Raw genomic sequence first — 72,089 nt, 5'->3', positions numbered from 1 at the left:
TTCTCGGGTAACAGCTTAGCTTAGTGGGTGTTACTGTTACCATGTGGTGGCTATCTTGATGAACTTTTTGTATATCCACGCTGTCCATCTGTTTTTCTAGGTCATTTTAGGACGTTATGAAAAAAACAATAACCAGATTCAAATCTCATGTGGACCTATACTATTGGAAAAGTAGCGAATGACAATTTAAAGCTTTTGTATGCCACAAAAGATTTGATTCAAGCTGATATTTACAATTTTTTTTTTTCCAATAATCCAGGTTTGTTGACCTTATCAACAGGTTGGATGGCAAATAAACTAAGGATATGCTTGCAGTGGTCCCTAGCAAGTTTTTAATGATAGGTGTTCAATCATCAATGTTTCCTGTTGTGTGGTCCACCTGAGATTTGGGTCTACTTATTTTCCATAGCACATCTTCAAATGGGCTGGAAAAACGGATCGGCGGCGTGAATATACACGAAACCAAAGGGACCAAGCTACAAGAAACAACAAGCCAACGCTGGCTACCATTCCAACCTTTGGTACGTTAATTTAGGATGTGCCTGAGAAACTAATAATATAGTAGCGTTTCCATCCCTACGTTTTCCCATGGCGAGGCCCACTTAAGCTTCCCATCTGTTACCAATCATTGATATTCTAACCAAGACCCCAACATGGACGAACAAGGCATGCACCCAGCTAGCCCCTTAAACTAGATCATATGTTCCAGGTCAGAAAAGGGCATTTACATAATCCTAATGAATGGACTAGATCGCATACATGTGTGCCATTTTAACACGTCTGATAGGATGGTCAGATGAGCTGAAGCACATGTGTGGCCCACCTAATCATAGGAACTGTTAAATAATTTTGGGTGAAAGCACTCTCATGATGGTCACTACGTGATGTAAAGCAAAGCGTGTAAAGGGGGGCGTGGACATATTCATGTTCAAGATGGACGAGAGAAGGCCCGATTGGAGGTGGAAGTGATCAGGACTTTCGGAACCCTAAAACAAGCATATCTTGCAAATGGAATGGGTTATTCTACATATCATATATGATTTTGGGTAGGAGAATCTACTTTAGCCACCCAACCCCACTACTTCAGGTTTACTAGCAGAATTTGCAAGATTTCATCAAATCGATGGTCGAAACTCTATCTTAATTTTGATTTTACTATTTATATTAAGTTTTAGTTGGATCATAACTCTTGATCCCGGAGTCATGCCCAACATGAAAAGGGCTTAAAAGATTTACGAGAATAACGTGGTCAGGACAAATTGGACATTTGCAATTTTTGGCCGAAAACCATGAAGCCTAGTAGAAATCATGACCGTCTATAAATAGCAAGTTTATTATTTATAGTAAGTCACTTTTCAAGGGGTTTGATTTTGAAACTTCTTCTTAGATTCGAGATTATTATTTAAATGATTTTAAACTCGTTTTTATGAAGAATCAATCTATTTTCGAATTTATTTCTATTTATTTCTAATTTTCCTCGAGAATTTAAAGAATCTCTGTGAGAAGTCCAGAGATGATCGGTGGACTCGGAGTAATTATCTGCTTGAGGAAGACAATAATCAACCTCATCACGTCCATCCCTGCATCACTACACAAAAAATCTCACACGTGGACTAATGTCGCAAGTGTGCCACCTATTCAAATCTCTCTTTGCATGAATCTCACTTCAACTAATCTTTGTAGCATCTTCTGATAGTCACTCGCCAGATTCTAGCAGACCGTTTCTGCATTTTTATATTTTCTTACCAAAAGGAAAAATAAATAAATAACTAATTACTGCGTTTTTCTTGACCAAAGCGGGCTAGTGGTTAAAAGGATTAGAGTAGGGATGTGACATCCACAGTACGGCTCATTAGATAATGACCAGCTGGATTAAAGAACCATGGGCCCCATATCACAAAGAATTGATAAAATCAACCCACCCAACTGTGGTTAGATGAGCAAAAATCTTGTCGATGAAATCCTGACCCTTAGCTAGATGGCCTGCAAAACAGATGGTAGATAGTAAAAAGAATGTATATCTACAGTCCACTTTCATTTAAAAAGAAAATATAGCAACAATGGCAATGGCCTGCAAATAGTTGGTAAATGGCTCAGTCTAGGCCGGGCCTAAGTTCAGCTGTCTGAGCCCAGTGTGAGCTAAATACTACAATTAAGGCCTTTGCTGCACATTTGACCATGTGCCCACTCCAACAGTCATAAACAGGGATGGCGACGGCCTGGATTCCGTGGGGGCACAGTCAACCCCAAATCCATCACCTTATGGCCTGAACTGACACACTTAAACCCAAGCTCGGGTATATTAAAGACCCTGATGTGCCATCCTCTAGCGGCTCAAGCTTTCAGATAAAGTAGTTGTTTGACATGGAATTAGAGCGAAAAGGATGTGGCCGCACATGCTTGGTATCCAACTTGTAAAGACAAGTCATGCCACCGGGACACCTAAAAAATCTGACACGTGGGCCATCATGTGAATTATAGGTATTTGGGTGTTTGCCCATTGTTGTTATGGGTGGCTAACCATATTGTTTTTATGCCATTCAATTTCAGTATCAAGTGAGACCCCGTGATAGTAAGATTTTCAAAAAATTAGGCTGATGTAATCACCAGGTGAGACACATCATAGAAAATAATGAACAACCACCCCAAAACCTTCAAACTGACATAGTGGCTCATGTGATGGTTAGATTGGTTTTTTTTTTTTTTTTTTTTGTCTATTGGAATTTTCTAGTTGGCAGCCCTTTCTAGATGGGTTGGTTTCTATGAAAACACCATGGTGCGCCGCAAGGGTTGTGGAATACGCTTACTCTACAAACATTGCAGAAGATCGGCTTCATGAGCAAAAAGAGGAATTAGAGGATCTTCAACCTTTGGGGTAAAGATTTTGGGCCTTGGCTGCCTTAGGCCGGGGATTGAGTTGCAATTTCAGGCTTGAGGGTCAGGCTTAGGCTTCAAATTCAAGCCCATTTTATAAATGTGCTGGGCTTAGACCACATACAACCCGGCCAGAATCTCACCTGGCCAGACCCATTAGAGTTTATGAGGCATCTCTCTTTCCCCTCCTAACCAACCCACTTGCCCTCATCTTCTAACCCAAAACCCCTCATCTTTTCTTATCTTCCAACCTACATCTTCCAAGCTCCAACCTATGCCCCACCTCTCATTCTTGGCATATTATTCTCGCAAGCCGGACCAACCACACAGTCTTGCGGCCGTTGCAGCAACGAGAGGCCTGTCACGCACTCTCTCTTTCCCTGATCATTTTACACATCTTGGGTTAGGCTCAGGCTAGACTATTTTGGCCCGTCAGGACTCAGCCCAGACTCGGGCCTATGTTAAACAGTGTGGGCTAGGATTGGACAGAGCTTGGCCCGGCCTGTACGTTGACAGCCCTACTTGGGGGCATGCGAAGTGAGAGAAACTTCACTACTCTTCCGGAGTGTGATGGATGATACGCGTTTTTAAATTGCACAGTGGCATATGAGTAATTCATATTAAGTTGTGTAAATTATGTGACCCAGGTTAGATTTATCATGAACAAAAAATTGTAATTATTTGATTATTTGACTATGGGATTGATGTACATTTATTGGACAGTTACAGAAAAGATATCCAATATGATCCAACCTTCAACAAACAAGTGTCCATGAGTTTTAGATTAGGGTTGTTCAAGCAATTTGGTTTTGGGACTGAATCAACAATGGCTGGTGCCTGAGTTTAGTTTGTTAATTTGAGTTAATGTACAACACCTACAATTTATGAGGGACACCATTACTTGTGCCATGACCCCACATGCTGTTCCTATAGCTAAAGCCATGTGGGGCCATGGCCATGTCAGTGAGATACATTCTGTCCATCAGTTTAGCAAGCCAATTTAGATCAGCAATCCACGAAGCATCAAAAAGTTAGGTGGACCACGCCACATGAAACATCCAAAAGTTAGGTGGACCACACCACACGAAACAGCGGAGATTGAAGAAACTAAATTTGGAAACTTCGTGGGGGCCAGAGAAGTTTTGGATTAGGATGATATTTGTTTTTTCAATTAATCCTAGTGGGAAAAACCTGGTACTACGCCAAAATTGTGAATTTGTGACGGACCAGATTCATCGCAAAACCAAATTAAGGACAGATTTCGTCCATCGTTTTGCAAATTTTAAACGGTGGATGGAACGGATCCTATCCATCACAAAAATTAAAACTCCATCACTGAACCAAGGAAAAACCCACCTGAAAATGTTCGTCATTAAAAATTTTTGCAATGGATATGGTCCATCGCTGATCTCAGGGCATCTGTCGCTAAAATTTCTAAAAAAAATAAAAATAAAAAAAATAAACAGCAACAACCAACTTTAGATTTGTATTTTGTTTTTGAATCTGTTACACCCGATAGTTATCCAAAAAAATTCACACGATTGTTTAATAAGAATCACATTCAATGGATTGGGTTGAATACGAAACTAGACTAAATATCATTTTGGGTGTGTTTGAATGCTCAGTTAACCTGAATAGCAAATTGAACTATATGTTTAGTAAATAGCCAAAATTGGGTTAGCTATGGATGAAATAATATAATGAAAAGAATATCATCTGCACTGAAAACTAAACAAATGATCATCATAATTATATCCCATCAATTAAAATGTAAATCCAGGAGACTTTTATTCTCAATATTAATTTGTACAAATATCCAAATGAAACATAACGCAATTGAAACAATAGAGAGTTAGTAAAGATGATAGGCCTATAAATTGCTTCTATTGATGTTGCGTCGTGAATGCTAGCATGGTAGTCCTAAACATTGAGAGACATTGCATTAGTTTTATATAAACACATTTGGTCAAGTGATAAATGCAGCATTTACAATTTTTAAGTGCCTGCATATCAAGCGTCATCATATGCAGTTGATATGTAGCCTGAATATAATATAACACCTCCTTTCCCATATATGTGTGGACCATCTAATCATTGGATGTTAGGGTGTGTTCATGGTGCGCTCAACTGATGACTGGCTGAGATCATGCACACATTAACCATGATGGTACATGTCATGAATTGCCTTAGTAACATAAAAGAGGTTCTTCGGTTTTGCTCTTTTTGCTTTTTTTTTTTTTTTTTTTAAAAAAAAAAAAATTTTTGGAGGAAGAATAGTTTGGTCTCAGAAACAAGAGGAAAGAAAGAATGCTCCTTTAGTCATTTCCTTTTTAATTGGGCTACCTACTAACAAAATTTTGAGCTATTTAGTAACAGCCTCTCAAAGAGAGGATCAAATGATTGAGGCCTTCTTGTTTTGGAGATGAGAACATCAGCACGATCCATGTATTTAGGATCTCATATATGCATCTTCAACTTCAGAGTTCAACACAAAACCGGAAAATGAGATTGTTGTCCTTGAAAAATGTAATTCCATGTTGCATTTGTAATTGAATTTTCGTGGACCACTAAATGCAAAGACGGGCTAAAGTGCTACATTCATCACAAATTCTCAAAATGGTCATGACTAGTGGGATACACATATGACAATCCAAACAACCAAACCTGTTGTGGATGGATCTTAATTAGCCCAAAAATCAGATTGAACGGGCGATTTTAACCATTTGATTTCCCATTACTTTTGCACTGATAAACAATTTATTTAGCAGTCCCCACCAATTAGACAGTCAAAAAGATTTAATCACAGTGTAATTTTCAGCTTATTATCCATTGAAAATGGACTATGCAACTTGGATGGTCTCAAGTGACAGACATGCATGCCTCATGTAAAATGTAAGCGAGTCATAGACTTATCCCCGCAAAGAGATGCAAAGGCCCAAATTGATAATTTGATTGATTAGAGGCCGAAGCCTTCGGCCTAAGTGATACAGAAATCCAAATTGAGTTCATGATGGGCCCCACACAGCACGACCTCATGGGAAGTTCCCATGAGGTCGATCAACCTTATAGTACCGTTTTCCTATTTAGTTAACTCCTTCACGTGTGTTAGCCTAATGTGTAGGGCCCACCTTGATATATTTTCTGTATATCCACACTGTCCATATGTTTTTCCATCATATTTTAGGATGTCATTGCAAATCATAAGAAGATACAAATCTCAGGTGGGCCATACCAATCAAAATAGTGATAAATAACCATTAAAAACCTTTTGCAGGCCACGGAAGTTTTGGATCAATTTGATCTTTGTAATTTCCCTTAATCCAGATCTTATTTACATTATCAACAAATTGGATGGCAAATAAACACTACTAAAACAGTGGGTTTTTATAACAACGAGTGGAGATGCGGATTCGCTACTAAAGTGATGTGTCCAAGTGCCGTAGGACCCACCATGATGTTTGTGATGTATCCACACTGTCCATTCATTTGGAGAGATCACTTTAGGGCATGAGCCAAAGAATGAGATAGATTCAAAGCTCAAGTGGACCCCACCACATAAAACAGTGGGGATAGTGACATGCACCGTTGAAACCTTCCTAGTGCCCACTATGATATTTATTTCAGATCTAATCTGTTCATAAGTTAACAAATACATGGATGAAGGGAAAATACAAATATTAGCTTGATCAAAAACTTCTATAGCCCATAAGAAACTTATAATGGTAGGTGTTCAATACCCACTTGTTTTTTGATGGGGCCCACACGACCTTTGGATCCGCCTCATTTGGCTCATGCCCCAAAATGATCGCTCCAAATTGATGAACGGTGTGGATATAACACAAACATCATGGTGGGACTCAGAAAACTTAGTGATGTCATTTTTTTTGGGTTTTCACGAGGTCAATAAGTTGGGGCACAATTTTGACCTAAATATTTGGCCCAATTTAGAAATCTGATCCATTCACTCTATTTTACTAATCAAGATCTTCGATTTGACTAGTTACTTGCCCCGATCAGGCTTCACATGAGAAAGATATTGGGCAGAAAAGATTAATCAACAATATGATGGGCCATATCTTGGGATCCAATGATCAGATTTGAGTGAAATGTAATCTAAACATCTGAAGTTATATTTACACTTTAATATGGACCGATTAGATGTTCAAAATCAGTCTAGATCTAGCCAAACTAATCATGCCCATTAAAAGAGTATTTTGGATGGATCTGATTCATTGCAGGTCATATTGAGCTGATTTTTGTTCTCTATCCTAATTAGCACGTTCTGAACATATCTAACCGTTCAGATCAACCTTAGGATGGCCTGTTTATAGAATTTGATCAATCTCATTATTATAAGTTATTCTTGCAATTACACTTCATTATACTTGGGCTATCATTTTTTCACAAGTGACTCTTTTTGTGCATAAACAGTTAGAGGTTCAATTAGTAGATGTCCCTAGTAATTTAGTAAAAAAATACACTGATAAATATCAATTTCTTTGAAAAATCTCAATTTTTTTAAATGTCCATTTAAAAAAAAAAAAATCTTAAACTTTTTTTTTTTTTCTGAACTTTTAACAAAATCTCATTTTTATTATCAAACTTTTCAAAATACAAATTCTGAATTTTTATTTTCAAAATCTCAAAAATTTTCCAAAATCTAAATTGTTTTTGTCACACTTAACAATTTATTCAAACTTCTCTAAAATTTTGAGATGGAATTTATTTTATCAAAAGCACCATTTCGTTTTCAACATTTTAATTTTCCTTTTCAAAATGACAACTTTTTGTTAAAATCTCTGTGCTTTTTAAAATCACTTTTTTTTTTCTTTCTTTCAAAATCTCAATTTTTCTCGAACAATTTTTATTTTTATTTTTCAAAATCATAAAATTTTCAACTTCTTAATTTCTTTTTCAAAATGTCAGTTTTTTTGTCAAAATCTTGATTTTTTAATCTCATTTTATCTTCAAAATTTCAATTCTAATGAACATCTCCATTTTCTTTTTATAAATATATATATTTTTTCGAACTTGTCAATTCTTATTGAACTTCTCAAATTAATTTTTTTTTTCAAAATACAATATCTCAATTTCGTTTTCAAACTATATTCTTTTTTCAAAGTTGTCAAATTTTTCACAAAATTTTTAATATTTTCAATTTTATTTTTCAATATATCATTTTTTCCGATATCTATTTTTTTTAATTATCAACTTTATTCAATTTTCTGTTCTTTTTTTTTTTTTTTTCAAAATGTAGTTTTTATTAATTCACAGTTTTTTATTTATTTTTTATTTTTATTTTAATCTCAAATTTTTTCAAACATTGTTAATTTTTATTTTTTTTAAAATAAAATTTCTCAACGATTTTTTGTTTCAAAATTATAAATTTTTTTAAACTTCTTAATTTTCAAGGATGTATAGTGGAATTTTTAGTGATATTATAAAGCATTTACATATCCATTTTAAAGCGAAAGAAAAAAAAATTAATAATAATTTCCACTCAATTGATATAAAAACAAAACAAAAAAACTTGTTGCATTTAATCAATTGATACAAACATAGATACAAATAAAAACAATTAAACCACTGAAATTCTATTTAAAAAACACTTTATATAATACAATAAAACATAATTTTCCACCATATTCAACAAAAAAAAAAAAAAACCATGCAGTAGGGGCAAAAGTCAATTTACAACGGACCATGATTTGTCACAAAAGCAAATAAAATTCGTCACAATGCTTGATGCTTGGTTTTTTGGGTTGTACTTCTCGGAGGACTAGAAAGTCGCAAAATCTTAATTTGTGACGAACTAAATCCGTCACAATAGCATTTTAACAATGGATTTTGGTCCGTCGCTAACTCCTGTCAACTGCCAAAATTTTCGAACGTTTTCCCTTAGCGACGGACTAAGTCCATCGTTAAACCAAGCCTTTTTAACACCGTAGAAAATCAGTCTCAAATTCACAATTTTGCAATTGAGTATACATATTATGGTATATACACATTAACAGAGGGTGTTTCCGTTCTCACTGTTTCCTTTTATGTTGCCCACCTGAGCTTTGGATCTGCCTCTTTTTTTTGTTAAACTGATGGATAAAGCGGATTTCTCACGTACATAACAGTGGCCCCACAGCTTCCAGCTCACATGGAACTGCCTGGGCAGCGAATGTCCCGGCAATTCGCGTCCATTTCCCAGTCCCTGCGCATCAAGCCTCAAATAGCTCCCCCCATGCAAAAGATAGCTGGGTTCTCAGTTTTTACAAGTGGGACCCATCGTGCATGTGCATGGACGATGCTCTAAAATCTCCCCGACGTGGACAACAGTCGTAGGCATATTTTTACTATGGAATGGACCCATGTCGTATTTCTCTTTCTAATAGTCTACTTGTATTTGCAGGTCAGAAATTGACAGGTCAGGATTGTCCTATTGAGGACACAAATTGATTGGTCAGGATCCTCCTATTTAGGAGATTCTTTAGGAACGGCTAGTCCACCTGAGGGGCATATTCTGCATATTCGAACAGGGTATGGAATCACATGATTCCTCCGTAAAATAGTGGAGGAAAGGAGGAACAATCGGATCCTATTGCATATCAAGACGTTTATCGTTTGTACAAGTAGGATGTATCGCCAATCAAAACCGTTGATTTTATTATCCCCAATATTTATGGTTGCTACACTCAAATTTTCTCCGATCGAGGTGCTAATTCTTTGATCAGTGGTTGACAATCCAGATTAGGCCAAAGCTTAGATGGCTAGGATTTTCCAGTCCGGAATTTTTTGAGCATCGCCCATCCATGGTTGGGCCCACCTGATCAATTGTATGTGTCACGAAGCCATGGGCCATGCTAGTATATACTGGGCCCACACGATGATCTATAGTTCGTGGCGGAAACAAGGTGTGCTATATCAGTTTTATTTTAATTACAAGAACATTTATCAAGTGGGTCCTGTCATGGATGACCCATGTTTCAAAAAAAAAACATACTTGTCAGGCAATCCTGGCCATCAATTATCTTCACTAGATGGATGGTCATGAACAACGAGTCACCTTGCCACGTGTATTGTAGAGATGGCTGTGCTATATGATCATCTGCCTTTAATTAATAGCCGCTGAATTATTGTGGGTGTGCAACAAACTGCCTAGCCGGACAAGGGAGGCACATGCTCATGACGTGAGTCTTTGGAAATAGGAGAGCGGTCCGTTTGGTAATGGACAGACGTGCATGGGTCATGGAAGTATTCTCAATTTGGGCTTATCTGATCTCTGTCTCACACTTGCACATGTGCATGCATATGGCCTACCGGTGTTCTCCACGTTGCTCTTGCAGCTAATACGTCCACACGTACATCTTCTTTCTTTTTTGGAAAGAAATACAAAACAACGAGTGGCATCCATATGATCAGATGAGATTTTGAATCCCAAAACATCCAAGCTCTCTGGGTCCCAACGTGTTGTATTTGTAACATCCATTGCATCCATCGGCTTCTCTCGTCAACTCCAGGTCCTTGGGGAAAAAATCAGCCAGATGTACAACTCAGGTGGGCTACACCACAATAAACAATGGGGATGGGATGCCAACCATAGATTTGTGTGTGGGGCTGATCAGTTGTAGCTAACTAGGGGAGGTAATGATACAAAAATAGGCCTTATATATCGAAAAGTCAGGCACGCCACAGTATGTGAACTCAGATGTTTTACCAGCAATTTTGCATTGTTCACACTGGGGTGGCCGTTCACAGTTTTCTATTGGACTGATATTTTGTATGCACTGTTCAAATAATGGCTCTCACCGTATGAATGGAGTAGATTTACATAGACAACATGGCGGATTGCGTAGTAACTCACTACGCTTAGCTTACTGAGTAAACTCCGTGAGGTCCGCCATGATTTATGTATCTGATCCACTCTGTCCATCAATTTTATCAGATAATTTTAGGTCCTGATCCCAAAAATGAAGTATATGGAATTTTCAAATAGACCACACCACATGATAAAGTTGAATTGAATGTCTACCGTTGAAAAGTTCTTGGGGGCTACAGAAGTTTTGGATCAAGCCTATATTTATGTTTTCCCATCATCCATGTTTGTATGATCTTATGAAAAGTACGATGACAAATAAACATCACTATGGGCCTAGAAAGGTTTCAACGGTGGAAATCATTATCCCTGCTCTTTCCTGTGGTATGGTCCACTTGTTTTTTGGATATGCTTCAATTTTGGGATCAACCCTTTAAATTAGATGGAAAATGAATGGACGGTGTAGATAGACCACATACATTCAAGGTGGGCCCAACTGAATTTACTCAGTAAGATAAGAGCCTACTGAGTCACTCAGCACGCAATCCGATTTCCACGAAGCCAGCTGGGTGTTTTACGCTGTGCGTAAAACTAGTGTCATAGACTACTCGCGTCCAAAATCACATTTTTAGGAAACCAAGTGCTAGCATCGGAGGAGGATTTTTAAAATGTTATTTTGGAATATGCGTCTGGATTCCCTTTGATCGGTCCCGTAAATATGAAAATCTGTTTTTTCTATACACACACCCGATATTATAGGTCCCCTAAAATACCTCTTTCTAACCACTTACTTTTCAATGCCTACAGGTTTCTTTTTGGGTTTTTAAAATTTTTAATTTTCTTTTATTTCTTTGGGATGAAACGTGCTATAAAGAATGAAATCTTTTGGAAAGGCCGATCGTCATTCCACGCATTCAAAATTGATATTCATCTTTTGTACTTTCTGACAAATTTTCATGCTTTCCACCTACATACAATTTTTTGTGCTTTTCATTTTGCTTTTGGATTACTCTCTCCAGCAATTTTAGTGCTTTCACTTATAAAAGAGTTTCTCTAATAAAAGCTTTCGTTCAGTGATTGATGTTATGGAAGGTACACTTTAAATTAGAAGATGACAAACCAAATCATTTCTAATCGCGGTAATAAAATTTATCAAATTATCTTCCAATAAGATCAAGACCTAGAGTTGGGCATCAGACCGAATCGGATCAGATTGGGTCCAACTCAACTCGGTCCATATTTTACATGACCTAATCCAAACTCGGACCGATCAGGGACCGAGTCCGAGTCAGATCGACTCGAACCCCTACTGGCCTGAACCAATCCGAGTCCGACTCAGGAAAACCGAGTCGGATCAGATTCGGCAAGGTTCGGATCGGTCCACATCCCTGTGCAATTAGACCTAATGAACGGCCTAAATCAATTGATTGTACTGTCCACATCCCTGTGCAATTAGAAGCACTGTAACTTTCATTGCTCTTGGAGTACCAAGATCATCCCTTGAGATGCACTAAAACTTCTTTCATGTTGGGTCAGCCACTGATCTGCAATCATGGCGCCATGATCCAAACCATTTGTCCAATACGCCCCACAACAGTGGATGGGCGGTACCCATAAAAATCTTCAAGATTAAGATCCTATCAATGGCCTGCAAATTAACAGAACTGTACATATTCAAAGGGAAAGAGTCAAATGATCCAATGGTTGGAAATATTCCAACTTGAGAATTCTTTTCATTTCTTTTGGGCACCCCTAGTTCACGGGCAGACCCAAACAGGCAAGGCCATTGAAACACAGCCCCAGATTCAATAGCTAACCCGGCAAGGCCATTGAAACATGACCTAGTTCCAATGTCTATAGTAGTAACATCATGACGGAGAGTAGCAAAATTACCCTTCAATCGGCAACTTACCGGCACCATAGTGTTGACAAGTCCCATTTTCTCAGCTTTAGAAGCATTATAGAATTGTGAGAGAAAGACAGGGGAGGTTGGAGTACGGGCGTCGGGTGCTGAAGAAGAAGAGGAGACTGGAGAGGAAGAAGATCGGGAAGGGGAGGATGGAGACCGGAGAGGAGGAAGAAGAAGAAGAGGTTTGTTCGTTCGGGTAAGAAAAGAGGGGAGGGGTGTAAACGATTTAGATTTTATGGTAAAAAATTAAAAACAGTATTTATACTACTCGCTCCGGTCGGGTCTGCTCTGGTCGGTTTGGGTATCCGGATTGGATCGGTCTGAATAGACCTCTATCCAGACCCGACCCGAAAAACGATCAAATCTTGATTTTCACACTCAATTAGGCCCGATCTAAGCTGTCGGATATGTTCAGAATGGGTCTGATCGGGTTGGATCCACCTGATCGGGTTAGAAATGCCCACCTCTACCAAGATAATTGCGACTTTAGATGCAACTAGAGAGATCTAATATGTTTATCAATTAAAGTTACATGATGTTGATTATATAACTAAGGTAAGTTATATCATCGAAGAATTTGAGCCCACTTTTAAAATATTAAATATTTTTCAAATAAGTTGATTCTAATCATATTTGAAATTTAATTGAATAAACTTTCCAACAAGCTCATTCGATGTTGGAAAACAACTTTTGTAATGCTTACTTTTGCTTGCCCATGTTGCTTGCTTTTACTAGTTAGGTAAAAATAAGCAACATAGTTTAGGCTAGTAAAAGCGAGCAGCACATGCCAATGAAAACGAACAATACAAATGAGTGAACTATTTTTTAGCATTGTGTAATCTCATGAAAATGTTATATCTTTCTCTTTATAGGTTGGATGGAGGTGATCTTGGACTTGTTGAAAAGTTAATTCGATAAATTTTCAATAGACTAAAATCATCGTGTTTAGAGATCATTTAACCTTTCAAAAGTAGCTCAATGACTCTGATTGTGTAACTTACGTTACTGGCATAGTCAACATTGCGTGACTTGGTAAACAAATCTTGTTAGAAGGATAATTCAATAAGCTTTTCAATGAAGATATAAAATTGTATCAATCTGGAATCATTTGGTCTATCATCTTATTTCTCAAAGTGTACCTTCCATAGTATCAACTACTGTACAAAGTTACACCGTGATCCATAACTCAAGTGGTAAACCGAGTGAAAGATACCTCATTTCAACACTGAGGTCTTGGTATCAATCCCTAGTGGGGGTGGCTAACAGTGAAGTGTGACATGACAGTGGGGTGTAATAACAAGTTGAAGAAAAAAAAAAAAACTACAGAACAAAGTCCTAAAACAGGCTCTTTCACAAGTGAAAGTGCATAAGATTGCTAAAGAAAGTAGTAAAAAAGTACAAAAAATCATGGAGAGTAGTCCAATGTGAATGATTATTGGAGACTAGCGGAAGATTGCTAAAAAGTGTATGTAATTAGGATATGCCTCTCTAACATTCTCTGACATTTTCTATTCCCTACAGCAATGGCATTTCCAGAAAAACTTATAGAAAACACGTGGATATAGAAAAGTAAGCTTTCACATGGTGTATTTGAGGTTTCCATGATATCCGCACTGCATATGGGGAAGAGAGCCGATTAACACTTTGAGGTTTCCATAATACCCTCACTACATATGGGGAAGAGAGCCGATTAGCCGATTGGGTGAGGCCCTTGCCTTACCCAAGACATTGAGGCCCTTATCACGGGGCTATGGTGGCGGTGGGGCCTTATAACTTAATGTGTGTATCATGAATCCACGTTGTTTATTCATTCTTTAGATCCTTTTATAACATTATACCAAAAATGAGGCAGATCTAATTATCAGGTGGACCATATCATAAGAAACAGTGATGATTGACAGTCTTACCATTAAAAACTTCTTGGGGCACACCTTAATGTTCCCAGAGGTTTATTTACCATCCAATCGGTGGATAAAGTTACCTAAGCTTGTATGAAGGGAAAAGACAAATATCAGCTTGATTCCAAACTTTGTTGCCCATTAATGGTCAATCACCACTGTTTCTTACTGTATGGTCCACCCGATAAAGGGATCTACTTCATTTTTGGAATAATGCCTAAAATGATCTGAAAAAATGGATAAAGGGCGTGTGTACATAATACATACATCAAGGTGGCCCCACGGTGACCCCACGGTAAGGGCTGCACGTCTGGGGTGAGGCCGGGGACGCGGATTGCGTCCTACCCGGCCCGTCTACAGCTGGGAACAGGTAAGAGCTTTGAGTGGCCACCGTGATGTATGGGTCTTATCCACACTGTCCATCCATTTTTTTCGTATCATTTTATATATAAGCATAAAAATGATGCAAATCCCAGGCTCAAGTGGACTACATAATGGGGATTAAATTCTTACCATTGAAAACTTCTTGGGGGCCACAGGAGTTTTGGATGGAGCTAATATTTGTAATTTCTCTTCATCCAGAGAAAACACAAATATCATCTCCATTCAAAACTTCCATGCCCCCGAGAAGTTTTCAACCGTAAGTTTTTAATCCCCATTTTGTAGTCCACTTGGGCATTAGATCTGCCTCATTTTTATTATTTCCTAAAATGATTAGAAAAAATGGATGGACAGTGTGGATAAGCCCCATACATCGCTGTGGACACTCAAACCTCCTGCCCGTTTCAGCTGGAGACGGGCGGGGGTAGGACGCAATCCGCGTCCGAGGCCGGGGTCTCCCCTAATCCGCTCTATGGGGAAGAAAACCCTACGGAAACAACTAGCCATGTCACAACTCCGGTTCTCTCGTTGATTGGGTAATTCTGCAGGATCCGCAGCGAGGAGATTGAAGATGTGTGCCGAATCCAGTCCAGTCATTAGGTGGGGCTGACTGTACACGTGCCTTGGTGAATGAGTCAGGCTAATAAAATAATCAGTTGGATCACACTCTAGCATTTAATACATGGACGGGATCTTTGACAAATGTGACACATTAGTACAGGTGTTGCATTCACTTCTTCAATAACAAACGTGACACATGGGCTGAAGGGGCCCAGTCCGACTAGAGTTACATCATAAATTGAAGAAAGGTCAGAGAATGGCATTATCACAAAAGTCTGAAACCCCCAAATGTAACGTTGTGGACCTTGGTTGTGTACATGGGATGGGATTTTGGTGTTATTTGGTAGATGGGGTCCACATGGTGAATGGTCATATCAGACGATCCACATCCACTGAAATTAGAGATGAGGTTACGGACAAATGATATTTGCAAGTCGTGATCATTGCAGAAGAGGTTTGCTGAACCCATAAGCGTCTACCAGGCATCCGGCTACACGCCGCTACTTTTGCCAGCACATCAAAGCAAGATCCAAGCCGCTACGTCCTACCATTGATTAGCTAAACCGATGCAACGAGGAGAATAACTTATAGTGCTTTAAGAGCACTCAGCATTAGGGATGATCAATGAGATATGTTAGTGATGTAGAGCGGTTGCGGACGGTTTCATGGTCAAGATGGATCAGAAAAGGCCCACTTAAATTACAGAAGTAATCCAGACCATTAGACCTTATATCAGGCATATCTCATAATTCAAAATGAGTCATCTAACGCAAAATATATGATTTTGACAATATCATTTTAGACCACGAGCCCAAAAATAAGTCATATCCAAAGCTTAAGTGGACCACATCATAGGGCCCACCATAACATTTATTTTCCATCCAATGTGTTCAGAGTTAAAACAAATATTGTATGGATTCGAAACTTCTGCGACCCTAGAAGGGTTTCAATGGTAGACATTTAATCCCCCACTGCTTTTTGCAGTGTGGTCCACTTGATCTTTGGATTGGTCTTATTTTCTTGCTCAAGCCTTTCAATGAGTTTGCCAAATGACCGGACAGTTTGGATATACCACATACCTCATGGTAGGACCCACAAAACTTGGTGACATCAGTTAGTTTTTCCAGATTTTCCTAGGGTATAAGCCCTAAAATAAAGAAGATCCAAATCATAGATGGACCACACCATATATATGAATAATTGTGATTGAATGCCCACCATTAAAAACTTCATGGACCCACTATATGTTTATTTGAAGGGAAAATGAAAATATCAGTTTGATTCAAAACTTTTGCACCCCATAAAAAGTTTTTAATTTGCAATCACCACTGTTTACTATTGTGTGGTCCACCAGAGATTTGTTTCTACTTTATATTTTGGATTTACAACCTAAAATTAGCAGGAAAAAAAGGATGGACTGCACGGATATATAGCATATACATCATGCGTGTTGACAGGGCCGCTTGACCAGTCGAGGGCTGGCTCGACTCAAAGTCCAGTGAGATATGATTTTTTGGGTCTGTAGTGCTCGACCGGTCGAGGCCCATGCTTGACCAGTGGAGGGTCCGCTCGACCAGTCAAGGTTACGCAAATTTGAGGCGGTTTCGCAAGAGTGGGAAAGAGAAATTAACTAAACTATAAATAGGGGTCCCTAGGGCTATTCTAGGGCTATGGGAGTTATTCTAAAGTGTAGGCAAAAAGTTTTCTTTATACATCTAAGGGAAAAGATTAGTATATTGCTTGTAATATTGTTTTCTTCATAGTGGAAGTTTACACTCATGGTTTTTTACCCTTGTTTGGAGTTTTTCCACGTGTATCTTATCTTGTGGTTTGTTTGGTTTGCTTTGATTCTACTTCTGCATTATATTTCTTTCTGTTTATCATTTGTGGGTGAGACCGGATATTGGATCTCAGTTCACTGCGTTGTTGGCGTACCGCATAATAATGTAGACCCCATAGTCAGGGTTGAACCTAATCTGCCCCCGTTCAGAGATCATATTACACGTGGCATTATTAACTCAAAATAAAACGGCTGAATTGTGGAACCCACAAAAATAAAATTGGTTAAACAACAAGAGCCTCTGATCCGTGGACATCTGTTTTCTGAAATAAGATGATTGGATATTATTTATTTTTAACCGTCCAATAAATTTCCAGCAATCTAATAGTTAGATAATCATAACAGAATTTTGGTTCATGTTACATCTAAACAGATATCCATAATTTGGACGATGTAATTTAAATTAACTGTATCCAACATATGCAGTTTCTAAATAATTTCTAATTGCGTGCGTATCATCCATCACACTCTGCCAGAGTATCAAAGTATTTCTTTTCTGTATAAGTGTGCGGTATATATCCTATCGTCTATCCACATGATCTGAACTTTGTAGCTGAGAGAGAGAGAGAGAGAGAGAGAGAGAGAGATTTGAGGATGGAAGTTGTTCCAAAAGACCCCAGTACGCACCCTCTCCATAGGCTAGTGGTAGAGCCTCGAGCGAAGCTCAACCGTGTACATGCACTTGTGTACACATGTGCCATTATGGCACTGTTCTACCATCGTTTTCTTCATCTCATCCGTTCAAATGACCTCCTCTCCTTCTATCTCCTTCTCTCCATGTTGGTTTCGGAGATGATCTTGGCCTTCATGTGGGCTACTGCCCTGGGCTTCAGATGGCGGCCCGCCCATCGCCGGGAGTTCCCCGAAAAACTCTCTGAGGTCATCGACGATGCTGATCTCCCTGCGCTGGACGTGTTCATTTGCACTGCAGACCCTTACAAAGAGCCTCCGATGAACGTTGTGAACACCGCCCTTTCAATGATGGCGTTCGACTACCCAACAGACAAGATCTCGGTCTATATCTCTGATGATGGAGGGTCCGATCTTACTCTCTTTGCTTTCATGGAGGCTGCGAAGTTCGCTGGGCATTGGTTGCCCTATTGCAGGGAGAATGGGATTGAACCAAGGTGCCCGGAAGCATACCTTGGAACTACGTATTGTAAGTCCTCCGAGAAAATAAAGGTAAGAGAAAAAAAAAAATAGTAGAATTTTGAAATCCCATTTTGAAATGTGTTGGGATTCCCATCTACTGGATTTGGACGGTGTAAGATAGTTGTGCACTGGATCTTGGTCCAAACTGTTGGACACAGTGATGGATTTGTGCAAATCCAAAACCGTGCTAGCTCTGCGTGCAAGATCCGTGTGAGCTAGCTGTGCTGGTAGATTTTTTCTAAGTTTAGATTACAATAGCTGTGTTAAATCTAATAACTGTGTTAAGATTTCATTAAGATATTTTCTGGATTCTTTTCTTTCTTTAGCTGCCCCTAGGATGAATCTAGACAGGGATAAATTAGTCATTTCATAGAATAAGAAAGCCTATAAAAGGCAGCAGTGATACGTTTTCATTCATTCCAATACAGCAGTAGTTCTCTCTTCTTCTTCTTTTAAAAGGTTCAGTTTTTGTTTCATGGTGGCTGTAGCCACACGTCAGCAGGAAGCTGGGTTTTAGACCCAACAAACTGGTATCAGAGATGCTGATCCTTGGGCCTCATCAGTAAAAAGCAGGTCCCCTGCACTCCTTGTTTTGGGTCTGACAATACCCAACAACAAGTAGCAGCATTTTCAGTAGCAATAACAGGCAAATGAGCAGCAGCAGCCTTCATCTGCAACCAATTTTCAAAATTGTTCAGATTGTTTTGTGAAAACAACATTTGATTTTTGAGCGTTTGCAAGAACGTCACCTGCACCAGCTACTTCTCCTCCTTGTTTTGTTTTTGAGAAACCCAACAAACTTGTTTTGGTTTTGAAAAACCCAACAAGCAAAAAAAAAAAATCAGCCGTTAGGAGGTTGAACTGCATTTCTTCTTCATCATTTCCTTTTGCTGTCTAGATTTTTTGCTTGTAAAATCTGTCAAGCCTATTATCTAGGTTTTGTTTAAAACGTCAGTTGTGGTGGGCCCATAACCCACAAGTCCCAGTTTTTTTTCTAGAAAAAGTTTCTAGCAAAAATCTGTTTTCAAAAAATCAAATTGAAAAAAATCAGATTGCAGCAAAAAATCTGTTTTTAAAAAAAATCAAATTGAAAAAAATCTGTTTTTTCAAAAAAATTAGATTGCAGCAAAAAAAATCTATTTAAAAAAAATAATAATCAGATTTTAGCTAAAAAAAAATCTATTTAAAAAAAATTCAAGTTTCTATTTCATCCATCTCCCTTCATTTTTCAAAAAAGAGACGGCCATTCCTTTAAAAAAAATAGAAAAGATGGCTAGCACAATCTAGCTGCAAGTTCCTAAGTTGTCAAAAGACAACTATGAAAAATGGTGCATTCAAATGAAGGCATTGTTCGGGTCACAAGAACTATGGGAGATCATCACCGATGGGTATGAAGAACCCACTATGAAAGAAGAAACCGCCTTCACCAATGAAGAACAGATCGCTCTAAAAAATCAAAGGAAGAGAGACAATAAGGCTTTGTTTCTCCTCTATCAAGGGTTGGATGAATCCACCTTCGAAAAGATTGCTGTAGCAATATCAAGTAAGCAAGCATGGGATACCCTTGGCACCATCTTCAAGGGTGTAGATCGAGTGAAGCGGGTTTGCCTTTAAACATTAAGAGCCGAGTTTGAAGCGACTCACATGAAGGAAGGTGAGAATATTACTGATTATTTTTCACGTTTGCTTGTAATTGTCAATAATTTGAAAAGAAATAGTGAAAAGATTGAAGATGTCTGAGTTATTGAAAAGATACTTCAATCCCTCGCAATCAAGCTTGAGCATGTGGTTGTGGCGATCGAAGAATCAAAAGATATTGAGAAACTCTCCATTGTGGAGTTGATGGGATCGTTGCAAGTTCATGAGCAACGAATGCAGAAGAATGCCAGTTCCATGCCGATGGAACAAGCTTTAGAGTCAAGATTGACTCTGAATAATAACAATGGTGGACGTGAAAGTTCACAACGTGGTAGACGTTTTGCTAACAATCACGCAAGAAGCAGAGGGCGCGGATACCAACAAAGCCACGGCCAAAATCAGCAGAAAAATACCAATTTTCGTGGAAGAGGAAATGTTAGAGGTAGATCTATGCGTGGACGAGAAAGTACAAAGAACATCCAATGCTATAACTGCAACAAGCTTGGTCACTGTGCATCTGATTGCTAGAGCAAGCCGGTGACTCAAGACGAGCTATCCAACTATGCTGAAGCATCAGGCCATGAACAAGAAAGCTCCACACTTCTCCTTGCACAAGAGAAAGGTGGTGATCAGCAGGATGTATGGTATCTCGACACGGGTGCAAGTAATCACATGTGCGGCAACAAGAAACTCTTTGTGGAACTCACAGAAGGAGTTCATGGCGATGTAACGTTTGAAGACTCATCAAAAACGCCAGTGAAAGGTAAAGGTAAAATCAAAATCTTTCAGAAGAATGGTGTTCCAAACTATATCTCCAATGTGTATTACGTGCCCAACATGAAAAGTAACATACTGAGTCTCGGACAACTCCTCGAAAAAGGGTATGTCATACATATGGAGAACTCTTCTCTTTCCATAAGAGATATGCATGGACATTTGATTGTAAAAGTCCAGATGGCAAAGAATCGTATGTTTCCTCTCCATATAAACACAATGCTTGAGAAGTGTTTTTATGGAAAAACAAATAATGATTCTTAGATGTGGCATCTTCGCTTTGGCCATCTAAATTTCAGTGGCCTGAAACTTCTGTCCTCATCAAGTATGGTGCATGGCTTATCTGTTATTGAAGCTCCAGAACATGTGTGTGAGGTGTGCACACTTGGAAAACAAAAAAGGAACTCCTTTCCGAGTGGAGTATTCCGAAGAGCAAGAGAACCGTTGCAGTTGGTTCACACTGACATCTGTGGACCATTAGAGCCAATCTCTCTTGGAGGTAATAAATACTTTATTACCTTCATTGACGATTTCAGTAGAAAGTTGTGGGTGTATGTAATCAAAGAGAAGTCTATTGCTTTTACTATTTTTAAAAATTTTAAGGCCCTTGTTGAAAAAGAAAGTGGTCTTAAAATCAAAACCCTCTGATCTGACAGAGGTGGGGAGTACACCTCAAATGTTTTTCGAGAATATTGCAGGGAACATGGCATTAAGCAACAACACACTGCAGCGTACACGCCACAACAAAATGAAATTGCGGAATGGAAGAACCGCACCATCCTCGATATGACGAGGACCATGCTGAAGGAGAAAAGTCTGCCAAAGAATTTCTGGGCAGAGGCAGTTACATGTACTGCCTATCTACTCAATAGGTGTCCGACCAAGAGTATTAGATTCCAGATACCGCAGGAAGCATGGAGTGGATACAAGCCGAGCGTGGCGCACCTTAAGATCTTTGGGTGTGTCGCCTACGCTCAAGTTCCAGAAGCGAGAATGAAAAAACTTGATGATCGTGGCGAGAAGTGCATCTTCATCGACTACAGTGAAGAGTCAAAGGCATACAAGCTCTACAACCCACAAACCAATAAGCTGGTGTTGAGTAGAGATGTGGTATTTTGTGAAGAAGAAGCATGAAAATGGAACGAGGGAAACTCGGCCAAAGAAAAGCAGGTCAAGGTCGAAGAATAAGAAGAAGAGAGAACTGCTGCTATATTGGAATGAATGAAAACGTATTACACTGCTGCCTTTTATAGGCTTTCTTATTCTATGAAATGACTAATTTATCCCTGTCTAGATTCATCCTAGGGGCAGCTAAAGAAAGAAAAGAATCCAGAAAATATCTTAATGAAATCTTAACACAGCTATTAGATTTAACACAACTATTATAATCTAAACTTAGAAAAAATCTACCAGCATAGCTAGCTCACACGGATCTTGCACGCACAGCTAACACGGTTTTGGATTTGCACAAATCCATCACTGTGTCCAACACTCCCCTTCAAACCAAAACCGGCTTCATTCCAAGCATCGTTCTTATTCGTTTGAATACATCTGTCGGCAATGCCTTTGTGAAAATATCCGCCACCTGTTCTGTAGTATGACAATTCTCTAATTTCAACGTTTTCTGCTTCACATGATCTCTCAGAAAATGGTATCGGGTATCAATGTGTTTGCTTCTTCCATGCTGCACCGGATTTTTGGCTAGCTCGATTGCCGACTTGTTATCCACATATATAACTGTAGATTCTTCCTGCGGATGCTTCAGCTCCTTTAGCAGGTTTCTCAACCAAATTCCCTCACAAATGGTGGACGATGCTGCCATGTACTCTGCTTCACATGTGGACAGGTCGACCACACTTTGTTTCTTCGAATTTCATGTGAAGGCAGTCATTCCAAGATAGAATACATAGCCAGTGGTGCTCTTTCTCTCATCTTGGTCACCTCCCCAATCACTGTCTGAGTATCCATACAGCATTGCTTCATCATCGCATTGATAAAAAAGACCGAATTCAATAGTCCCTTTGATATACCTCAGTACTCGTTTTGCAGCTATCCAGTGTGATTCTTTTGGGGCTTCCATATACCGGCTTAGAAGCCCAACACTGTACACTATATCTAGCCTAGTGATTGTGAGGTACCTTAAGCTTCCGATTAGGCTTTTGAATAGGGTTGAGTCGACGTTTCTTCCTTCTCCATCTTTTGTGAGCTTTAGGCCTGTTGTAACAGGTGTACTTACAGTTTTACAGTCGACCATCTGAAACTTCTCAAGAAGTTCCTTTGTGTACTTCTTTTGGGATATGTAAATGTCGTCGACTTGTTGCTTCACTTCAATGCCCAAGAAAAAGGACATCAATCCACCATCAGTCATCTCGAATTCCTTAAACATAGCCTGCTTGAATTCTTCAAACATCGTCTGGCTGTTCCCAGTGAACAGCAAATCATCAACATATAAACAAGCGATATGCATATCACCACGGGCATTCTTCTTTGTGTAGACGGCATGCTCATATGGACATTTGACAAAACCATTCTCTTGAAGATAACCATCGATCCGTGTATTCCAAGTATGAGGAGCTTGCTTCAACCCATACAGGGCTTTCTTCAGCCGATACACCTTGTGTTCCTCCCCTTGCATGACAAAACCTTCAGGTTGGTCAACGTATACTTCTTCTTCGAGTACCCCATTTAGGAATGCAGATTTCACATCTAGTTGATAAATCATTCAACTGTGATGAGCTGCAAGGGAGATAATTATTCTTACAGTGTCAAGGCGAGCAACTGGGGCGAAAACTTCTTCATAGTCTATCCCATATTTCTGTTTGTAACCTTTTGCTACGAGCCTCGCTTTATATCATTTGATCTTACTATCGGCATTCCGCTTGATTTTGTACACCCATTTGAGACCAATGGTCTTCTGACTTTTGGAGAGTGAGGTTAACTCCCATGTTCGATTCTTCTCAATGGCATAAATCTCTTCTTCTATAGCCTTTCTCCAACATTCTTCATTCACAGCTTCCTCGAATGTGAGAGGCTCGTGGTCCGCATACAGGCAGAGTAAATTCACTTCCTCAGTTTCTGCATAGATGTCGTTGAGGCTTCTCATTTTAATAGGAGCCAAGGGTGAAGGAGAATCGGATAAAGATGTGTTAGATGAATTCTGATTTAATGAAGTACTTCCAGGAGAGATGGAGCGTACTCTTGGACTTCTGCGATCCGAAAGGGGTGATGTGGGTGTCTGCTCTTGCTTCTCATGTCTCTCTTCTTCGTATTGTCATACTACGGAAATTATAGTATTGTCATACTCTCTTCTTGGTATTGTCATACTACGGAAATTAGAGTATTGTCATACTCTCTTCTTCGTATTGTCATACTGTCTTCTTCGTATTGTCATACTACAGAAATTAGAGTATTGTCATAATACGTTTTCATTTCTTCCAATACAGCAGTAGTTCTTTCTTCTTCTTCTTTCAAAAGTTTCAGTTTTTGTTTCATGGTGGCTGCAGCCACACGTCAGCAGGAAGCTGGGTTTTAGACCCAACACAAACTGGGTGCCGCTAGAGTTCAGCCCTTTACTAATAATCGAGTGCACTTCTATATTTCCACATGGGGTTTGCATGTTAGTTGAGGAAGAGATAAAACTTCACCAATTAGTAATTAGAGTTTCTCACAAGTCACAAGGCAGAGAAGAACAACAAAAAAAAAAAAGGTACAAAAGCGTGGATGCCGATTGCGTCCTACCCCGTTGTCTGTAGCCACTGTCGGATTGCATCTGTTTATCCACACCGTCCATCTCTTTTCTCGGATCATTTTAAGATATGTCAGATATGAGAAAAAAAATGAAGCAAATCCAACGCTCAAGTGGACCACACCAAATAATAAGCTTGGGTTGCATTAAATGCCAATCATATGTGGTGTGGTCTACTTATTACTTATTAAGGAGATAAGCATTTTTAGTAAACAATATACTTATTGGATTCTCCTCTCTTTCGTCTCTTCTAATGCCTCTCTTTAGAGACTTATGAAAAATAGAAAAGTTAAAAAATTTAAACAAAGTGATTAAGTACCTTTAAGTAAAAAATAAAAAATAAAAATTTACTTATAACTAATCGTAACCCAAACTTATATGAAATAAGTCACTTATTTACTGCTGTGAGTAGAATAACTTATTTGGTGGTATCCAAACGGGTCCTTAATTAGTTAGCTTACTATGGATCATAGTTACACGCAAACAAATATGATCTGTACATTGGCCCTCTCATTTGATAAACATTAATACTCCTTTTAGTCTAGATTTTGAACGGTTCAAAATGGTTTAAAAAATAAATAACGTTAATAATTATTATATTGCTTGAGAAGGTTACCGAAGCAAAGACTATTTGGGATCAACACTGCAAATGGCTAGGATCAAGAGAGCCTCAGGCCGTTGATCCAACAGGATCAGCAGTAATGTCCCGATGGATGTACGATGGTGCCACAAAGTGGGACCCACAATTCATAAGGTTCAGTACAATTTTGGTCATGAGGGAGTGCATATGTACGCGGCAGTGTATCAGGCAATGTCCTTTTCCGTGCAACCAGGGTTTCTGGAATTTTATGTCTTCTTTGTTTTCATGATTCGTGGAATATTATCAAACAAAGTAAAAAAAGGGAAGGCTAGAAGTCCTTTCGGGCATCTGTTGCATCGCTTTCTCTCATACAGATGTTGTACGAAAGCATGAAAGAGAAGGTAGAGAGGGTGGTGGAAAGGGGCCGCGTGATCGACGGGGATATCACCAGCGATGATGATCGTGAGGCTTTCAACAAATGGACGGATGGATTTAGTCGCCATGATCATCCTGCAGTTATTCAGGTTTTTCTCTATCACTCTACTGGTGTAAGGCTTGTACATGGTTTATTCAGGTTGTTTCTCTATCATTCTGCTGGTGTGTGGTTCGCACATGGAACTTTGTTGAGGTTTTCAACGGTGAGTGTTATCATTCCAACTATTTCCTGTGGTGTGGTCCACTTGAGAATTGGATCTGTCTCACTTTTGGGAACATGCCCTAAAATTAGCTGGAAAAACGGATGAACAGTGTGGATGTAATACATCATTGTGGCCCTACAGTACCTACCACCAGCCATATACCTGAGCCAGGTCATCAGGGAATCCGCTCCCAGCCACATATGCCTTCCTGAGATTGTCTTTCTACAACCTTCGTTTCACGTGGGAGCCGATAAGGTTGGCCGAGGTAACATGAGTTGGGTTAGATATATCATGATATGGTGTCATTTTATTGGTCCGCTGGATATTTTTGAGCATCTACACACTCGACAATCTTTTAAATGTTGTTGGGCCTTTATCTGACCAGCATGCCAATGAAGTGTAGTGGGCTAATGAAATGGTATTACCCCAGCCTCGAAAAATCCGATCTCTTCAGTGAGGGCCCTGTGCATATGGGAATAACCAAAAAGGTTCTTTTAGCTTCTACTGTTACTCTCTCCTCACTCATTTTCTGCAAAATCTGAGAAACAGTGGGCCCAACATAAAATATAGTGGAATACCTGAGAAACGTGTCAGGTTGGCTTGTGTGAATATGGCTATTATAGATCCACGCACATATTCCATGCAGTGCATAAAACACCAATGTTTGTGGGGCCCATCATGTGGCATATGCAAAATCCATTACACATATTACTGCTTTTAGTTATAGAATCTCATGTTTAATATATTACAGGTGAAGTTTTTACAGTTAAAAAAACATTATAATGGTTGATATAGGTACACTTGTGAGGCGTGGGGCACACCATAATGTGTACGGTACATCCAACCTATCCATCATGTGCTTCTCTTGATTGATCATCAAATGGACCACGCAAGAGGAAAGTATGGGACAACCACCGTTAAAACTTCTAGATTATATTTGGGGTCTACTGTGATGGATGGAGGACATCCAATCCGTCCAATGGGTGCATGCTTTGAAAAATTTCCCGGGATAAAAAAGAAGAAAAAGTTCTTTTTATGTGATTTTTTAATTTTAATGAAATTTACTGCCCAGCTCCTACTTTATACATTGTAAACACCTTACTAGCAAAACACTTGATTTGTTTACCGGTAAATAGATTATCTTTTAAAAGCCAAACAGAATAGAATGTAACCGTTAATCTTATGTGGTAATGGTAAAGATCAGTCAAAGCTACTGTTGTACCATAAGCAATTTATTATGGGACCCACTTATGTCGAAATTGAGGTATCCTCAATTCTTGTGACAGAGAGTAGACCACTTTCCAAATACGTATAGGCAGTAGCGAGTCCTGGACCAAGTCACTCTCTAGGATAAGAAATCAGGTTACTATCGAGCTTGGCATATGCAGGTACCATCTGTCTTAAATTGCTTTTGCCCTAAAATTTTTAAGACGAATAGCATCCCTTAAGGATTAATTCTCAAGTGCAATGGATGCCAATGCCTTTGGCTCAGGATAAAACAGCCAGACGGAAGACCAACGATTGGTTCTCAGTTGCACACCAAGATAATGAAAACATGACAAGAAGAAAAACCCTTCCATGCTGCCATATATGAAGAATAGAGAGGGAAGAGGAGAAAAGGGTTTTTTTTTTTTTTTAAAATAATAATTTTAAATACAAGACCCAAGTGAAAAAAATCCTTTAAAAGATTCATGAATTTGAGAAACAGTTACTGATGGATAAGAATATAAGAATATGTGTCATTTTTCAATGGTAGCTAGTCGCAAGAAAGCGCTTGACCTGCTTTTGTGCAAGATCCAAGTCATTCAGCATGTGGACCCTACTCACACGTGTTGAAGCATGTACCTAAATATTTAAAGGTATCATTTTAGGTAGTCCATCAAACTGCCAAACCTTTAGAAAGAAAGAAAGAAAGAAAGAGAAAGAAAGAACTTGCCAAAACCAAGGGGAGAAAAAAAAGCCTCATAAGGAGGGCTGCCATGTATAGGCAACCCTTTGTAGCATAATTGTAAAACTCACTGAATCAACTTGAAACTCAGCTGAGTTTTATTAGAAAACTTATCTGGTAGTAACTATGATTAAGATGCTTGAACAGGTTTTATTAGAAAGCAGCAAAGACATGGATGTTATGGGCCATCACTTGCCCAACCTTGTCTACGTTTCTAGGCAGAAAAGCAGATCGTCTCCCCACCATTACAAGGCCGGCGCGCTCAACGTTCTTGTAAGTTAATCTAACTATCAAGTTTTAGTGGAGCCCATTCAAAAACACACTTTGGCAGGCCCCACATCCTCCCAGGAGATATTTTGGATCAATGACCATGACACCCTCTTGATCCTAGCTGTCCATGACAGAGATTCTGTGTAATCTTCACATTGGTTTGTTAATTAATCAAACTTCTAATCAGTTTGATTTCAACTTTTACTACAACAACTATTATTAATTTATTTATTTTAAGAACCATTTTTGAATCATTACATTGGTGGATTGGAATCTATAAAGGGGTTACAAATCCCATTGTGCCATACAAGAGAGCGAATATGTACAATCAAGAAGAGCACTATCCCATTTGTGATCATCAGTCTCACAACATTTCCCTCTTTCTTTTGAATGATATATGTCCAGTGTCCAGATCTTCGCTTATTTCAGGACCGGTGTAAATCATTTGATTCACTATCCTTACCTAATGTTTTTTTAGTTTTTTATTTTTATTTTGATTCTTGTGCTTGACTACATGTTATTGTAGCTCCGCGTATCAGCTGCAATGAGCAATGCACCTGTAGTACTCACCTTGGACTGTGACATGTACTCAAACGATCCTCAGACCCCGCGCCGAGCATTGTGCTATCTCTTGGACCCCACCAAGCTGCCGAAGCTTGCGTTCGTCCAATTCCCTCAGCGCTTCCGAGGGGTCAACAAGAATGACACATATAGTTGTGAATGGAGGCGGCTGTTTGTAATAAATCCGGTGGGAATGGATGGGCTCTCAGGCACAAGTTATGTTGGCACTGGATGTTTCTTCAATCGGCAGGCATTGTATGATGAGCCGTTGCCAACACTGGCAGAAGAGAGGCAGTCCTGTTGTGACCACACCACAGACAGTTCCATCCGATCTGAGCCGGTCCTTAGAATGGCCCACCTGGTTGCAAGTTGTACTTACGAGCATGGCACAGAATGGGGCTCTAAGGTATGCCTGAACATCTCTTGTTGGTTCGACTTAAGACTCTTCTGAAGGTTGTAAATGGGCCTGAGTATTGAGGCCAGATAGTGTATTGGACTTGTTCGATACGGGTCTACCTAAACACCCAACAGGCCGGCTAATTCTCGCCAACCGATTTTCATACAGTCAGGTTGGTAGTAGATCTGTCAATGAATTGGGCTCAGGCTGCAGGGAAATCCTATGACCCAGCCCAAGCCTGGCCACTTACTTTTTTGTATACTTTGTGGTGTCCAATAAGAAGTGCTCCATCATGCGTAATATGGGCCCGTTTGGATACCACCCAATAAGTTACTTGTTAACTAATGTGAAGTAATTAAGTTACTTTTTTCACTTAAGTTAGTTTGATAAAATTATTGTAAAATTAATTTATCTATTAAAAGTCACTTATCTTAATAAGTTTTTTTAAATTATTTTTTCACTTTTAATTTACGACGTTTCTACTTCTCTCATGTTCATATCAAAGGAAGCTACCTCTCACAGTCTATATCATAGGAGGCCCCACATGGTGGACTATCACATTGAAGGTGGGGCTCACACGGTCGATGGTCCATATAAAAGGTGGGCCTCACATGATGGATGACCCCATATTAATGTGGGCTCCACATTTGGATGATCAACATCAAAGGTCGGCCCATAATGATAAAAAGGCCACTTCCAAAGTGGGTTGGCACGATGGACAACCCACTTCAAAAGGGGGGGCCTACATGATGGACAGTTCACATCAAAGGTGGGCTCCACATGATGGGCAATGGACATTGAAGATGGGCCCCACATGATGGTTGGCCCATATTAAGGTGGCTCCACATGATGGACGGTTCATATCAAAGGTCAGCCCTAATGATGAGTGGCCCATATACAAGGTGGGCCTTGCATGATAGACGGCGACATCAGAGGTGGGGTCCACATGATGGACAGTCTATGTCAAAGGTGGGCTCGGGAACCTACACGATGAATAATAACATTGATGGTGGGCCCCACTTGGTTGGCCCCGCATGATGGATAGTGGATGCGAGGGGGACCAAACAAACTTGAGGGATGATTACTTATGGTATTGGAAACCAATCATGCTTTTCTACTTTTTGGTTGGTAAGTAGTTTAATTACCAAATATAATTTTTTATTTTTTAATTACAATTTCAGGCGGGCACCACAAAAAACAGTGCCACACCTATCATATATGCTCAACGAACTAAAATTAACTAATTAAAAGAAACATTAAGTAGAAACTAAGATAAGCTACTTATGGCATGAAGAAGTAAACTCATCTGTGTCGCACCCAACCCAGATGAGTTTTAAAACTAATAAACCATGCTTGAAACCCATGAAGGGCCTAGCCATGAAAATATACAGATAGGCTCAGTACAGCCCAAATGCTGCACCTGTACTATGTTATCAGGATCGATATTAAGCTATGGATTTTTGAAATGGGCAGATGGGAGTGCGATATGGATCGCTGGTCGAGGATTTCTACACAGGCTACAGGCTTCACTGCGAGGGATGGGAGTCGGTGTTTTGCAACCCGGAGAAAGCAGCATTCGTCGGGGATGTGCCAATCAGCCTCAGTGATGTCCTTAGCCAGACGAAGAGATGGTGTGTTGGGCTGCTGGAGGTGAGCTTCTCCAAGTTCAACCCACTAATAACCATTTGGACTACTAGAATTTCACTTGAAATGGGAATGTGCTATACACATTACGCATTCTGGAGTGCTTGGTCTATTCCTATCACTACCTATGCTTTCCTCCCACAGCTGGCTCTCCTCTACCAGATTCCCTTGTTTCCAAAGGTATGGACTCTCTCTCTCTCTCTCTCTCTCTCTCTCTCTCTCTCTCTCTCTCTCTCTCTCTCTCTCTCTCTCTCTCTCTATGGACTCTCTCTCTCTCTCTCTCTCTCTCTCTCTCTCTAACACAAAAAGAAAGAAAAAGAAAATCATATCCAACATTTTTTTTCCTAGCCTAAGCTCTATTTTGAGTGAGACCATTCTTTCATTAGAACTTGACCCTACGATCTTTTTCCTCTCTTTTTAATGAAAAAGCAATTTCAACTAAACCTGGTAGTGATCCAAATCGTTCATTCATCACGAACATCCATGAATGGGTGATCACCAACTTTAAATTACAATGATGGGACAATCCTAACCATGTAAAATGTCACTATAATTGCACAGCATTATTTCCATGGCTAGGATTTTCTGATCATTGTGATTTCGGTCCTCGATCCATTTACAGAGCCTTTGTAATGAATAGATAGTCTGGATCACTCTAAACGTATGTTACATGGCTCTTTGGATGAAAATTTTCACGGTCCTTGGAACACAAACATGCATCATTCAGTCCATCAGCCAAAACTGATGGGCGGATATGATCACTCTAAATAATATAATGATCACACTGCAGGTCTCGGATCTTTGGTTGTACTTGTATGTCTACCTATTCATAGGAGCTTACGCCCAAGATCTCATCGAATTCCTTATCATGGGTGGAACGATCCAACGGTGGTGGAACGATCAGAGGATGTGGATGACGAGAGGACTTACGTCGTATCTCTTCTCACTCATAGAATTTTCTCTCAAACAGATAGGTTTCTCTGGCGCCGGATTCAGCGTAACTAACAAAGTGATGGACGATGATCAGAACAAGCGGTACAAGCAAGGGATCTTTGAATTTGGAGTTTCATCGCCCATGTTCATGGCACTATCAATGGCAGCTGCCATTAACCTGATTGCTTTCACGGTGGGGTTTGCAAGAGTATTGATGGTGGGGATATTAGAACAAATGTTGGTACAGCTGCTCATATCAGGCTTTGTGATGGTGAATTCGTGGCCCATTTATGAAGGGATGATATTGAGAAGGGATAAAGGGAGGATACCTACCAAAACTACAACCATATCCATGGTTCTAGCATTGGTCCTTTGCATTGTAGCATTTGGGTTGGTCCCTCGGTCAACTTGCCGCAGTTGAATGTGAGTGTGTGGTTGAGAGAGAGAGAGAGAGAGAGAGAGAGAGGATGTAAATTGTATATTAATTAGGTAGTTTATATATATATATATATATATATATTTAAAGTTCTCTTTTCCTCGTAATGTAGTTAAATGCGGACAATTGGAAGGAAACTTTTTAATGGCACATAATTAACTTAATGAATCAATTGTCGGGCTTAATATTTCAGAATAGATATTGAACAACATGCCATTCAATCCAGATTGATAACAAGAAATTAATAAATGCTTCGGTGCTCTAAGGGCACAATAATTAGATTGTTAGACAAGATTCTTATATCCGATCGTTCACGAAAGAGGATTGACAAAAAATTTGGTAGCGGCTAATTGAAGGGATTCAATGAAGGAGACAGCAATCTCCCCCTCTTACTCTCATTCACTTTCTTTTCCTCTTTCTCTCTTCTTCTCTCTCTTTCTAAGGCAATTCGTACGGAGCAAAGAGGCTGCCCAGAATGGTGCTTTTATAGCTCCATTAGTGACGGAAATGGCCCCAAAGTCCATAGTTTTGATGTACTAACCTTATGGAATGTTGTTTTTAACTATTAGGGTCCACTATATGGTGTACGGGTCGATATATTTCATATGATAGTTGGCCCTAGCGATAATACCGCATTGATACGATCGACCATCATTTGGATGCGTCAATTGATGGGTATTGTTAGAAATCAGTTCAATGATTCTTGATTATTAATTGGGGCTACGACTATAGGAATAGGTATAGGGTATTAACTTAGATCGATGCCATAAATTTGGTTATGATCTAACGGTTTGAAAGTGACAACTTTGGCAAAGATCGGATGTGGACACTTAACTTAAGTTCTTGATACTTTGTAAAGGTATTCACATATCTCATGCACTTGCCTTACGAGCTCAAGTTGGACGATTCGAAGTGCGATCACGACTCAAGATCCTACAAAGGACATCAAATGTAATGTAAATCGAGAAATCAAATGTAATGCCCAAAGACATCCGATAAAAATCCAAGGCATTACAAGTTTTTGGATCCAAATTGATCCAATTGAAGATGGTTTTGATCCCATCGATAGGTCGTCGATGACACTCGATTTGATCGGAGCTCTCATCGAACAACTTGGGCAATTTTGCATAATTGCGGGTTTTGTTTCCTAATTTGGTTTTAAATTTAAAGGTTTGCAATTGAAGATTAGAATATTAAAAATGTGTTTAGAGCTTATGTGAGCAAAGAAAAATCAAAGTGAGGGTTTTTGTATAGTATTTGGGATTAATTCTCAGATCAATAAGTTCTTTCACCTCTTGTAACATTGTTTATCCTAGTAGATTCATTGCAACTTTGTGTCGTGATTTTTTCTTGCGAGAATTTTTCTACATAAAACCTTGTGTTCTCCGTGTGGTTGAATTATTTAATTTCTTATTGTTTGATTTTTAATTCGGGGTTGCTTTTGCACATCCCTCAACAATCCATTTCCATCAAAAATTGCTCCGATAGCACCATTTTAACAAGAAAAGAAGAAAAATGAGGTATATGGAAAAAAAATAAAAGTTAAGGGCACAAATATCAATTTCATTTCAACAGGGTGTTTGATGCTTAATAGGGCAGGCTATAAATAGCACGTGACATTATTACCTGAAAATAAACGGACTAAATTGTGGAACCACTGTATCTGATTTACAATCTAAAAATCAGACCGGTTGAACAACCAGAGCTTCTGATTCCTAGAGATTTGTTTTCTGAAATAAGACCGGAGGATATTATTCATTCTTAACCGTCCAATAAATGTCCGGCAATTTAATAGTTACGTAATCAAATAAGAATAATTTTGGTACATGGTACATCTAAAAAGATGCCCATAATTTGGATGGTTTAATTTAAGTTACTTGTAGACGCAATTTCTAAGTAATTTCTAACTGCATGCGTGTCATCCATCACACTCTGCCAGAGTATCAGAGTATTTCTCTTCTTCATAAGAGTGTGTTATAAGCCCATCGTCCATCCACATGATCTGGGCTTCGTAGTAATTCAAATAACCTTGGTTAGAGAGAGAGAGAGAGAGAGAGAGCTTTGAGGATGGAAGGTGTCCCAAAAGACCCCAAAACACACCCGCTCCATAGTCTAGCGTTCGAGCCTCGAGCGAAGCTCAACCGTCTACATGCACTAGTCTACACATGTGCCATCATGGCACTGTTCTACCATCGATCTCTTCATCTCATCCGTTCAGAGGACTTCCTCTCCTTTTCTCTCCTCCTCTCCATGCTGGTTTCCGAGATAATGTTGGCCTTCTTGTCGGCCACCGCCCTGGGCTTCAGATGGCGGCCCGCCCGTCGCCAGGAGTTCCCTGAAAGGCTCTCTGAGATAATCGACGATGGGGATCTCCCTACGCTGGACGTGTTCATTTGCACCGCAGACCCTTACAAGGAGCCCCCAATGAGCGTTGTGAACACCGGCCCTTTCGATGATGGCGTTCGACTACGCAACAGACAAGATCTCGGTCTATGTCTCTAATAATGGAGGGTCGGATCTTACTCTATTTGCTTTCATAGAGGCTGCAAAATTCGTCCGCCATTGGTTGCCCTACTGCAGGGAGAATAGGATTGAACCCAGGTGCCCGGAAGTATAACTTGCATCCACGTGTTCTCCGTCCTCCGAAAAAATAAAGGTAAGAGGAAAAAATAAATAAATAAATAAAATTACTAGATTTTTGAATTCCCATTTTGAAATGTGTTGGGATTCCCATCTATTGCCTCTGGACAGTGTAAGATAGTTGTGCACTGGATCTTGGTCCAAACTGGGTGGACTGGAGTTGAACCCTTCTTTACTGTTAATCAGTGCACATGATCTATGTCCCACTGTAGAAAACCAGTGGGCGGGAATCCCAGCGCCTGATTCTACCTGGGGTTTGCACGTTGCTTGAGGAAGAGAGAAACCTGATGGGGAAAGAAAAAGTAAGATAGAGTAGAGTGCGTTTGGTTGCACTAAATATCACAAAATATGGTGAAATTCTGCCCAATTAAAAACAAATATCACGATATTTGGTGCAGGTCTAAGTCCAACGGGTGGTACTGTAGGCTTCGGTCCACCAAGCGGATAACTTCCAGCCTGTTAAATTCGTGTGACATCCAGTCCTTCCAATGCAAAATTCGGCAATATCCACTCATCGAGTGGACCCCACTTGTATTTGGCTTTTTTTTTATTGTAGGTTGTACCATAGTAATAATGTCCAGTAATTAATAAATAGCAGAGTATTGTAGTCCACTCAACGAGTGGATATGGCCGATTTTTGTAGAGTAATCATGTTGGTGGGGCCAACCTATTGGGCAGGTCAGGTGCCGCATGCACTTTTTTTTTGGGTTAGCTTGTTAGTACACACCCATGTCAGTACACACACCCCATGTTAGCCACCCCCACTAGGGATCGATACCAAGACCTCAAGTGTTGAAACGAGGTATCTTCACTCAGTCTGTCAGTTGAGCGGGTGCGCAATGCACTTAATAGTCTGATGGACAGACCATAACTTGTAATTCAACGGATTCGACTTGAGACTTTTTCTAAATATGATCCACATAAAACATATATCAAACACACTGTATATGTATCCGTGACTCAGGATAATCAACATTAGTGGCCCAGTGGGAGCCAACTGCTGAGATAGTATGATGATTAGAACCAACAAGACACAGTAAGAAATTTTTGAATGGATGATTTTTTATTTTTTATTTTTAGCTGAATGTGGACAATTGGAAGGAAAGTCTTTAATGGTTCAGATTTAACTCAATAAATCAATTGCCAGGAACAATATTTCGGAATAAATATTGAACTACATGCCTTTCAACGCTCTGGATTATCCACACCCAGATCCATAGCTCAACTGACAGACTGAGTGGAGATACTCGTTTCAACACTTAAGGTCTTGGTATTGATCCCTAGTGGGGGTGGCTAACATGGAGTGTGTGTACTGACATAGGTGTGTACTAACAAGCTAACCCAAAAAAAAACGCTCTGGATTATCCAGAAAGATAAAAGAGAGACAGAGAAATGCTCTGGTGCTCTCACGGCACTATTACCAGACTGTTGATCCTTCTATCTGTTAGGGGCCATCATGGATTGGTTATGATTCTAAAGAATCACTTTTGTTAGGCAACAATAAACATCCAAATCAATGGCTTGAAAAAAAGGATGGCTATAGAATATAAGGTTAAAAATACAATGAATTAAATCATCTGATCAGCACAATTTTTGCATGGTTGTCCATTAAACGTCTTCCGGTTCATATCGGATTATTGTACCGCCCAAATTATACCCATGCAACTGGGAGCACTATAACTTATACTGCCCTAAGGCTTAGATTAAAAACTTATTGTTTTATATTATGATTGCTGGTACCAGCTCACTGAAGTATCAAACTGGTACCGAAACTTTTAAGATGAATCCAAACAAAAATGCCAAAAAAAAAAAAAAGAGAGAGAGAGAATCCCATTTATTTAGATAACACGTAGATGGTGAGGATGAATATGGAAAAATTGCTATCATGGGGCCCACCATGATATATCATTACTGCCATCTAACTTATTTATTAAACGGGCTTTCCATTATTAAGCCTAATTGCCAATCCAGCCTCTTCCATGAATTGTGTGATTGACAAAAAAGGAACTACAAGGGACATTGAAGAGGGGGGCCACAACCTTATAAACTTATAGATGAAATGTGGGGTCCATCATTTTGTGTATATCTCATCCAACCCAATAATTAGATGTGACCCACAAGAATTAAGGGACATTAAGAAACTCAGGAATTTAAATTTTAGGTGAGCAATTCAATTGAATATATAGGTCTCCGGTGTGATTGTGCATCTCCCTGTCTTGTGTACCCACTTGATTTTTTTATAGGGATGATTCCTTGGATGCAAATTGCATATGAGGAGTCACACCGGATGGTTGGAAATTCAAAGGTAACATGGATAGTAATCAGGCTCTAAAAAAAGTCAACTGTACACGTGGCGTAAATGAATGTCAGTCGAACTATCCGAAGTCCAACTGTACACACGTATAGGAATGGTCCAGTGTCGGCTTGGGCCATGTATTGAATGGCCTGCCAAAATATTCTGATTAGAGGCTTGATAAGCAAGCTGACGTAGGAACAGGGGCGGCTCAACATTTTTGGGGGCCCTAGGCAAGTTATAAAAATGTGGTTTTTTAATTTCGAAAATAAATTTAAACCTTTAGAAAAATGAAATTAGAATTTAATTTAAAAAAATGACGTTAGAATTTAATTTTTTGAGAACTTAATTAATAATAAAGTAGGTAACTGTGGTCCTATGTTTTAGGAGAAGAATTTATTGTGAATGATGTAATTATTTTGAAAAGGCACGATAGAGTTAGTTAGATTGTTATTATTGATAGTACTATTTTTTAAGATTTATTTTTTATTTTCAATTTCAAATTCGTAAACTAATTTTTAGATATTCTTATTTTCCGCCTTTAAATAAATTTTATTTAAAAAATTTAGGCTTTTTTTCTTCTTCTTAATTTTAATTTTGTTATAATATAGGACCTTCATAATTAAGAAATTTTAATTTTGCTATAATACAGGGTCTTCATAATTGGGAGGCCTTAGGGGATTGCCTCACCTGCCATTGTTAAGTTCCATATGGACGTACAGTAATGCCACGAGGTGGATGCGTGGAGCATGACTTGGCTGCAACCCGAAATAAGACATGTAGATGAGACCTGTCTGTAGGGCTACATTGATGTATTCATTGTATATCCACTTGGTGTGTGTATATATATATATATATATATATATATATATATATATTCCCTATCTTCTTCAATTTATTTTAAGGATACAATTCCAAAAATGAAGCAGATACAAATTTCATGTGGACCACACCACAGGAAATAGTGGTTATTGAATGTGGACCATTAAAAACTTCCTAGTGTCCTAATATTTATTTACTATCCAACCTATTGATAACGTCACATAGACTTGGATGAAAGGAAGAAAAATAATATCAGCATGATCCAAAAAAATTGTGGCCCACAAAAGGTTTTAATTTAATGGTCAATCAGTACTGTTTCTATAGTATAGTCCACCTGAAATTTGTTTCTGCTTCATTTTTTATTGTATCCTTAAAATAAGTTGGAAAAACATATGAACAGTGTGGATATATAATGCATACATGGAGGTGGGGCCCTACAGTCAGGGTCTCATCCACGTATCCTGGTTCCGGGGTCGCAGCCAAGTTGCGGCCGGATGCATATGCAGCAGTGTATCAGGCAATGCCCTTTTTAGGGTAAAGAGTGTTTGGATGTTCGTACCATATGATGTCTTCCTTGTTTCCATGATTCCTGTAATGTGAAAAAATAGAAGTCTAGAAGTCCTTTTGAGCATCTGTTGCTTCGCTTCAGGGCGGCTCAAACGGTTAGGTAGGTGAGGCAATCACCTAAGGCCTCCTAATTACGAAGGCCCTATATTATAGCAAAATTAAAATTTCTTAATTATGAAGGTCCTATATTATAGCAAAATTAAAATTAAGAAGAAGAAAAAAAGCCTAAGACTTTTGACCGTCGATTCGATTGAATCTTACAAATCTGGCTTGGGCAGCTCGACATAAGTTCTCCTGCCCCAAAATTATATATAATATGTCGAAAAACTCATCCTAACTTGCGAGATATGACTGATTTACAGTTTTGATGGTCCAGATCGTTTTTGCCTTCAATCGGGCTTTCTCTGGTCCATCTTTGCCATGAAAGTGTCAGTGACCTGCTCTACATCAGTAACGAATGAGAATGGGATAAGTTCCATTTCCAATTTGGAGATTACAAGTTAGTATGAAAAGTCTATTTTATTATACATAAAGATTCTTTTCTTCACCAAATGATTTATTTAGTAATTTTAATTTCGAGTCGAGTTAACAAAAGATTCATTTGAACCTCCGAGTCAACCCAATTACCCAGCAGGACTTCGAGTTGAGTCAGGTTTTTGTGTTTTTGAATTATGATCCGAAGGCTCCTCTCTTTTATTTGAGATTTAAAATTTGTTTTCCAATGCGAATCATGTCCGCTTGTTATCTGGTAGCAACTGTGATTAAGATACTCGAACAGGTTTCATTAGAAGGCAGCAAAGACGTGGATGTTTCAGGCCATCACTTGCCGAATCTCGTCTACGTTTCTGAGAGGAGCAGATCTTCTCCCCACCATTTCAAGGCTGGCGCCCTCAACGCTCTTGTAAGTTAATCAAGCCATCAATTTTTAGTAAGGCCATGTCTAAAACATGCTGAAGGGCCCACATCTTCCAGGAGATTTTTTTATTTATTTATTTTTAGTTGTACTAACTACAGGTTGTTGTAGCTCCGCGTATCGGCCGCAATGAGCAATGCACCTGTGGTACTAACCTCGGACTGCGACATGTACTCGAACGATCCTCAGGCCCCACGTAGAGCATTGTGCTATCTCTTGGACCCTGTCAAGCTTCCGAACCTTGCATTTGTTCAATTCCCTCAGCGCTTTCGAGGAATCAACAAGAAGGACATATATGGTTGTGAATGGAGGCGGACTTTTATAATCAATCCAGTGGGAATGAATGGGCTCGCAGGAACAGGTTATGTTGGCACCGGATGCATGTTTCTTCAATCGGAAGGCATCGTACAGTGGGCCATTGTCATCACCAGCAGAAGTGAACAACTCCTGTTGTGAGTACCACTCCATAGACCGTTCCATCCAATCCGAGCTGGTCCTTAGAAGGGCCCACCTGGTTGCAAGTCGTACTTACGAGCTTGGCACTGAATGGGGATCCAAGGTACGCTTGAAGATTTTTGTTGCTTCGAGTTGAAACACAGTGCAAGTTTGCAAATCGGCCTGGGCTTTGATAGTGTATTGGACTTTATCGAGACGGTCTACCTAAGGGCCCAAATCTAGCCATCCGATTTTTGTACTTTTGGGCTGGTAGTATATCTGTTAATGAGCTGGGCCTGAGTTGGGGGTGACTCATGGTGTAACTGATCGGGATCCACCATGTCCGAGACAACCAACTTCAAAAGTGGGGCCTACATGATGGACAGTCCACATCAAAGGTGGGCTCCACATGATGAGCAATGGACATTGAAGTTGGGCCCCACATGATAGATGGCCCATATTAAGGCGGCCCCACATGATGGACAGTCCATATCAAAGGTCTGCCCTAATGATGAGTGGCTGATATCCAAGGTGGGCCTTGCATGATGGACGGCTCACATTAGAGGCAGGGCCCACATGATGGACAGTACGCATCAAAGGTGGGCTCCACATGATGTGCAGTGGATATTGAAGGTGGGCCCTTCATGATGAATAACAACATAGACGGCGGGCTCCACTTGGTTGGCCCCACATGATGGATGGTGGATGTGAGGGGACAAAAAAAAAACTTGAGGGATGATTACTCATGGCATTGGAAACCAAACATACTTGCTACTTTTTGATTGATAAGTAGGTTGGTTACCAAACATACTTAAGGCGAATAAATAGAAACCAAGATAAGCTATTTTTGGCATAAATAGCTTGTCCAAACTAACTTAGTTGGAATGACTCACGGTGTAACTGATTGGGATCCACCACGTCCGAGTCAACTCATCTGTGTCGCACCCAACTCAGACGACCATTCTTGAAACTCTTGAAGGGCCGGACCATGAAAATATACACATAGGCTTAGTACAGCCCAAATGCTGCACTGGTGCTATGTTATCAGGATAGTGAGATATGGATTTTTGAAATGGGCAGATGGGAGTGCGATATGGGTCGTTAGTTGAGGATTTCTACACAGGCTACAGGCTTCATTGTGACGGATGGGAGTCGTTGTTTTGCAACCCAGAGAAAGCAGCATTCATCGGGAATCAACCTCGGTGACGTCCTTAGCCAGACGAAGAGATGGTGTGTTGGGCTGCTGGAGATGAGCTTCTCCAAGTTCAACCCACTAATAACCATTTGGACTACTAGAATTTCACTTGAAATGGGAATATGCTATACATATTACGCATTCTGGAGTGCTTGGTCTATTCCTATCACTACCTATGCTTTCCTCCCACAGCTGGCTCTCCTCTACCAGATTCCCTTGTTTCCAAAGGTATGGACTCTCTCTCTCTCTCTCTCTCTCTCTCTCTCTCTCTCTCTCTCTCTCTCCAAAAGTTTGCACAACTAGATGAATCTTGGGCCCACCGGGATGTATGCAAGACCATAGTTCAAAAAATACAAAAACTCGACTGGACTCAGTTCTTCTTCCGGGTCGGGTCGACCCGAAAAGTTGACCCAACTTGACTCGCTATTTAATAGGTATATGATGTAGAGCGGGTCGCGGACACTTTCATGTCCAAGATGGGCCAGAAAAGGCCTGATCCAAGGCTGAGCAATTGGGACTGTCAGAACACTGAAACAGGCACACCTTGCAAACTAGAATGAGTTATTCGATGTACCATATATGATTTTGGGTAGGAGAAGCTACTTTAGCCACCCAACCCTGCTATGCCGGGTTGCCCACACCGAATGAATTTGCGAGATTCCATCATATTGATGGTTGAAAATCCATTTTATTTTTGTTTTTACTATTTATAATAAGTTTTAGTTTGATAATAACTCTTCATCCTTCGAGCTGTAGGGGTTATGTCCAACATGAAAAAAGTTTAGAAATTTTAAGAGAACAACCAAGTAGGACACTCACTATTTTTGGCCAAAAACCATGAAGTCTAGTAGAAATCATGACCGTCTAGAAATAGTAAGTTTACTATATTTATAGTAAGTCACAAATTTTAGGGAATTTGAGTTAAAGTTTGATTCTAAACTTCTTCATAGGTTTGGGATCACTATTTAAAGGATTGTAAAATTGTTTTTATCTTCAATCTAGTTATTATCAAATTTATTAGAATTATTCGTAGTTTCTATTTTCCTCGTGGATTTGAGAATTCTCTGTGAGGAGTCTAGAGAAACTCCGTGAACTCGGAGTAATTATCCTCCTGAGAAGACAGTGATCGACCTCATCATGTCCATCCTAGTTTAGATAAAAGTCTAGTAGAAGGGAGGAATATCTAGAACTTCTGTGTTTGGTACCTGCTCAGGGCTGGCTTATCCAATCCATTGATGTGATGGCCAAACCAAGGATCAACCATGCCCAAAAATCTCTTCATTTGGTCAACTCTAAACTTTGCATTACCCGTTTAGCTTAGCCCAAACCCGCCTCAGTGGCGGGTCCGACCAGTTGGCCCACGGGGTGACCCAACCCATTGCCACTCCCACCACAAAGGTTTCATCTACAATCATCAGTTGCATGGCACAACCCAAACCATGTAAAAATATCATGATAATTGCGTGGCATTATTTCACCGTCCCAACGACTGGATTGAAATTGGAACACAAACATCCATCTTTATATACATCATCGAAAATAGATTGACGAATATGATCACTCTAAATAAGATTATAATCACATTTCAGGTCTCAGATCCTTGGTTGTACTTGTATGTCTACCTATTCATAGGAGCTTATGCCCAAGATCTCATCGAATTCCTTATCATGGGTGGAACGGTCCAACAGTGGTGGAACGATCAGAGGATGTGGATGATGCGAGGAATTACGTCCAACCTCTTCTCACTCATAGAATTTTCACTCAAACAGATAGGTTTGTCCACTACCGGATTCACCGTAACTAGCAAAGTGATTGAGGATGATCAGAACAAGCGGTACGAACAAGGGATCTTTGAATTTGGAGTTTCATCACCGATGTTCATGGCACTATCAATCGCGGCTACGATTAACTTGATTGCCTTCACGGTGGGCCTTGTAAGAGCATTGATGGTGGGGATGTTAGAACAAATGTTTGTACAGCTGCTCATATCAGGTTTTGTGATGGTGAATTCGTGGCCCATTTATGAAGGGATGGTATGGAGAAGGGATACTGATGTAGAGCGGGTTGCAGACAGTTTCATGGTCAAGATGGATCAAAAAAGGCCCGGTCGACGACAGAAGTGATCCGGACTGTCAGACCTTAGATCAGGCATATCTCACAATCCGGAATGAGTTACCTGATGTAAATATATGATTTTGGGGTAGAACGAGCTACTTTAGCCAACCAACCCCACTACGCCGGGTTGCGCAGCCCGGAATTGCGAAAAACTCCTGGATCGACGGTTGTTTCCCTGCTTTAATTTTGTTTTTACTATAAATAATAAGTTTTAGTTTGATTATAACTCTTCATCCATCAGGCTTTAAGAGTTGCGTCCAACGTGAAAAGAGCTTAGAATAATTAGAACGGTTTGGTGTAGCCAAATAGGACACTTACTATTTTTGGCCAAAAACCTTGCGCACTAGTAAACATCACGACTGTCTATAAATAGTAAGTTTACTATTTATAGTAAGTCGCGGATTCTAGGAGTTTTAGTTGTAGTTTGATTCTGATTTCTTTCTCATTGCTTGGTACCCCTATTTAAAGGGTTGTGAACTCGTTTTTAGTCATCAATTGATCAATTTCGAATTTCTTAGAATTTATTTCTATTTTTCTACTTTCTTTCCTCGTGGATTCGAGAAGTCTCTGTGAGGAGTCCAGAGAAACTCCGTGGATTCAGAGTAGTTATCTTCATCACGTTCATCCCTGCATCAATTGGTATCAAAGCGAGGATTCCCCTCAAGCCGATGACAAACAACGAAGGTATGAATCAAAATCCTGTGGACGGTGATTAAGGGATTTGTTATCTTTCGGAAAGAATGGAAGCTTTCCAGCGGGAGAGTTAGTTGACCATGCAAGGGCTGCTGGTAACTCTCGACCGTCTTGCGGATGTGCTACTTCCGCCCCGAGTCGAAGTAGAGAGATATTTTGATTATATGGACGTGCCAGATCATAAAAGAGTAAAATTGGTAGCGTTTAAATTAAAATCTGGTGCTTTTGCATGGTGGGAACAATTATAACTCTCACGAGCCTGTCAGAACAAGGCGCTCATCTCATCATGGCCACGGATGAAACGTCTTCTTCGATCATGATTTCTCCCCAGTGATTATGAGTAGATATTATTCCAGCAATATCAAAATTGTCAACAAGAAAATCGAACCGTCACAGATTACACTGAAGAATTCCAACGGTTGGCTATACGAAACAATCTGTCAGAATCTGAGTCACAGAAGGTGGCACGATTTATAGGTGGGTTGTGACCAAAAATTCAGGACCGAGTTCAGATGTACCTAGTCGAGACCGTGGATGAAGCAGTTTAATTGGCAGGTAGGACAGAAACACAACTTGCAAGAGCTCCTGCTCATTCATATCCTTCAACTCGACCCCCTATGACGGGTCCCACGTAAGATCCAGTGCTGGTACGAGGAAAAGATCCAGTAGGAGAACGTCCTCAACCTCCTACAAACGCAAACCGTGATACAGGGAACGACTCATTCAGACCTCAACGTGTAGCACCTACAACAGCGGGTCCGAGTAGGATTCTAAATCCTTATGCTCGGCCAAGGTCGAACAATTGTTACCATTGTGGCAAACCAGGCCACTTATCAAACACTTGTTCTCAACGTCCCGCAGCACACTCGACTATAAACGAAGGGGGCACTAAAGATGAGGCCGCAGAAGAAGACTATGGCTTTGATGAACATGAATAAACCACTGAAAAAATAGCAGGTGGCGATGAAGTGACGGGCGAGGATCGTGGCGAATTTCTAGTTGTGAGGCGATTACTGTATGCCCCACGAAAAGAATTACATCCACAGCGACACAATATATTTTCTACTCGGTGTACTGTCAACGGAAAAGTCTGTGATGTGATAATAGACAGTAGTAGTAGCGAGAACATCGTCTCAAGAGTGATGGTGGACAAGTTGCAGCTACCAACGACGAAGCATCCTTCCCCATACTCAATTGGCTGGATAAAAAAGGTGAATGAGACCAAGGTAACTAAACAATGCACTATCTCGTTTTCAATTGACAAAAATTATAAGGATCAAATACTTTGTGACGAGATAATGTCTACATATTCGTCAAGGATAGTCGAAAAATATTCATTGCCCCTATGGCATCAAAGAACCACCCTGAAGCTTCTAAAGTGGAAAGGGAGTTCCCTCTTGACCATTTGAAATTTCATGGAGGAATCCAAGGAAACCAGCGAGGTATACGCCGTAGTGGTGAAGGGCGAGGAAGAGGAACCCTCAAACATCCCTCCAAGTTTAAGACTATTACTAAATGAATTCAAAGAAGTCTGACCTGAGGATCTACTTGATGGATTGCCCCCCATGACGGGTATCCAACATCACATAGACCTCGTCCCTGAGGTTAGCCTGCCCAACCGCCCTCATTATCCAATGAATCTGAATGAGTGTGAGATACTTCAGGGGCAAGTGAAGGAATTGATCCGTAAGGGTCTCTTGAGAGAGAGCATGAGCCCATATGTTGTACCAGCATTATTAACGTAAAAAAAATGGAAGTTGGTGCATGTGTGTCGACAGTCGGGCAATCAATAAAATTACCATCAAGTATCGGTTCCCAATACTACGGTTGGACGACATGCTCGATATGCTAGAAGGGACCAAGGTGTTCTCTAAATTAGATCTAACGAGTGGGTACTATCAGATTCGTATCCAACCCGGTGATGAGTGAAAAACAGCATTCAAGACCAAGGAAGGGTTATATGAGTGGCTAGTTATGCCCTTCGACCTATCGAACGCACCAAGTATTTTTGTGTCTAATTAATCAAGTTCTAAAACCGTTCACTGGCCGATTTGTGGTAGTATATTTTGATGACATATTGATATATAGCTAGGATGAGGCGGAGCACAGGAAACATCTCAGGCAGGTACTGCAAGTCCTACAAATTAACAAGTTGTACCTCAACTTGAAGAAGTGTGGTTTTTTAACTAACAGCCTATTGTTTCTAAGATTTGTTGTAACGTCCACAGGCATTCTTGTGGACGATGAAAAAGTGCGAGCTATTAGGGAGTGGCCGATCCCAACAAACATTCATGAGGTGAGGAGTTTTCACAGGTTGGCGACCTTCTATCGTCGATTTGTAATAGATTTTAGCACTATAGTCGCGCCTATAACAGATTGCATAAAAAAAGGACTGTTCCGGTGGACCGATAAAGCTGACAAGAGCTTTCATGAGATCAAGCATAGTTTGTCTACAACACCGATCTTGGTACTTCTTAATTTCGACAAATTGTTTGAGGTTGAGTGTGACGCTTCATACGTCGGAATTGGGGGAGTATTATCACAGGAAGGCAGGCCGGTAGCTTTCGACAGCGAGAAGATTAGCAAAGCCCGAAAGAAGTGGTTGACTTATGAGCTTAAGTTGTACGCAGTTGTTCAGGCACTGCGACATTGACGGTATTATTTGATTTAAAGAGAGTTTGTTCTGTACACTGACCATCAAGCATTAAAGTTTATTAATAATCAGACTAACGTGAATCGTGTGTATGCTAGATGGGTTGCGTTTTTACAGGAATTCACGTTCGTTCTGAAGCACAAGTCAGGGCAGCAGAACAAGGTGGCTGATGCACTTAACCGTCGTGCATCACTACTTGTTACCATGAGCAACAAGGTGGTCGGCTTCGACTGTCTTAAAGAGTTGTATGACGAGGATGAGGACTTTAAAGATTCTTGGGTGAAGTAGTGACCTTCATATACAAGATAATTTTCTCTTCAAAGGGAATCGATTGTGCATCCTCCAAAGTTCTCTAAGAGAGTAGATTATTCAGGAGCTACATGGAGGTGGCTTCGGTGGACACCTTGGGCGAGACAAGACTCGAGCTCTTGTAGAATAGTGGTATTACTGGCCACAATTAGTACGTGATGTAAGAAAATCCGTATAACGTTGTCATGTTTGTCAGACCTCCAAGGGGCAATCTCAAAATACAGGTCTCTGCACCCCGTTACCTGTGCCTGACGGTCATTGGGAGGATTTATCAATGGACTTCGTGCTTGGTCTCCTATGAATACAACGCGGTATGGATTCGGTGTTCATGTTGTTAGATTATTTCTCCAAGATGGCACACTTTATCCCATGCAAGAAGACCCTCGATGCAACACACGTGGTGAATCTATTCTTCAGGGAGGTCGTACGGCTATAATCGTGACATGAAGTTCATTAGCCACTTTTGGCGGACTTTGTAGACTCGATTTGATACACGACTTCAATTCAGCAGTGCTTACCACACACAAACTGATGGCAGACCGAAGTTGTGAATCGCACGTTGGGAAACCTCCTTCGCTGTATTTCAGGAGAAAAATCGAAGCAGTGAAATTTGGCTTTGTCTCAAGCAAAGTTTAAATTCAACAACATGGTGAACCGCTCGACAGAAAAATCACCGTTTCAGATTATCTATGGACGAGTGCCTCGCCACACGCTTGACTTGATCCCTCTGCCCAAGCACCCAGGCATGAGCATTGCAGCAGAATATATGGCAGACAAAATCATGGGCATCCATGCGAAAGTGCAGACCAAGCTACATGCGTCGAACGAGAAGTAGAAGGAACAAGCGGACAAGCACCAGCGACAAAAAGTATTCGAGGTGGGCGACCGCGTTATAGTTCATCTGCGCAAAGAAAGATTTTTAACCGGAACGTACAACAAGTTGAAAAATAAGAAGATTAGACTCTTCCCAATCATTCGAAAGATCAATGACAACGCTTATATTATTGATTTTCTAGATGACATGGCGATCTCATGGACTTTCAACGTCACGGACCTGACCGACTATCATGAACCAGCGCAAGATGAGAACTCGAGGACGAGTTCTTTTGAAGTGGAGGAGACTGATGAAGAGCGGGTTGCAGACAGTTTCATAGGCAAGATGGATCAGAAAAGGCCCGGTTGACGACAGAAGTGATCCGGACCGTCGAACCTTAGATCGGGCGTATCTCGCAATCCGGAATGAGTTACCTAACGTAAAAATATATGATTTTAGGGTAAAACGAGCTACTTTAGCCAACTAACCCCGCTACGCCGGGTTGCGCAGCACGAAATTGTGAAAAACCCTTGGATCGACGGTCGTTTCCCTGCTTTAATTTCGTTTTTACTATAAATAGTAAGTTTTAGTTTGATTATAACTCTTCATCCGTCGGGCTTTAGGAGTTGCGTCCAACGTGAAAAGAGCTTAGAATAATTAAGGGAATGGTTTGGTGAAGCCAAATAGGACACTTACTATTTTTGGCTGAAAACCTTGCGCACTAGTAGACATCACAACCGTCTATAAATAGTGAGTTTACTATTTATAGTAAGTCGCGGATTCTAGGAGTTTTAATTGTAGTTTGATTCTGATTTCTTTCCCATTGCTTGGTACCCCTATTTAAAGGGTTGTGAACTCATTTTTAGTCATCAATTAATCAATTTCAAATTTCTTAGAATTTATTTCTATTTTTCTGTTTTCTTTTCCTCATGGATTGGAGAAGTCTCTGTAAGGAGTCCAGAGAAACTCCATGGATTTAGAGTAGTTATCCTCATCACGTTCATCCCTGCATTAGATAAAGGGAAGATACCTACCCAAACTACAACCATATCCATCGTTCTAGCATTGGTCCTTTGCATTGTAGCATTTTTTGCAATTAGAATTTGAACGTGAAAGGATTTTGGTTTTAGTTAGGGTCATATGTAAACTAACGGAGTGTCATAATTTGAACATTTAAGGGTGTGTTTGGATGGACTAAATTAGACTGATTAATCAAGAAATTTCTTGATATATGGTGCAACCAAATGCACCCTAAGCAAATTGGTTTCTTTGGGTGTCTTGATTTATTGTGTCTTAATTTGAAAGTGGAAGTGCATAATAATGATGAACTCTTATGTATTTTCTTGCTGTTGGCCTAATGGACCTTGTTGCCTATAAGAATGATTTTAAGTTGAATTAAAATCTTCTACTTGTCACAAATAGAAAAAATTTACTTTCTCACATTGGAATTGGTCCATATCAATATTAACATTGTCAATACTGCTGCATTAAAGTAATTAAGACTTTCCTGCTTTCTTGCATCGTGATTGGTCCACATCAAACACTACTTGTGGTGACAATGTCAGTGATGAGGTTGACCAACCACAGCACAGGAAAGCAGGATTTTCCTACCTGTGTGGCAAAGAGAGGATCCAGATTCGTTTAGGTTGGGTCACTTAGCCTCGGGGCATTCTAGCTTTTAAAAAAGGGGCGAAAAATAAAAAATAAAAAATCCTGATCCTGGTACTGTAGCTGAGGCTTGATAGAATACGTTCCGATGTATTTAAATTTTACCCATCATTTAATAGTCTGACACTATTTTGTTCCTATGAATATAGACAACCTCTTTTAACCTTTGAATAATCAAAATTTTATCATCGGAGTGTTTTTCAAACCTCGTGTAAATAAAGAATTATGTGATGCATGATATTTTTCAAAATATACACGGGTTTTCAATTCGGACAAGTGGGGCCCCAGGTTCATAACCTAGACCATTGATCTGTTCAGTCCCACTGTGGGGAAAAGGATGCCTGAAATATCTCTCGGATTGGTTTGAACCGTTCTTGTATTTGTTTTCTTAATGGTCAATCTATAAGATACAAATGCAAAGGTTAGGAATATTGACCCATCAAGAAGACTTTTGAGGGTTAGTAATCCATGGTTGACAAACAAATCAATGGACAAGATTGCAAAAACATGGGCCCCACTTTGTCTCCTTAGTCGCAATTAAGGCTGCTGTTGGTCCTACGCGCTGGATGGGCCTACAGCGGAATGGTTGAATGATTCACGGCTGCCGACATTTTAATTATTTTGTAGGTTGAGGATTATTGTAAAGAATCGCATCTTCCAAAGCCCCTTCTTTATTTAATAATTATCTTTGTCTTTGGGAGCCACTATTTGCAGTTTTACACCCTCCTGGATTGATAGAATCACCCGATATTTCTACTATTGGAAGCACACGAGTACATTGTACGATTGAATGAGCACCAGTAGGAGGAAAAAAGATCTATTTCATAATGGCTGTGGGTGTATAGATCACCAGCTACCTTCTACCTTTTCAGACCAATGCTCGTGAATCGCGTCATTTTAAATTACTAGCTTTGGATGGTTTCTTTTCCATCTCTCTTTCCTACTGCGTCAGATACACTCCATCCATTGATCTAGACTGTTTATCAGGTCCAATTGACATTTCATGGGCTACCATGGCAACATAACTCTGATACGAAAAATACAAATCATTTGATGAATGGCATTAAGCATGGACGGTTAAAGCAATTTTTGTAAAATAGGTTAAATTAAAAAGGATGGCTGCAGAAAAAAGGGCCAAATCACCCAATCAGTGCGGTTTTTGTGTGGTAGCCCGTGAAATATGACCTGATCTCAATGTACGTGAGCTCACATAAGGTGGGCCGCACATGAGCATGCACAAGGTTTGTTAGCATGTGAGCGTGCATAAGGTGGGCCATACCTTAAATAATATCAAAAATCAAAGCCCAACTGCTCATCAGGCGCGTTACTTGTATGAAAAGAACAGACGCATGTTTGTAATGGTCTGCATTGAACTTAAACGAGTGGCCCACCTGATTAGTCAACTGGCAGAATATAATATGAGTAACTCATTTAACTGTCTTGATAGCTGGTCCCATGCACACTAGATGGATCATAACCTAAATTAATAAATAAATAAATAAATTGATTATATACAATCTATTAGACTTAGACGGTTGAGATGAAAAATATCCACTAGTTCAAAATTCACCAATCAAATGTCCACTAATTAGATGTTAAAGATTGCTCAATCCATCTGATTTTGATTGAAGACCTACCTACAGTGGGTCTCACAATCCAATAGTTTAATTTCTGTTAATAAATGCCACGTGTACATTTTCTGTTTGAGACCCAAACACTCAGTCAGAGTATCAAATCAGTGGATCCCTTGCATATTCTCCCGTCCCTTTTTTCTCGTCTTGGCTGTGGGAAGGCCAAACCAACCTCTCTCAATGCAGCTTAAAAAATATCAACTTGCACAGTTGTCGATGAAAATGGGTAAGACTGACATTTCAGATGATAAGACTTGAAAATTAGAATATCCAAAGCATCAAGTGGACCACACATGTTCAAATCACTAAGGTCTAAAAAAGAATAACCATGGTTCGCATTTGATGTGACATCTATAACCCAGAGCATAGTTCTTGAACTCGAAACTAGGCCCAACCAATTCGATTTTGTGAGAACTAGAGCCATAGCTCGATTCTGAATCGGTAAGGAAGACTCATTGAGTCGACCCGAGCAGTCAGTTGAGTCGCCGTGACTCGTGGTGACCAGGAGGTGAGTTGTAGTGTCATGTAAGTAGAAGATAAGACACTTATCCAGTGGGTTATTCATTATGCAGCTGTTAGGTTTTCTATTTTTATTACTTAAGAGATTTCCCTTATTAAATATCAACTACTGTTTCTAATATTTTAAATTTATAATTATTAAATATTGAGTTTAGTCAGCTGGGGTTTTCGGGTCAACTCGACTGGCTAAACAGAGAGCCAAGTCAGATCAAGTCCCAGTTAAGGGTTCCAGTACCCATAGGTGGTGAAATTCCACCAGTGTGAGTGTGTGTGGGGTGTGTGCGCGTGTGTGTAAAAAAAAAAAAAAAAGTCAGTTCAAGTCATTTAGAACCTAACTGAACATTGCCCCGGGTTCTAGGGTTTTTGAAAGATTCATGGACTAATTTGTGGGATGGGTATGTAAGATAAGTGACCCAGGGCCCCACCTTTGGTACAGACAGGATGTATCACATTCATGTACAAAAATGATAACATGCACTCTAATGTATGTGATTACCACATGTTCGAGCCATGTAGGGCCTGTCCGTCTAGGGGTCGTTTGGCACCATAGATGGTGAGAGTTGCATGTATAACATGCGTGTCACCTAACTATTATTCTATTTGGCACATAGCCCACTAATGATGTCCCAAAACAATTATATTATCAATTGCATCATTATAATTATTTTAAGACGATGACTAGCATAATTCAAATATTGTCCATATAAATCAACGGTTAAAAATCACTGGTTAGTCACTCAAACATGATCTTGTGCTTGTGGCCCATCCGTGATTTGGAATTTCATCATTTTTGGGCAAAGCATATATTTCAGTGGACTTATTACAACCATCATGTCAAACATTACATACCTCACTAATTAGAGATATGAAAATTGATTTAGTAATTAAATTTCAACCCGTATAAATACAACATGCATAGGTACTTTTAGATTAAAGTTGATTCCCAATGTGGACTGCCAAACACAATGGGAGGATTTCAAACCCAGGGGGTTCTAAATCCACGCTCCCAAACATGCCCTTAGATGTGCACTCCACCTTAGAGCTGGATGCCAAAATTCAACTTGACCCACAACTCAAGTGGACCACACCAAACCGAACAATCGGATCCATTGAAGAGGGAGACGTCCATCACAGAAACTTTCAAATGGACTGTGGGGTCGGCACTCTAAACTGTTGTTTATATGTCATCGAACCTGGTCATCAGGTGTGTCACACCAGGATGAAGGTCGGCACCTAAATTCACGCCGTTACAGAATTTAGGTGGGCTAGAAAAAAGTAAATGTATACAGGTTTTAGGCATGATTGTATATTGCTTTTGGTGGTGTGGCCCACCTGAGTTTTTATTGGGGATGATTCATGGAAAGCATGATGACCACAAGAAGGCACACTAGATCCACACAGTTGAATTCCACATAAACGGCATGGGTGGGCCCATCTTAACAATCCCGGCCACTTTTTTGAACGGAACGTAGGAGGATAAGTAGGGATAGGGTACCTTTCCACATCACCTTTGTTACCCTTCCAATCCAAAGGTTGAGGAAAGCTGACATGGTTATCACATCCACGTCCTCAGCTAGTCTTTCCTACCAAGGCAACCACAGTCAACAATAAAGAGCTAATGAGGTCATAATCAAATCATCCCGAACGGAGGGACAATAAAACACCAGCTGGACCATTCATCGGGGTCCAACACTCGTTTTGGAAGAATTGGTGGTTAGAAAAAGGTCAACGGTCCACATTCAATGTACACTTGTGGACGACTTGATAAGCAGACTGACCTGAACTTTGGATCAGGTCACGTTCACAGTGGTCCCGGCATGATGAATGGGCCAGATCATTGTGTTCCGTATTAGCATGTGTAGAACGAGGTCCCCTTCTCCATCCCACAAAAGTGATTCTTCCGGACCACAAGTCAAGTCCTCCGTGATGTTCACCTGCGGTTAGAAATAAAACAAAAAATAAATAAATAAAAATTGGAAGGCGAGGACTGCACTCAATGTGATAGGGTAGGGTCGAAGACATGACGCAGTTTATGGACGGGAGTCAATATTTATTAATTAAATTTTTTTAAAAAAATAGGAATTTTGACTAAAGTGACCTTGTGGTATTGCCAAAGGCAGAAAAAGGCAGACTTCTCAATTATATTCATTCTTTGTGTATTTTATATCTCATGTCCATTATTTTGACAAATTATTTTAGGGCATGAGCACAAAATAAAGATAAATTGAGTGGACCAGACTACAGGAAACAATGGAGACTGAAGAAAGCTTACCACTAAAAACTTCTTTAGGAGACAAGCTTTGGATTAAGCTGATTTTATGTTTTTCCTTCACTAGAGTTGGGCATTGGGTCGAGTTGGACTGACTCGGCTCGATTTGGTTTTGAAATATGTCTGTCTCAAACTTGACCTAACTCAGTACCGAGTCCAGCATACTTGACCTGATCCAAGTCCAGTATACCCTGTATTGATTCGAACCAATCAAAAGTACCGAGTTAGAGGGAAGAAGGGAATGGAGAGGGGAGAGAGAGAGAATTTGGGTTCGGATTTAAATGTTTTGTAAATATTTATACATTTAAATAAATTATAAATTATATTATGTATATATATATATATATATATATATATATATATATATATATATATATATATATATATATATATATATATATATATCCGAATTTGGACTAGGGAACTCGGACTCGACTCAGTTTGATTTTAGATTGGGCGAAGCCTACTTGGTTCGGACCGACTCACCCATTTGATTCGGATCAAGTTGTGTCCAAACAAGTTAAACGAGTCGAGTTGTCCCGTGCCCAACTCTACCCTTCACACAAGTCTATGTGACATTTTTCAACGGGTTGGATGGCAAATAAACATCATGGTAAGCCTGAGGAAATTTTCGATAATAGAAATTCAATCCCCTTTACTTCTTAGGGTGTAGCCCACTTCAATCCCCATTACTAGATGGCTAAACGTGGATAAAACATATACATCATTGTGAGCTCTATAAATCCTCCAACAAGGCTGTCCATCTCTAGATAGGTCCCGTGGGGTGGCATAAAATCCGCACCCCACTCAAAGTACTAAATAAACCCATCTACTTTTGATTATATATACTTGTAAAAAAAAATTAGATGTTGCATTACTAAAAGTGGGTAGGATGGGCATAATTGGCAATCAGAAAAGTACAAAAGCTCCTGCTCATGGGATTTAGGTGGTAATTCCACCCTACCTTTCCCAGCAAGACTTGTGATTTTATTTTTGAAAAATCATCCTTACCATCCTTCATATGAAAAAATAATAATTGGTTAGGGACTTGTAACGTTTTTCTCTATTTCAGTTATACCGTCTGGTTTGTACCCACGGATCTACCAAAGTCCCTGGATCCCTGACTATGAGGTACATTGTGATGTATGTTCCTTACATTCACAATGTCAGTTCATTTTGAAGCTTATTTTAGGGCATCATCAAAAAAATATAGCAGATCAAAATCTTAGATGGACCATACAACAGGATACAGTTGTGATTCAATCCCCACCATTAAAAACTTCACGCGGGCTACTGGAATTTTTATTTTCCATCCAACGTGTTGATAAGGTCACAAAGACCTGTAGGAAGAGACTACAAAAATACCATCATGATCCAGTACGTGTGCACCCAGAGCATGCTCCAGATGTTGCAAAGGTGGATCGCCACACCTATCCATGGCTTCAGATGTCACACATGTTTATCAAATCAGTAAGTGGAGAGACTCTCTAGTCTCTTCCCATTTCACTTTTATCCATGTTTGCTTTAGGAATTAGGAGGGTATAATTAAAAAGTACACAAAAAAAGGAAAACAATAAAGTGAAAAAGGCAGGCCATCGTCTCTTTGCCTAGGGGCGAGAACCGCCCGTCGCTGGCCACAGGCAGTTCTATCGCTGGGCCCACCGTGACGTATCTGTTTATCTACATTGTTCATCTCTTTCTCTCTTTTTTTTCTTTTTTTTAAAAATCATTTTAAGGTATATTCACAAAAATGAAGCAGATCCACGCTCAAGTGGACCACACCTATGCAGAATTAAATGCAAGTTGCGTTAATGTAAGAGTCATATGTAGCGTGGTCTACATGAGCGTTGGATCTGCCTCATTTTTGTGTAATTAACTTAAAATGATAAGAGAGAAGGGATGGACGGCGTGGATAAACAGATACACAACTGTGGGCCCGCCCACGGAACTGCCCATTTACGGGGAGGGGGCTTTTGGTACATCTCCCCTGTGACCTTGCCTGAAAATTTTTTTTTTTTTTTTTAATAAAAAGAAAGAAAAAAAAAGTATTTGGACCCTCTCTTTTTAATGCATGCACCCTTTTTATCTACTTTTGGTATAAGAATAGTACTACTAGTACCAATTTATTGTCAAAATTAAAGGCAGCACCATTCAGTTTCCCAGTGATGTGAAAAGGGAGTGAATGCAAAAAACTAGAGGACGTATACATAAAACTAGAGGGTGTTAGTATCAATTGCCCGATAAAAAGGAAGAACAATACTCTCGCAGAGGTTTACGATTGAGCAGACAATATTAATTGTGCATCTTACAGAAATTAACTCAAACAAACCGTTCATGTTGCGGGCCCTGATTTCATTTAATCATGGATCATAAATCACAGGAATTCAATTTTTTTATTGCGCGATTTGTGAGATTCAATGGACGGTAAAAACAGAAAACAGTCGACGGCCTGGATTTAACAGACATATGTACATTGATTAGAGTTTAAGATACCTCAATCAATCTGATTATCGGATGGTGACCTGTAGACAGTAAGTTCTCCCAATTCTATCGGTTTAGTATGAGATAATGTGTGCCGTGTGACCCACTCTTGAGCGCCTGAGTATCAACCATCACACTTACGGAGTATCAAATTAACTCACCTAGAAAAATCCAACCACTAACCACGTATTTGCAACTTTCCCGTTCATAAGAGTGTGTGCCGTAGATCTATCATCATGGTCTACCTATTTCCAAAAAAAGCCCTTCTTTGAGAGAGAGAGAGAGAGAGAGAGAGAGGATGAAAGGAGGAACGACGGAGGCCGAAAATCTCCCTCTCCATAGGCTGGAGGTCGATCCTCGAGCCAAGTTCAACCGTGCGCACGCACTAGTGTACGCGTGCGCCATTTTAGCTCTGTTCTACCACCGATCTCTTCATCTCATCCGTTCAAATGACTTCCTCTCCTTCTCTCTCTTCCTTTTCATGTTACTGTCCGAAATGGTTCTGGCCTTCATGTGGGCCGCAACACAGAGTTGCAGATGGCGGCCCATCCGTCGATGGTCGTTCCCTGAAAACCTGTCCAAACTCGTCGACGATCGGGATCTTCCAGCACTAGATGTGTTCATCTGCACGGCGGATCCTCGCAGGGAGCCACCGATGAGCGTTGCGAACACCGCTCTGTCGACGATGGCGTTCGATTATCCGACGGATAGAATTTCGGTCTATGTTTCGGATGATGGAGGGTCGGATCTTACTCTGTTTGCTTTCATGGAGGCCGCCAAATTTGCCAGGCATTGGTTGCCCTTCTGCAGGGAGAATGGGGTTGAAGAAAGGTGCCCAAAAGCGTTCTTTAGATCCAACGACTGCGATTCATCCTCGGAGAAAATAAAGGTAAGCGAAAAAGGAAAATGGAAAAGAAGAAATTAAAAATCCCACTTTGATATGCTATGGAATTCCCGCTCATTGTCCGTCTGCTTCGAGTCACCTTCTTTCCGAAAAGATCTGGTGTCCGCCCATCTTCGACCGTCCAAAGCTGGCGGGCGGGAATCCCGTGTACTTCAAAACGGCATTCTCAGATCCACTACTAGTAGTCAACCCTGAAATTAGTTACCTATCTTGGAAAATAGAGCTCGTTTTTCGCTTTTTTGGCATTAAAAAAATCAAGAGAAATGATCCCATACAGCAAGGTGTACGTGAACTTTCAGAACAGCGGTAGCTTTCCCGCCAGCGACATGATATGTATAGAATACCAGTTCCACGCGAAAGGTGGACCACACAATGCTGATAACCTGGAATAAAAGTCAGCCGTCAAAATCATTGGACCGACAATGGCCTGACTAAGTGTACTGGTGTGTTCCATTCAGTAAATTAATCGGCCTGAATTTTCTGTCGAGTCATCATCATGGTGTGGCCCAAAATTTTCAAGGGTTGGATATTCTACTCGTGGCATATTGGTCGAAAAGAAATGTGAGTGGTCGCATACAGGCAACGTATCATTGTGCGTGTTCATTTCTTAAAAATAAATACTACTCGACGGAAAATAGATGAGAAACTGACCACTGTACCCTATCTTTTAACTAGCGTCTTTTATGTCCTCAAAATTTCATTCCCAGTTTAAACCTCTCACGTACGGAGAGGCTGATTGAGAACGAGAATACCCCCTGCTTTTAAAAGCTATTTCTTTCCGTACGTGAGAGGTTTAAACTGGGAATGAAAGTCTGGGAGGTTTCCAAAAGACGCTGGGTAAAAGGTGGCGTTTACAATGGTTAATTTCTCAAAATAGATTTGGGGAGTTATTCGATACTCTGGCTGCTATGACGCTTAAACGCAGGCACGTAGAAATGGTACACGTGGCATATATTAACTCAAACTAAAACGATTAAATTGTGGAATTTACTGTGTCTAAGTTACCGTAAAAAAATTATATTTGTTGAAGCATGCTAACCTCTGATTCGTCGACACTTTTTGATTGAAAATAAGACCATTGGTTATTTTTCATCTTTAACCGTCCAATAAATGTGCACTAATTTAATTGTTAGAGAAGGATATAAGACTAATGCTTTGTTCATAATACATCTAATATTGTTTCTATAATTTGGTCGGTTTGTTTGAATAATAATATGCCATGTGTACAATTTCTTAGTAATATGTAACTGCGTTCGTATCATCCCTTAGTGTCTGGCAGCACATCAAAATATTTTTTCAATAGATTTTCACATAGAAGCACGAGCCGCGGCGCGCCAGCTACCTCGGTATTTACAGCAATGTACCGTATTTCCAATGGAAAAAGATTGCGTACGCCACTGGTGCATGGGGGAGTTGGTGCCCCCGCATCTCCCACCAGAGCATCCAACGGTCCGCAATCTTCTCAAAGAGAAATTGGCATTTGAAAATTCGTATTTCGTAGATGCTAGTAGCTTAATTGACAGCTGTACGCTGTCTTTAAACAATGAACCACAGCTAGGGACTAGGGAGACTTTCGTTAGATCCAATCCGTTCATCAGGTTCGCTGCCTCTCCTTCACACTGGACTCAGAAATCACGACGATCCAAAACTCAGGTAGACCAAACAATAGAAAACAGTTTAGATGGAATGCCCACCGTTAGTTTCTATATTTCATTTAATCCATTCATCTTATTTGCCTCATTAGGATAGAAGCATTCCCTGAAAATTACACTATTCCAAAGCTCAGGTGGGCCATACCACTTCTATTTTAATGTTTTAGGATTTAGCCAATTAATCGATTTCTCTTATAAAGTCGCTCATTTGCTTCTAAAACTTGCCATTGAATGTTTCTCTGTTTAATTGCCCCATTCAATGGTCATTAACTGGATAGTTAGGATGATCTTGTCTGTGCAATTTGAACAGTTTGGATTGTGGAAGTCCCAAACCTTCACCAAATGGGGCCAAGAAATTGTGAAATCTTTGATGTGGTCGCTTTATATCCCTTTTGCAGATGATGTATGAAAGCATGAAAGAGAAGGTTGAGAGGATGGAGGTGAGGGGTTCCGTGATCGTTGATCAGATCACGGGCGATGACGAACGCGAAGCTTTCAAGAAATGGACGGCTGGATTTACTCGTCAGGATCATCCTACGGTTATTCAGGTTTTCACTGGCCTTCTTTCTCCATCACGATGGTTCAGATCATCTCTTCATGTGGGCCCCAATGGGGCAACATATGCGGCTGATTCTTAGTTGCCACGTAGGCAAAACTAACTCTGTCATCAAAGCTCATCCATTGATCGGGCGTGATTCAATGGTTCATACGCAAGCGTGGATTTTCAGATCATACACGTAGGGCTTGTATTTCCGTGATTCAAGCCTATGGCACCCCTGTGCTGGCCCATGCACCATGAAAATATAACAACGGTCCGCATTCAACCAAGAAAAGGCCAAATTTACGATGGCTAGGATCTTCTGGTCTGTCAGATATTTGGTGCATGGCCATCCACTGTAGGGCCCATATTATCAATGGTGTGGATCAGTTAACTAATGGGTCCACTTCTACAAACTGCATCTAAAATCTAAGTGTCCCGTACGAACTTGGGTAGTTCTAGCGAGTAGCTTCCATGGTTCGTAATCAGACCATTGTTCTGTTGCGGCGCACCATGAATGGACCGTGCCCAATGATCACCTTTGTAGGGCGATCCTGACCTTTTATTTTGTGCCCTACATGTGAGGTTCTTCTCATCAGGTAGATTTTTCGCATGTAGTCCGTCCATGGTACCCAACAGACCAATGGTCTGAAATGGATTACGAATCGCGGGCTCCAGTTGTCAGAGATGAAAACCCGAGTAAACTGTGAAATTTCCTCAGGCTCAATTCGAAGTTGAATCCGGATCCTCTGAAGGGAGACCTGTTTTACTACATCGTGGTTGGTCCATCTCACAGCACTGCTGCATTAGCAGAATTTTCCTACTTGTCTCAAGCAGAGGATCGGCATTCCAATTGGAATATCCTCCGAGCATGGACCCTCCCTCGATGCCCATCGGCTCAACTGTTTGGATCACATGGCCAGGTGCCACTTGCACCCAGGGGTGGGCCAGTAGGCGGTGGAACCTAGTAGCTCATGGATTGGGCCCAGGGCTGAGCTTGAACTCTAGCCTTGCTTGGTGGGCCAGGCCTAGGCCAATGATGAATTGCCCACCCTTGTACATTGGCTAGGGCTAGTTATCAATTGGGCCACCATCATACAAAAAGAATGATTTGTTTAAAGACATTTGTAAGCAGTGCCACTGTATGCATGGTTCAACGACACTTATTGGATCCAGTCACATATCAAACGACCAAAACTGTTTATATGATGGGACCTTTTTTGAGACGGAGGATATCCAAAAATATTCTTAGATTTTTGATATTTCAATTCCTTGATCAAATCTACTTACAGGGTTGGCCCTGACCTGGCACGGTACTATAGGGCCTGGGCCACGGCTTAGGAGACTATGGCCGGGCTAGCCGATTTGCCACCCCCACTTGCACCACTGTTTCAAAATGAGAGCCCGAAAATGGTGTACGAGGGCTGATATGTTGGACCAATATAGGCGTCTGGCTGTGCAATGGCCTGCAAGATATCAGTCATTGCAGTTAATATGAGGTTGTGATCTACTCCAATAAGGTGTAAAATATTCGCATGTTGTGGTGGGCCACATGCAATCGGTGGCAAGCTCTTTAAACCATCTATAGAGGTGACCAACCTAATATAAGCAGGCGGGCCTGTTTTTTTTTTTTTTTTTTAAAATTCTTCTTCGAGTCATCTTCAAAGTGGGGGGACACCTTAAACATGTAACGCATGGCTCACACAGGTCCAAGGCTTGCACGTGTTCTATGTATAATAATGTGCCTGTGGGGCTAGCAGACCCCCATTGTAAGGTCCGGATCTATCAGAAAATGGGGTCCATGGGTGCTCATCACTAGTGCCATTTTTCTTTGGTAATAGGAAATACGATTTTGAGGTGTGTTTTCTTTACTTTCTTTCTTTCTTTCTTTTTCCAACAGGTTTTGTTAGAAAGTGGAAAAGACATGGATGTCACGGGCCATAAACTGCCAAACCTTGTATATGTCTCTAGAGAGAAAAGGAGATCTTCTCACCACAATTTTAAGGCCGGTGCCCTCAACGTTCTGGTAGGTTTATCTCTGCCCTTTGATTGATGGCGATTTATTTGATACTCGGCAGAGTATGCCGCTTGATATGCAGACACTGAGAAATCATACCCATAAAATAAACTCAAATTAAACCAACTGAATTGTGGGATGAGTAATAGTCTCGAAATCAGATTGGTTGAACAATCCTAATCTGGATTTATAGACACTTGTTTGTTGAAATAGAACCATTGGATATTTTCATTTTTAACCGTCCTTCAATACATGTCCACTGATCCGATAGTCAGATGATTAAACAATCCTAACGTGGTTCATGATACATCTAAACCAAAACCCAAAAACAATCCTAATGTGGCTTAGATCCTGCACACGTGCTCGCATGTGGAAGGGCTGGGCTATAAAAGTACATGGGATTTAGTTTGCAAAGTAAACGAGTGGTCCAGGCCAACCAGCTTAGAGTCAAGGCCCATGTGGTTCATCTTGGCCTAATCTTCAGGCCCAATAGATAATTTGTGGGTCGCCGTGGGTTTCAATATTCCAAATGGCTTGAAAAGTCGGGCTTATTTAACCTTGGTGGGCTGAGTATTTAGATGGTGGGCCCGGACTAGCCCGACCTGAATTTAGACTCATGTCCCTGGCTCATGGTATATGGTGTTTGTTACCCAAACAAACAATACGTCCCTTGTAATTGCAGTGGAATTGTAATTCACGCATTTGGTTGTGTGGTGTTGAAGCTCCGAGTATCGGCTGCAATGAGCAATGCACCTGTAGTCCTTAACCTCGACAGTGACATGTTTGTAAACGATCCTCAAGCGCCTCGGCAAGCATTGTGCTATCTCTTGGATCCTGCAAAGGCCCCAACGCTTGCCTTTGTCCAGTTCCCTCAACGCTTCCATGGTATCGACAAGAACGACATCTACGGCTGCGAACACAGGCGCCTGTATCAGATCAATCCAGTGGGAGGAGATGGGCTCGTCGGCCCACATTACGTTGGCTCTGGATGCTTCTTCAATCGGTGGGCATTCTATGGGGGACCATCACCATTGTCGTCACAGTTGGATATACAGAATTCTGATTATCACCACACCCTGAACTGTTGGATTCGATCAGATGCGGTCATAAAAATGGCCCATCAGGTGGCGAGGTGTACATACGAGAATGGCACGGAATGGGGCTCCAAAGTAAGCTTGTATGTAACCCTTTGGTCTAATTAATCAGTGGGCCCCATGTAACTAGTGTGGCTTGAAAATGTGGCTAATTCAATCATCTAGTGGGCCACATGTGCACGTAGAGGATGGGCCGTTAAGTGAACTCAAGCCAAATGCATGTTCATTGGGCCCACGTGATGAACGAACGGTTGGATCAGCTACCAGGGTGCCACCTTAGAATAATTTTGGGCTGTGGTTGTAAAATTCGCAGGTGGGCTTCAGATACGGGTCCCTCTCTGAGGATTTCTTCACTGGTTTCAGAATGCACTGCAAAGGCTGGGAATCGGTCTTTTCCCACCCGTCGAAGGCGGCGTTCTTGGGCGAAATGCCGATAAACCTCGTTGATGCACTTAGCCAGAACAAGAGATGGTGTATTGGACTGTTGGAGGTGACTTGCTCCAGGTACTGCCCACTAATATTCGGGACCGCCCGACGTTCGTTGCTCATGGCCTTGTGCTATTGTTACAACTCATTCTGGAGTTTTTGGTGCATCCCCATCACAACCTACGGCTTCCTCTTACCACTGGCCCACCTCAATCAAATCCCACTCTTCCCCGAGGTATGCTCTTACTCACGCCCTCTTTATAGAGGGCTGTTCGACTGCAGGCAAAGATGTGTTTGACTGAAACTATTCGAGGCAGCTAGCTTGTCTAAATGCCTAATTTGTTTATGCTCTTACCCACAATCTCTTTATAGAGGGCTGTTCGGCTGCAGGCAAAGATGTGTGTTTGACTGAAACTATTCGAGGCAGCTAGTTTGTCTAAATGCCTAATCTGTTTATGCACAAAAATCGAGAAAATTAAGAATATTCTATCTTTAAAAAGCTACACCTTAGAAATGAGGAAAGATAGACATGGATTGCCTGCGAGGAACTTCCTTAGACCGAAAAGTTAGGTGAGGCGATTGCCTTCAAGGAGCTTGCTTGGACGGGCAGTTGGGTAGTAGATCCGAAACTGAAGTGAGCCGCGTGAGAGGAAACAATGAAAATTGAACGCTCACCATTGAAACATTCATGTAGGGCCACACAAGTTTTGTATCCAGCTAATACTTTTATGTTTTTAGTTCATCCCAATAAGAAAGATCTTATAAAGAGTATGGATGTCATATAAACATTATAATGGATCCCAGGGAGTTTTTAACTTAGCGTGGCGAATTAATCTCTTTTACTATTTTAATGTTGGAAAACTAATCATTTGCTCTAAAAGCTTTAATTAATATAGCATCACTCTATAACATCCGTTTATCCTCGTAATATTATCTTATCGTGTTTTTTGTTTGTTTTAAGTTGCAATTGGCTCAGAGAGCTCTAGCTCTCCTTATTAGTATTCTAATAAATCTTATGTATGGTTAATGGTCCGTTAATTGTTTCTTCTTTACTCACAATAACAAATTTTTCAAAAATTGAAAACCGTTGGGGAATTTAACAAAAATTGCCTAAGACAAATCAATCCCTTTATCTCATATCTTAGTCCCCACATCCTAGGGGTTACTTCCTCGCTAAACTCCTCGTGGCCCCACATCATATGAATTCTGCCGCATACAAGCCACCTGACTCACACGACTAACCCACCCTGAATATGCCCCTGCATCTTACAAGGTACCCCACTCCAACCCATTGTAAAATTACCTTTGCATTAATTTCCCTGCCCACTTTTTCCTTGTCGTGCAGACCACTTGAGTTTTACATCTGCCTCAGTTTTGGGCCATGTCGGCAAAACAAAATAACAGCATGAATTTCTCACAAACATCACAACAGACCCCACGTAGCTTCTTGCATGCAAGAAAACATGTGCATTTGTCACATGTGCCAAATATGCTACACGTGTAACTGTCCATATTCAAACACCCTACATGTGCCCCCACATGCTACCATCAACTTTCAAGCACCCAACATGCATTAGGCATGTCAATGTGCATAGGCGGCACAAGTGGTACATGTGCCACCACATGTGTTACTCCCCACACGTGCGGCAGTCCATTTTTAGTTCCCATTCCAGTAACATTGCATGGCTTATGTAGTCCAAGACTGTATCTTAGATGGTCTAACCCTGATGGTTTATCTATAACACATCTTGGCTTGCATCCGAATGACTCTTTAAGAAGCCTTTAGCTAATTCTATTAATTAGAATGATTATACAATACAGTTGTCTACAACAATTACATTCATATTGCAGACATCGAATCCTTGGTTCTACTTGTACATGTACCTTTTCTTGGGAGCTTATACTCAAGATCTTGTTGACTTTCTGGTTGCTGGAGGAACGATCCGACGGTGGTGGAATGATCATAGGATGTGGATGATTCGAGGAGTAACGTCTTATCTCTTTGGGCTCATGGAGTTCTCGCTCCAACAAATCGGACTTCCCAGCGCTGGATTCAACGTAACTTGCAAAGCAATCGATGGCGAACAAGACAAGCGGTATAAGCAAGGGATGTTCGAGTTTGGAGTTGCGTCGCCCATGCTCGTGCCGCTTGCTACAGTTGCTGTGATCAACCTCATCTCCTTCGTGGTGGGCCTTGCAAGGGCGTTGATGAATGGCGACTTTGAAGAAATGTTTGTGCAGCTATTCATTTCAGGTTTTGTGACCGTGAATTCATGGCCTATTTATGAAGCCATGGTCTTGAGAAGAGATGGGGGGAGAATGCCTACAAAAATTACGGTGATATCTGTTTTGCTAGCATGGTTTCTTTACATGGTAGCATCGTCCACCCTCAGATTTTGAAATCTTGTACGGTTAAGAAAGTTATCGTTTTTCATGTGTGCCCATCATTTTAATGACCTTTCGGATTTTTATTTTTTTTAATCTTCTTTATCATGCTCGCATGATTTTAGAAGCTGGGATTTGAGGAACTAGGATTCTCTGATTGGTCTTTTTTTGAACTATGGGGCTACTAAATGGACGGTCTAGATCTGGCTACCAATCTCCGGACCATTCTTAGTTGAATGTGGACAGTTTCTAGTTGAATGTTCAAGATCGTCCTGTGAGGAGATTGTTGGGGCTGTTCCATCTATACGATGGAATGCGACATACCAATATCTACGTGGCCTGGAAATAGTCCAATCCAATCGTCAGATGGGCCACACCATGGTGAACAAATATAAAATCTTAAACCTCCAAAATCATGTGATTCCCCACTTGAAGATGATTGGTAGGACTGATTTTGGAAGGTGGCTTATTTGGGTTCATTTTTTCTGACCGTTAATTTATAGGATACAATTGTCACCCACTTTATGAATGAATTAGGATATAATTACATTTCTCCCTACCTAATAAATGGCCCTGATCTTGTGTACGTGCCAGGTAGGCTCCAACCATCTGACACTGTCGAAAATTGTATTTCCTCAATGGCCCTGATCTTGATCCCAACAATGGATGGGTCATCATCTAAATATCTCCTCACTGGGAGAATCCTAACCCTTGGGTTGGTGAACTTACGAATAGAAGGCTGCGAAATAGGACTGCCAACAGGCTGGGCCCAAGCTGGTCAAGGTCCGTTCAAGCTCGGCCCGCGAAGGAAAACCCAATCCTGAGCCTAACCTGGGAGAGTGACGGGCCAAAATAAACAGGCCAGAGCTCTAGTCCAACCATCCACATTTGTGCAAGATCTGGGCTGTTCATCAAGTCTGCCCTACCATGATCATATGACAAAAATCCTCCTGAACTCTTAAACAGGCGGACCATGCTGATGGGCTCTTAACAAAAACCAGAGCATGAGCCGTCATTGAACGGTAGAACATAACCTGCACCCAGCCCAGGCCTGGGCAGAAGCGGGCCACTCTGAAAGCCCAATGGCCCAGACCAGTCCATTGACAGCATACTTAGAAAAGCAACAAAAGCGATCGTCTGAATCTAGCAGAAAAGCATTTCCAAGATTGGAGAGTTAGGATAATCCGTTCTTAGAACTTTTGAGTTGGGCCCCTTACATCAGCACCATGTGGGCCCAGTTACCCTAACAGCAAAGAGAGGATAGTACGGATGTCCTCGGCCAGAGGATCATATAATCCTACTCAAGAAAGAAAAAAAAAAATTCAGAACGGGCACCATAGAGTCAACTTTGAAGCCAGTAAACCTTCAGCTTCACTTGAAACCGGTAACGGACGGCGAGGATGAGAGACCCAAAAGACAGCTGCACCCTCCCTTTCTACACGCTTGAGGTGGATCCTCGAGCCACGCTCAATTGCGTGTACGCAGCAGTTTACACGCGCGCCATCTTAGCCCTGTTCTACCAACGGTCCCTCACTCTCCTCCGTTCCCCAATTTTAGAAGTGGCTCACCAAGTAGCGAGTTGCACATATGACCATGGTTCAAGCTGGGGTTCCAAGTCAAGCTTTCATTCTATGAGCTATGATTGGCGGACAGGGGAGATCAGAGCCGTCCAACCAATAGTTCTGATCTCCATGGCCAATTCATGACTCAGGTGGGCCACACCAGCAGGAAAGTTGGGAGGGGACAACCACTCTCGATTCTCATTGGGCCACACCCAAGTTACGAAATGACCTGATTTTTTTAGGTGTGTCATTGTCTGGCCAAGGTGTTTCATATCAATAGATTGGACGGTATGCACACAACATGGTGGGACATCGAGGAGAATCAAGGGTTGGGATCTCCTCTTGAATTCGGATCCTTTGGGGTTCCAATGGATGTCCTGGGTAGAGAATCGGTTGCATTTTCTCGTATTTGAAAACGAGGCATTTTAGGGTGTGTTTGGATGGCACCCATTTTTCATTTAGATTTAAAGTGATACGCACATGTCGGGAATTCAGGTCCTTCGGTGTTCTAATGAATGTGATGGGTGGAGAAGCTGTTGTGCTTTTCGGGCGCAAAACAAGGCATGTGGGTTTGTTTTTTTCCCCCCCATTAGATCTGAAAGTGACATGCAGATGCCAGGAAAGCAGTTAAAAAAAAAAAAAATTGGAGTTGGCCAGGTATTGCTTGACTGCCTTTCAAACGCCTGCTAAAATATGAGATGTTTTTTAAAATTTAGACCGTTGGTCAGATTGGGTGTCACCAAAAAACTCCTTCAATGAAATACATTGGATGCTTGAATAGGCCACAGTATCTACTTAATTCTAGCCGTTGTTATGCTTATGTGTCAGTGCCTGTTCAGAGAAAAATGCATTAGAACACAATTTTAGCAGCATCCAAACACGGTATTGGCTTTGTAGCCTTTTCTTTCTTTTTCCTCGTTTGTTTTTGTGAGCTACATTGAGAGAAAAAAATGCAGTAAAACACATTTTCGGCACCCTCCAAACACCAATATTAGCTTAGAGAAATTCCAAATTCCAAATTACAGTTTATAACTTTTTCTAATCTTAATTGCATCCCCCAGTGACAGGTGAAAACAGGCAATTGTGTCCGATATCTGAGCCACCCATCAAGGAGAGGCCCCACCTTGTTTTGGGCCATTTAAAAAAATTATGCGAGATTCAGCAATCGACAGCAAGTGGACGGTTAGAAAATTGGGCCAATGGTCCACACTCAATTCTCAAATTTATCTTTTAAGGAACGTCTGGCCAGCCTGATGTTTGATAAGGTCATATATATCCATGGTAGAATCTGCTTTATGAATGGCTCGCATCTCATATTCGTGTCTGCCATCCATTCTCTTACTGCAAGGATGTGTGGTTAATCAAGCAAGAAATTTACAAATCAATGTAAACGTAGTACAGTAGAGCATTACATCCAATTATCATACTAATTGCCGCTGATTAAGTAAGAGCTCAACCTATTCTAAGACCAGAAAATTACCATCCTTTCATTGTTTTTATCTTGAAAGATTGATCATATGTATGTATGCATGTATACATGACAATATGCATTGATATATTAGGACCAGGAATGAGTTTCCTTGAGACTAATCCATTCGAGGGGCCATGGTAATCGACAGACAGTGTGAATTGCCGGACTCCATTGAATGTGGCCCAACACTGCTTGATCCTTCAATTGGGTTCGATTGCTCTTCGCTCGAAGAATTAGTGAGATTATCACTTATTCTGTCCACCACCACTACAACTTGTTCATGGCCCTGTAAGCCTTGTAGTGAGTTGCTGGATTCAGCATTTGGTGGCTGAGAAATGTCCATTTGCATAGGCGGACCCATTTTCGGAGGATGAATCAAGGCCCGGCAGAGTGGGCAAGTGGCATTGGACACAAGCCAGTGATGGATACAATCGAAGTGGAACATGTGCTTGCATGAGGGGATTTGGTGCAACTGCTCCTTGATTTCGAAATCTCCCAGGCAAACGCAACATCTGCAAAATTTCAGAAAGTAGCATGTTTAGCTTAATGCAGTCTATAAATAGAAGAAGTCCCACCAGATTGATGGCCCTGATGCAATGACCACACAACTAATGCGGGTCTATACCTGAGATGATGCACAATGAACTCATCTCAGTTCAATGCAGCCCTTTGGAAATCAGTAGTATTTTCTAATTTGCTAAAAAACAAAGGTAAGTAAATACGTAGAGGTGATGAAGAAGAGGCCCCTTACTGAGGATCTCTGGCCCTTAAATCCTCATCAAAGATTACTATTGGAAGCTTTTCCTTGAGTTCATTCTTCAAGACCACATCAAAAGGCTTCAAAAAATTAAAAAAAGAAAATCATGTAAGAATGGAAATTCAATAAATGGGGTGTTAGTATTACAAAATAAAGCTATTATCACAAGATCCTGAAGTTATTATGGTGGGTATACACGTGATAGAACTGCATCTGATCAGTCCATTGAATATGGGCCAGACAAGTGGTGGCCCACCTTATAATTAGACAATTTCAGAAACTGCAGCGGTGGGCATCTCATCAAAGACGCGTCCCTCAGATTGAATGGCCAGATAGACTGCCGTGGCACCACGATACAATGTGTCGAGGTTTTAATACTTACCAAGCCCAGGCCCAGACCCGGCAGCCCATCGCCAACCCTTTTCCCCATGGTTCCACATGCGGAGATGGTGTGAAGATTAGAGCTGTCCATCTTCTTGATGCAGTTTTATATATATACATGGCACATTCATGGTAGCGTCTAGATGATGGGCGGTTCTCGTCAGCTCACATGTGGGTCCCACAAATTAGCCCGGCTCCTAGAAAATCTATTTAGTTGTTAGACAACTATTCATGGAAAACAAATTAAACTGATCTTACGAGTTTAGAATCCAGTTGTGAAAATCAAATCAGCGAACTGAAGAAGAGGTTTACAAGGTGCATGCGTTTGGATGCACAATCCAATGGGATTGCGATTACTTTCAAGTTGGATTATAAGGAATTATATACAATCCAATTGTAAAGAACCCAAATACAATTCAAGGGCCATTTTATGAAAACAATCACCATATCCATTTTAATTGCAATTGCAGCAAGAACAGAAACTCTAGTAGATGGATGTGAAGAATGCTTTTTAGAACAGAAAAATTGACTAAAAAATCTATAATTATGATCATTAATACTAACATTACGCAATTCAATCGGATCATGCATCCAACATGGCTTTAACAGATAGTGGATATGAGAGCTAGTTACCAATGAAATGACTGTAGAAGTGTCATTGTAGATGGTTGTATTGATAAGAGAAGGAGAAGAGAGAGTAGAAGAGCGCTTCTTCAGGTAAAAGAGATAAAACAAGAGGAAAAGTATTATAGTGAAGAGAATGGGGACTGAGAATATGAAAGCTTGGTAGAGTTTGAGTTGGAGTGATGGAGGGTAGGGATGAGAAGTTGGTGTTTGGGGAAGGCCCATCAATCTTCCAAAGTTATCAGAAGTAAAATGGAGAGAAAGAGGGAGAGTTGGGAGTGGTTGTGAGTCTTGCCACTTGAATTTATGAAGAAAGAGATCAAGTGGGCCATCTGATAATTGAGAGAGAGAGTTGTTTAGATGGAGAAATAGGCACAAAGTCACTCTCATTGCGGGTAAGTGCTTGCTTTGTTAATACATGGAGAAAAACATTGGTACTCTAGAAGAATGTTGATGGATGATACACATGCACTTAGAAGTTACATGTGTGGCATAAAATTAATTCAGATTTCACTGTCTCAATTATCTCTCTTAGGTTTAGATGAATCGTAATAATAATTAAAAAAAATACGGATATTTGATCATCTCACTATCAGATTGTTGGACATTTATTAATGGACAGTTAAAAATGTATTAAAAAAAAATCCAACCATCCTATTTCAACAAACAAGTTTTCATGAATCATAGTTTAGAATCATATAAATAAACTGATTTTGGAAATGTAACTTATTATGTAGATGATTTAATTTGAGTTCATGTGGGCTACATGTACAATTTCTTAGTCCTTGCGTATCAAGCATCACGCCCTGTCCGAGTATCATGTGACTCTCTCTCTCTCTCTCTCTCTCTCTCTCTCTCTCTCTCTCTCTATATATATATACACACACACACACACACATTACTTCTTACTTGAAAATGCTCCTCTGCTTATAGTGTTCTGAGTTGCAGCGGTTCACCTGGACAGTTGAATTAATCGATCTGAACTGTCCATTGAGTCCAGAAGACATTTCATGGGGCTATGAAGTAAAATGGCGCTTTTCAAATAATTCCATCAATCCTCGATTTGATCTTATTTTTAATTCTTTTTTTTTTTTAATAGCCATCTATTTTCCAGCCCATGGATGGGATGGTTACAATTGCCTAACAAAAAGTGATTCTCTACAGCAGAAAGTAACCCATGATGGGTCGTAACAAATAGATGGATCGAATTGTTTGGTGGACCTCTTTATTTGTGAATGATCTTAACCGTTCATATTAAAATCTATTCATCAAATGCTTATGTTTGTGAGATCATCATGATTTTTTAACGGTAGCCCATGAAATTTGAGCTGGACCTAATGAACAGTCTGGATCAATGGATTGGACTGTCTAGGTGTCCCAGTGCAACTAGGAGCACTATAACTTATAAGTTTTCTGAGAGCACTCGAGCATTTATCTCTCTCTTGTTTTGAACTAGACAACGCACACAAGTGCCAACCTGGACAGTGTGCTACATCTGAGTGGTGTACGAGGTGACCCCCACCATTAAGAAAACCATATGAAAAATAAAAAATAAAAATCAAACATCAGGGTGACAACCCTAACACAAAAGAATGAACGGTGCATGTGTGTAGCCTAACAGATGAGTTGTCTGGCGTATTTTCCGTATACGGTCATCTTCCCAGTGCGAGCCACCGTATGCATAGATGGTCCACCACGCCTCGACCCTGGGGACGGGGATTGTGTCGTGAGTGTAGGGTGGTGTGGATTCCCTGTGGGGGCCACTGTGATTTTTTGTGTTTTATCCACCCTGTTCATCCGTTTTTGGAGTTCATTTTAGGATATGAACTCAAAATTGAAGCATATCCAAAGCTCAAGTGAACTACACCACTAGAAACAGTGAGAATCAACATTTACCGTTGAAAACTTCTGGGGCCATGGAAGTTTTGGATCAAACTGATATTTTTATTTTCTTTTTATCAAGGTCTGCGCGACCTTGTGAACAGGTTGGATGACAAATATACATTACTGTGGTCCCCAAGAAGGCTTCATGGGTAGATATCATTTTCTCCACCACTTTCTATGGTGTGATTCTCTTGAGTTTTTTTTTTTTTTTTTTTTTTTTTTGTATATATACGCACGCACACACACACCCACGCCTTAGTGGAATTTCACCACCTATGGGTACTCGAACCCTTGACCCAATGTTGAAATTCTCTTGAGCTTTGGATATGCTTCAATTTTGAGCCAAGAAATGAGGTTTCAAAAGGATGGAGGGAGTGGATAAAACACATAGATC

The 72,089-nt window shown here is 40.5% G+C and overlaps 3 protein-coding genes and 1 pseudogene across 3 annotated transcripts; 3 read left to right on the top strand and 1 right to left on the bottom strand.

The window, feature by feature from the left end:
* Window positions 1-17,823: 17,823 nt before the first annotated feature.
* LOC131241180 (cellulose synthase-like protein G3) lies at window positions 17,824-48,756 on the top strand. The gene is made up of 7 exons (XM_058239893.1): window positions 17,824-18,449; window positions 25,531-25,680; window positions 27,890-28,015; window positions 28,539-28,979; window positions 30,444-30,794; window positions 31,405-31,876; window positions 48,463-48,756. The coding sequence occupies exons 1-7, from the start codon at window positions 17,862-17,864 to the stop codon at window positions 48,537-48,539; spliced, it is 2,205 nt and encodes a 734-aa protein (XP_058095876.1). The 5' UTR covers window positions 17,824-17,861; the 3' UTR covers window positions 48,540-48,756.
* Window positions 33,922-44,628, top strand: LOC131241352 (cellulose synthase-like protein G2; annotated as a pseudogene).
* A 7,448-nt stretch (window positions 48,757-56,204) lies between the features above and the next one.
* LOC131241179 (cellulose synthase-like protein G3) lies at window positions 56,205-65,159 on the top strand. The gene is made up of 6 exons (XM_058239892.1): window positions 56,205-56,889; window positions 58,955-59,104; window positions 60,995-61,120; window positions 61,834-62,280; window positions 62,519-62,866; window positions 64,483-65,159. Exons 1-6 carry the CDS (start codon window positions 56,299-56,301, stop codon window positions 65,029-65,031), a joined length of 2,211 nt encoding a protein of 736 aa, XP_058095875.1. The 5' UTR covers window positions 56,205-56,298; the 3' UTR covers window positions 65,032-65,159.
* Window positions 65,160-67,930: 2,771 nt separating this feature from the next.
* LOC131241178 (probable E3 ubiquitin-protein ligase RHA4A) lies at window positions 67,931-70,123 on the bottom strand. Its single transcript, XM_058239890.1, has 3 exons — window positions 69,821-70,123; window positions 68,801-68,886; window positions 67,931-68,561 (listed from the first exon to the last, which is right to left on the bottom strand). The coding sequence occupies exons 1-3, from the start codon at window positions 70,034-70,036 to the stop codon at window positions 68,165-68,167; spliced, it is 699 nt and encodes a 232-aa protein (XP_058095873.1). The 5' UTR covers window positions 70,037-70,123; the 3' UTR covers window positions 67,931-68,164.
* Between the last annotated feature and the right edge of the window lie 1,966 nt (window positions 70,124-72,089).

This window comes from Magnolia sinica, chromosome 3, assembly GCF_029962835.1.
Source record: "Magnolia sinica isolate HGM2019 chromosome 3, MsV1, whole genome shotgun sequence".
NCBI lineage: Eukaryota > Viridiplantae > Streptophyta > Magnoliopsida > Magnoliales > Magnoliaceae > Magnolia > Magnolia sinica.
This window is presented reverse-complemented; position numbering and strand designations above follow the sequence as displayed.

Coding starts and splice junctions, on each gene's coding strand:
- LOC131241180 (XM_058239893.1), top strand. CDS start 17,862: ATGGAAGTTGTTCCAAAAGACCCCAGTACGCACCCTCTCCATAGGCTA. Junction 30,795..31,404: donor AGATTCCCTTGTTTCCAAAG/GTATGGACTCTC, acceptor ATCACACTGCAG/GTCTCGGATCTTTGGTTGTA. Junction 31,877..48,462: donor AAGGGATAAAGGGAGGATAC/CTACCAAAACTA, acceptor AAGGGAAGATAC/CTACCCAAACTACAACCATA.
- LOC131241178 (XM_058239890.1), bottom strand. CDS start 70,036: ATGGGCCTTCCCCAAACACCAACTTCTCATCCCTACCCTCCATCACTC. Junction 68,887..69,820: donor CTTCTACAGTCATTTCATTG/GTAACTAGCTCT, acceptor AATTTTTTGAAG/CCTTTTGATGTGGTCTTGAA. Junction 68,562..68,800: donor TTAAGGGCCAGAGATCCTCA/GTAAGGGGCCTC, acceptor GAAATTTTGCAG/ATGTTGCGTTTGCCTGGGAG.
- LOC131241179 (XM_058239892.1), top strand. CDS start 56,299: ATGAAAGGAGGAACGACGGAGGCCGAAAATCTCCCTCTCCATAGGCTG. Junction 59,105..60,994: donor ATCATCCTACGGTTATTCAG/GTTTTCACTGGC, acceptor TTTTTCCAACAG/GTTTTGTTAGAAAGTGGAAA. Junction 61,121..61,833: donor CCGGTGCCCTCAACGTTCTG/GTAGGTTTATCT, acceptor GTGGTGTTGAAG/CTCCGAGTATCGGCTGCAAT.